Below are 70639 nucleotides of genomic sequence, written 5' to 3'. Positions count from 1 at the left end.
ACACTTTCTTCCACGGCCGGTGGACTTGACCACCAGCAGATAAAGCCCACTACTTTTCAGCGGGTAAACTGAGGCACGATGTGTAAGATTCACTGCCTTCTATAGGCTTTAGAAATCGCATCCCAAAGGTGTTAGGCAGTGAGCCTGCCAGGCTGAGAACTGCTGAAAACTGCCTGTTGGATATAAATTAAACATGGGAGGCTTAAGTTGAAGCATTGCCATTATGTTAAACTGAGCATGATCCGGAGGGAAGCCATGCCTTGAATCAGACAAAATGTAAATGGGCAGCTCCTCCGTCTCAAATTAAGTCGCTAAGTGTAGTACAGGTATCGGCGAAGCAGCACCAGCCCGTGCTCTTTCTCGGGCTGCTCTAAGATCAGGGTTTCAACCGCGTTTAGCCTGACCGGTTTTTCTGGGTATTTGGGTTCTGTTCCTGACCCTGACTGAAGAGCAGAACAGAGGAGATCAGCGATGGGGTGGTGGCAGAGCAGGCAGGTTACAGCCCGGCTGCATTAAATGCTGGGAAAGACGTAGAGAAGCAGGATAAAGATATTCCTGCAAAAAAAGGACGACCCCTCCTCTTCCCCCCGCAGCCCAAAGAGCTCCTTTGACTTTGATCCCTAAGTTCAAGAAATCCCACTTAGGACAGAGCCTAACTTCCTCCACAAACTCCTCCTAACTTCCCCCCTCCTTCCTGCAAACTTTTCAAAGCAGCCTGACCCGTGCCCGGATTCACATCCACTTCTCTCCCCAATTTCAGGAGCAAATAAAACTTGCCTCCAGAAAGGAGACCCAGGCTGGTTTATTGAAGACGTGATGGGAAGGGAATAATTTCCAGACCTGTCTGTGCTGACATTTCAAGCAGAAATAATTGGGTGTATTTTTAGCTGCGTACATGCCAGCAGAAACAGAACTAACTGCACATTTTCAAAAGGTGTGAGTTTATTTGGGGAAGAATTAATGATCCAAGACTTCAAATAGAAAGCGCATAAAAGCCTACAGATGACCTAGGGTCAACTCTCTGGCACTGTAACTTTGAAAAAACATTTAGAAAGGAAGTCAAAGAGCTGGAAACACACACACTTTTTTCTCTCTTTTAGCCTGTGTGAATCTTTTTGTTCTGTCAAATGCCACCGCTGAGTCTTGCAAACTTGAGTACGAGTGGCGGAAGGGTTGAAAGGGAGTGCAGGAGTCGAACAGCCGCAGCAGGATGGGCGGCATGACAGATGGAAAATCACAGTCGTCACAGCCTGATGCTGGTAGGTATTGGACAGCTTTTGTTGCTGTGGAGGACACAAGTTTTAGCCTTTAATTCAAGGAGTGCGTGTGTCGGGAATTGAGGCGGCTCAGACTGGGAATAATAGTGGGTAGGACATAGGCACATCCTTAGGGCCCTCGGTATGGCGGGCTGGTGGCGGGTAAATGGAAACAACAACGTGTATCTTTTTCACAAGGACTCCCTTACTTGCTGATCCCAACCTCAAAACCACATTCCGTCCCTCTGCCTCAGCCCAGCCATGTAAACCTCCGTATGGCCCACGCGGGCTTGTGCACAGCCGTGCAGCGTCCGCTGTAAAGCCCGGCCCTTGTGGCATCCCTTCCCTGCCCCAAATCGTGCTGACGTGTGCAGTTCAGGAATCAAAACCGGAGAGCTGGAAGAAACCCTGTTTGGGTTTGTTGGGTTATGTACGCGCGTGTGTGTGGTTTGCGTGTGTACCCTAAACGCTGCTGGAGAATGAAACCAATCCAGCTTCTACATGTGTTTAGTTGTGACGAATGGGTGCATATGTGGAACCACGTCTGGGAAAACGGGCAGATGACCCAGAGCCGTGGGACAGTAACTAATGACAAGGACGAGGTTACTCGTGCCAGACAGCCCGACTCACTCGGGGAAACTGGGGCCTGTTGAACCCAAATGCATTTTTGTTTGGCCGACTACAGAAGTCACATTTGGAAATGAGGGGCATGGGAAATGCCTGCAGGCTGAGAGCAGGGTTCAGCACGGCAACACAAATTGGGCGACGGGAGCCTCTTTGCTCAAAGGGCTCGAGACGCCTAGGCATCGGTGGGCTGCGAGTCTGAAACCGCTGAAGGGTATTACGCGTGTTGTCACAGAAATCGGTGATATTTGTGGCGGTCACTTGCCGTCCTCCTTTCTTTAATGGAATACAAGCTCTTGTAATACACTCTTCTTAGTATGGCTGTAAAGTAGTCCAATAATACTTAATCTCATGCAAATTGAGGCTACATACCCCTTCTTTTTCCTGCGAGCGGCCGTTCATTGTATGATCTGATTTAGCAGATGGGGTATAATAGAAAATTACTATTCAGGCGGCTGTCTGCCTCCCCCCGCAATCCCCGCACGGCACTCCGGCACTTGGACCAAGCCCCAGGGATAATTCGAGGCAGTTACTGACCTCGGTGCTCGGAGTAGTGCTATTACATGGGAGAAAAGCAGATACTGTTTTGGGGTTCTCTCATTCATTACCCAGCGGTGCCGTACGCTGTACCACTTGATTTAATGTTCTGGAGGAATGCACAGCCCTCTGTATTAGACTGCGATCGCTTCTGTAACTGCCAGGCTGGAGACATCTCGACCTAGCATTAAAAACAAAAGCCTTGCAATAGGGCATATCCTTCCAGGTCTCCTGGATGTTCGGTGAATAGCAGAATACAAATTAACCTTACAGAGTCTGAAAAGAAGGAAGCAGGGCAAGGGAAGGCTGGTGCTGATGCTGCTGATAGAAATTGTTCAAAAGTGGATGACACTACTAAAAAAAAATAAATCAATAGTTGCAGTTGCCAGTCTGTATTAATGCTGAACAGTTTGCCTTAGCTTTTCCCCTTTCATTTGATTCACTGCGAGAGCTTTTGCTCTAATACTAGAACAAGTTATTTTTTCCATTCTTGCTTTCACTGCAGTATGTTGATTTAACTATGGTATTTTTTTCAAGATTTGGTGGTGGAAGGAGACAAGACAAGCTGAAATGCTGCGACAGAGCAGATCTCTCATTCACTCCAGGGATGAGTACAATACAAAGCAGACAGTAGGACATTTTGGTTTCTTTAATTAAGACTAATTTACTGGAAGAAAAATACCCGGAGCAGAGATCCTTTTACTGCCTTCTTACGCTATTTCTTGTATTTGCTCTTTGCATGGGTTTTGTCCCAGAGGTCCCAAAACCATCTCTCAGGCTCTTCGCATTGTCTGCGTGCTTCCCTGCATCTTGGGGTCTCCTCAAGGTTGCTTGTCTTTGCACTGAAACTGAAACCATGAAAAAACATAAAAATAGAGTAGAGTAGAGTGGAGTAGAGTAGAATAGAATAGAATAGAAAAGAGTAGAATAGAAAAGAGTAGAATAGAATGAGCAGAGCAGAGCAGAGCAGAGCAGAATAGAATAGAATAGAATAGAATAGAATAGAATAGAATAGAATAGAATAGAATAGAATAGAATAGAATAGAATAGAAAGAGTAGAGTAGAATAGTTCTACCTACTAGAATAGGGACCTACAATGATCATCTGGTCCAACTGTCTCACCAGTTCGGGTCAAAATACTAAAATACTTCCTTCTTTTTTTTTTTTTTAACTCGTCATCACATCCTTGGAGCAGGAAAAGAACAATTTCCAGAGAGTTTTTATTGGCTTTTGGGGTTGTTGTTTTGTTTGGTTGATTGGTGGCTTGGGGTTTTTTTGCTTTCTTCAGGGGGGCTTTTTTCCTTAAGGAAAATCCTGGTCTTTCTTTACTAAGTTACTTCCTCTATTTTATCTGCCTCTGCCAGGACTTGTTTTCTCGGTGGGGAGAAGAAAGGGCTGAAAGCAGGGACATTTCCAGCCGTCACGGAGGAATGAATGGGCTGCTCCCACCATGGCAGAGGGTGCTGGGGCTGGCAAGGGCATGGGGCGGGGAGCAGCCGCTAGCAGGGCAGGGGACTGTTCCAGGTCCCCGTCCAGCGGGGTCCTGTCTTTGGGACCTTCTTTATGATGGGAAGGGAAACGAGCAAGATTAAAAAAATTGGGATTCCCATATATCTGCTGGTGGGGCTGTTCCTGCAGGTGCATTTCGAGGAGGCTGGTATCTGCCCTTCCCCACAGGCAGCGCAGCGGGGTTTATTTATGGACCAGGCAGGTTGGTGCTCTTTGCTGAGCTGCAGCTTGCCCATCAGACTGCGGGAGGAAAGTGTTTTCCAGCCCCAGTAACAGCTTCTGATAGCAACAGCATTTTATTAAGATTTACACGTGTTTTACAGGAAAAATGGGGAAAATGCTAGTTTGCTAATAGCACAAATGGGAAATTTAGAGACTACTTGAGTGCTTGTCTTCAGCTAATAGCCATTTATTCTCTGTAGAAAAAGATGTTTGCTGCATTTCTGCTTTAACTGTTTATCTGAAATTAAGATTGATTTTCTGATCAACACAGCCGTATTGTTCTGTAACTTGCCAGCTTTACCTGTGCATTTTGGTGAACTATTGCTCTAAACTTGAGTTAGTTATAAGCATATGCCGTGCTGTCTTTCTTTTATGGGACTGTTGTAGTCACTCTTTCCTTTCACTGTGTCGGTTTGAAGGTCATTATTCCTCCCCAGGTCCAGTACCTTGAATTTCTCCTTATTGAATTGCACTTATTTTTAAAATTCCAAATTATTATTTCTGTTTGTCAAAACATTTTGAATCCTAGTTTTGTCCTCACTCTTCTTGCACTGCCTCTACGTTTGGTATTGTCTGTAAATTTAATAACTTTGCTTATACCCTCTTCATCCATGGCTTGACCTGGAACCCAGAGAAGCTGCCGCAGGCACTCGGTTATTAGTCTCTCCAGTCCAGCCCTGAGCTTCTCAATCTTGGCAGAGGCACTGGCTGCAGCTTTTCAAGAACTTGCACATAAGACACTGCACTTTTTACAGGAAGGAAAATATTCCAGAAACCATGATGGCTGTCAAAAATTCAATTGGTGATATGGTAATTTTGGTTTACGAGGGAGGTTAAGCGCAGTGCATGGGGAGAAATACGGATCTGGGCACGCTTTCTGGTAATTAGCATATGTGCATCCAGTGCAGCGACTTCCCAGAGCAATTCCATCTTACTCCTCGGTGAGTGTTGTTCTGGCACCACTTCTACTCCGAGCTATTTTGAGTTAGAAATGTGAAAAAAAAGCATCCATGCGAGACTTGTGTACGTCAGGGCAGGACGTGGGGGTTCCCACCGCCGGGCGCCCTGTGCTCTCGTGGGGTGAATACCCCTACGCAGGGAGGAGCAGGAGAAATGGGGTTTGGTGACAATTCTCCCGGGCGCTGATAGAGCATCCAGCCCTTGCGCCTTGGCACAACGACTGGAGATGGTGTTGTGTGCCTGCTCCTCTGTGACAGATCTTCATTGAATTTCCCCTGCTGCTTATTTAACCCAGGTATATTTTTAGCTTCCCCAATACCCTGTGAGGAGTCCCACTGGGCAGAAACAGTTGGCATATGCAGCATGTGCAGAAACACTTCACTTTTATTTTTTTCCCCCTTTGGATGTTGGTCTGTGTGTGACCCCACAAGAACAAAGCAGCAAATGGGCGTCGATCATTAAAGCAGAGGTTCCTCAGTGCCAATGCAAACGCACGCGCTGCAATCGAATCAATAGCTCTGATGATCTATTCAGGGCAACCTAATGCCTCCTGCAGCCAAATAACGCTGCCCTCTTACTGGAGGAAATCCATCCTCGACAAAGGGACCCTCGGCATGGCCAGCAGCTCATTTAAAACCTGCAAAAAAAGCATGAAAGCAGCACAGATGGGGAAAACACCCTCCACGTGGGAAAAAGTACTCTTTTAGCCAAGACCGTCTTTTGACCAGTATTTTTACCGTATTGGTAAAGACAAGTTTTTAGGGTTTTTTCATATTAAAAGTGAGACAGGAGAGAATATGGGACTATGACACAGGTACGTGGGCCACGCTGGGGTTGTGCTGTGAGCGCGGGTGAGAGCTGTGGGACACCTTCGGTCTTCTCCCGCAGCCGAAGGCTGCCTCGGCTCCGCACCCCCGCTGCTGCTGCGGGCTCCCCGCCCTCTCCATTTGCCAGCCATTAGCTTCTGCTAACTTTTTTTTCCAGAAAAAATGTTTCATCTGGCTTCTCAGCCCAGCAGAAGATGGATAAAAACATTCTGAATTTGGAAAGTGAATAGCAGGCATTCATTCCGAATTTGCCAGGTTTTACCAGTAATAGTAAAACTGACATTAGCTTCAGAATAGCAGCGGGAAAAAATAATGTTTGCGTCCATTTGTATTTGACAGCTCAAAGTTTTGTAGCCTGATGTTGCTGCAGATTAGTTGGACATAAATGAGAAGTAGCTCCTCCGAAGTCAGCAGAATGACAAGCGCCTGAAAGCAGTGTGGGTGGCTGGGGAGCGGGGGCTCCGCGTGCCGTCGGTCCGCACGGTCCTGCCGGGCTCCTGAGAATAACTCCCTGCCTCTCCTAAACGAACTGTCTAGCAAATACGTGAATTAATCTTAGTTGTGACTTGTATTTGAGAAGATGAGGAGATGTTGACTGAACTCGCCGCGCTGTGACTGCGGCTCCTGGTTTGTGAGCGCTGCTGCAAACAAGTTCCTTTGCCATATTTCTGCTGTCACGGCGGTGTAAGGAAAACACTTTCAATTACTGTCACGCTGCTGTGACGGTGGTTTTCTGCCTCAGGGGGAAGAAGCGAGACGTAAAGCGCAGGGTCTGTCCTGAGGAGAAGGCTCAGAAACGTGGCCCTGGGCGGCAGCTGGAGATGCCAGCGGGTAGGAGAATATTCTGCCCCTTCCCAGAGCTCTTTAAGAACCAGCAATACCCATCTCCTCCTGCGTTTTCCTGCTTCGGGTGAACCTTCCTGGCTGCAGTCAGTGGCCTTGGACTTCAGAAGGGTCCACTTCCAGTTTTCCCTTTCAGCCTTCGGATACACCAAACGTTCAAACAGGTGAACGTGACCGGGATGGTATGATCATGACCGTACGGTGAAGTGGAACATCACAGCCCAGAAGGGTCTTCTCAGGTAGGCCACCATAATATCTCATAACACTTGCGCTTATATTTGACGTCCTCTGTCACCACATGGGTTTTTCTTCGGATTTGCCCAGTGCTGCCAGCAAAAATGGGAACAAATTCATTACTTCAGTGCGCTGCTGCACAATGCCACCCCTGCAGCAGGGTGTCTGGGACCACGTCCCCTGTGTCCGTTGTGGGTGGCATCCCGCTGCGGCTAGCGGGCTTTCGGATCTGGGGATTCCATTTTCAGGCGAGAGGCAGAGCTATCGGTTGTTTACGGCGGCAGAGCACGCGCCGGGAGGCAGAGGGCAGTTGTGCGGTGGCAGTGATTCGCAGAAACGTAGAGGCTCTGGCATCACTAGCGTTGACCTCCAAGCATATCGAATGCTGAACTCTGCCGTGACGCGTGCCGTAGGAGATGGCGGGCAAGCTGGTCCATCCGTGGTCACCCCGAGGTGCAGCTGGGGAGCCACTCGGGACACAGAAATTCAGCCAACTGCGCAGTTCGTTAGCTGTGTTTCTGATCTTGGTGTGCATTTGCTTATGAACTAATTTGATGATTCATGGCGGAATTGTCTGTTCTGCAACCCAAGAACATTCAGAATGGCAATTTGAATTTGAATTGGAAAGCCCCGAGTGGGTCTCCTGATTGCCTTTGCATCCGAATAAGCGTTGCTTGCGCTGCCAGGCATCCCTGCCTCCTCCCGTCCTGGTGGCAGGACGGGTTGGATCAACGGCGCGCCTCAGTGCCGAGAAAAAAAATCAATCCGCTTGCGGTTTGCACGGGGAAAAGAGAGTTCTGGGCTTTTCCTTCCTAACTGGGTAGCGGCTGAGACCTGGGCTGAATCGAGAAGCGGGCATGAAGTGAATGGCATGACGGACATCAGGAGGAATTAGAGGTTGAGACACAATTAGTTCCTGGGTGTTTTCACTTTGTCCCGCAGCTACAGCGTAAGGAAATTAGCAGGGACTTCCATCAGTTTGGGGCTCCCGGCTGGCAGGAAAGGACTCTTCCCAGGGCGTTCTTGAGAGCAGAGTGTTCTTGTCACCAAGATCATTCGTACGACGGAGGGCATTTTTTTTAACGTCTATCATTTTCTTTTCCACTCGCATTATGTCCCTACCTCACCACGGATGACAGAACAAGTACGTTGTCGATCTGCTTGTCTCCCCAAAAGCAATAATAATTTTAATTTCGGTAATTGGAAGGAAATAGCTCCCCGCAGACTGTCATAGTTCTGTAACCGTAACGTTGTGATTAATAACATAAAATCTTTGCCTACTTCTATCCTACAGATGGGAGAGAAGGGGCGAGAGAAGCCGGCCTGGGAAAGCAGGGAGGGCTGTAGGAAGAAAACAGAAATACCCGAGTACAGGAGCGGAGAAGCCGGAGAGGTCGGCGGGACCACGGGCGGATCCTGCTAGCGTAACACGGCGTAGCCACAGCTGGGGAGGAACGTTACCCAGCATTTGTGTGAACTGGGGGGGAAATTAACGGGCGTCATACATTGCAGGAGGAAAGGTAAGGTAGGGGACCCGAGGGACTAAACATGTGAACAGAAAATAGCAAAGACAGACTCATTTTGGCAAAAGGAAATGAATTTCGCAGGAAAAATACAATCTGAAACATAAATGCAGTGGCAGGGAAAATCCTAGGAAGCTACTGCTGAGGAAGGTGAAACGATAATGGTTAGAAAATCAGGTGTGATTTGGCTTTACAACGTGCCTAACAGCTGATAATGCAGATTTTCTCTGCATAGCCCCTCGGCGCACTGTCTCCTCGGAGAATCACCGGGGCACACGGAAAGGAGAAAACACAAACAGCTTCTCGGCAGGAAGATGGAAGGGTTATCGGGGAAACACAACGGCAGCACGGATTGCTAACGAAAAAGATCAGGCGGAAAAACATTGTTAGGTTTGCATAAGCTATTATAGAACTTTATTAAAGTTACTGCGGAAACGTGAGAAAGAGCCAGAGTCATTAGTGTGTTACAAACAGCCTGGCAGTGACGAGGATGACGGACATCCCCAGTCTCCGCTCTGGGTAAACCCCGTCTGTTTGGGCGGTTGGCATTAGGTTTATACTGAAAACGCGCAGTTGGGACCGAGCGCTTGACCAGCGCCCGGGCGGCAGCGCCGTGCCTTCGCCTTCCCCGGGGTACGCCCCGGGGCTGCCTGGCAGGGTCACCCGCGCCCTGGAGTTAGGGGCTTTTTGTCACTTGTCCTCATTAGCTGATTTGTCACATCTTTTTCTGCGACGGCTCATTAACAGGGAGCTGCGGAGGCCGTGCGCCCTGGCTAGCTGGCCGCTCAGGTAACCAGGCGAGCTGAAGCACACCGAAATCCAGTTATGGTTTTACACCATTTCGCACGTGGGGTGTGAGTACTGGACACAATATCCCCTTTGCACCCGTGTCATTGCCGGGTATAATATATATATCTCCATATATATATATATATGGAGATAAGGATACATTCCTGGTCCCGCTTCGGCTCTGCGTTTGTCTGCAGGTGTCCATCACGTGAGACTTTCTTATCACAACGTGATTTCCCTGTACTTCTGTCCAAGCCTTTCCCAGCCCCGGGCTGCCGAGCGGTGAGCACGGCATGCCTTCCTCCCGCCCGCGCTGTGCGTCACCGGGCCGCTCCGCGAACCGAAAGGCAGAGCAGCTTATTTTTAAAACACGTGGTTTCCATAAACCTGAGCTGATGAACCTCCTTTGATGCCTCACAAGTAGTTACGGATCGCCTATTCCGTTGTTTTCCCTGGGATCACCACCCGTTGGAAAGCCTGCAACCGTCTTGTTTACACTTTTCGAATAGGGGGGCTTGGTTTTCTGCTCTTTATCTAAAACCTCTTTTGAAACTCAGACGCTATTTTCAGAGTTATGAAAAATGGCTATTAGTGATTGAGAAATGCCCAAAGCCACCACTTTTTAAAATCCCCTCTGGTAGTTGCCTTGAGCACATCTTCCAGAAATCGGTGTACGTGGAAAGCTGCCCTTGCCCGGTGGCACGGCTGCATCGCCCAGCTTGTCCACAAACGCGTCACCAACATCCTGGTTTTTCTGTGCATTGTTTTTGGCAGCTGGGTTTGCAGAATTTCTGCTTTTGCTACCATGTATTTTGAACCCCGTTAATTAGCGCTGCCGACGATAGGTCGTCCTTGTCCTTTTTGTTACCCTGAGCAATTTTCTTCCAGTCACTGAGGGAAGGGATGGAAGGGTGGGAAAAAAAGAGACTAAAATGGAACAGGAAGGAGCCGGGGCGCCCCACCTTCCCTCCTCCCCCCAGGCCTCCCCTCCCCGCCCGCGGCAGGTTCCCGGGGGCTCCGCGGGGGGGGGAGAAGGAGGAGGCGCGGGGGGGCCCGGGGAGAGGGCGGCGGTGGGGGGGGTGAGGAAAGCGCTGAGGATGTGGAGGACGGTGCGCGGGGCGGTGCGCGGGGGGCGGCGCTGCGGACGGTGCGCAGGGGGCGGGGGGCGCGGGGCGGGGCGCAGGGGCGGGGCGGGGCGCGGGGCGGTGCCCGGGGCGGGGCGCAGGCGCGGGGCGGGGCGCGGGGCGGGGCGCGGGGCGGGGCGCGGGGGGCGGCGGTGCCCTGCCCGGGGCCGCGCCGCCCCTGCCGCCGGCTCCGCGTGGGTGGCGGCCGCGCAGAGCGGTGCCTCCGCGCCCGCAGAGCGGCGGCGGCGGGCCGGGCTGCGGCGGGGCGCGGGGCCGGGCGGGGCCGGGCTCGGCGGCGGCGCGGAGCATGTCGGCGCTGCGGCGGAAGCTGGGGGACGAGTACCAGGTGGTGAGCACCTCCGCCAGCGGCGGGGGGCTGCCGCCGCCCCGGGCCGCCCCGCGGGGGAAGCGGCAGCGCTTCGTGGACAAGAACGGGCGGTGCAACGTGCAGCACGGGAACCTGGGCGGCGAGACCAGCCGGTACCTCTCGGACCTCTTCACCACGCTGGTGGACCTCAAGTGGCGCTGGAACCTCTTCATCTTCATCCTGACCTACACGGTGGCCTGGCTCTTCATGGCCTCCATGTGGTGGGTGATCGCCTACATGCGGGGCGACCTGAACAAGGCGCACGACGACAGCTACACCCCCTGCGTGGCCAACGTCTACAACTTCCCCTCCGCCTTCCTCTTCTTCATAGAGACGGAGGCCACCATCGGCTACGGGTACCGCTACATCACGGACAAGTGCCCCGAGGGCATCATCCTCTTCCTCTTCCAGTCCATCCTGGGCTCCATCGTGGACGCCTTCCTCATCGGCTGCATGTTCATCAAGATGTCTCAGCCCAAGAAGAGGGCCGAGACCCTGATGTTCAGCGAGCACGCCGCCATCTCCATGCGGGACGGCAAGCTCACCCTCATGTTCCGGGTGGGCAACCTCCGCAACAGCCACATGGTCTCCGCGCAGATCCGCTGCAAGCTGCTCAAAGTAAGTGCGGTCCTGCCACGCTTGCCCCGCCGCCACCGCCGTCCCCCTCCGCGTCCCCACCTCTGCGCTGCCCCGGAGCTGCCGGCCCCTCCGAGCGCCCTTTCGGCAGGAGAGCTTCGCCATCCCTCGCTCCTGCCCGGGGCTGCCTCCGTGCCCCTGCCATGCTCTTCGGGCTCAGCCGTCGGGCACCAGATTTACTCGCAACCCTCTGATTTCCCGGCAGCCTTGTAGGATAATGGTTATACTCAGCACTGGGTTTACGTGCATATTTATATATTTCTATAAAATGCTAGATTTGTCTGACAAGTAGATACTTCGTAGCTTGAATTCCTTGGTGTGCATTTCAAAAGAAAGCTGCTTGCCTTTCTGGCATATTTCTGTGCTTTCGGGCAACGGTGAGTCCAGTCAGGCAGAACTTTATTAATATGGTGCATGAACTTCACGGAAAGCACAATGCCGGGGTTAGACATGTAAAAATCGTGCTAATGGCCCTGTATCTCCAGGGAAAATTGAGTGTTTATTTGAGACTTGCTACAGCGGCTGCATATACATAGGGGAGATGAAATAAGCACGGAGTGGGTGGAAGGGGACGGCTCGGGTGACGTTTGACGTATGCAGAGCATCCCGCATGTTTCCGTGGCTGGTAAGGGATGTGGGTGCCCTGCCCTCGGGGTGGGTGCCCTGCAGGGGATGTGGGTGCCCTACCCTGGGGGTGGGTGCTCTGCAGGGGCAGGAGGGGTCCCCTTGTCAGGGGGTCCCCCATTGGAGGGCTGCCCTGCTTTCTTCTCCGCTCCTCTGGCTGCCCCCCACGGAGGGATGCTCATCCCCCATCTGCTGCGCCCGGATCGGGCGAAGCACAAGTGCGTTTCTCTCGGAGGCTTCTGAAGTTGTTGTGTTTTGGCCCAAATCCGTGTTTCCGACGGGGGTTTTGCGGGCAGGATCCTCGCTGCATTTGGTGAGGGTTGCAGGGTCCCCACTGCACCCAAAACCATGGGGGAGTCTGTGCCCAAAAGGAGGGGTCGTGCTCACGCTCAACAAGCTGGGGGGGAAGGGGAATTTAAAGAATCTCCGTAATTCCACTTGTCCCCTTCCTGCCGTGCCCAGATGATTGCTGTAGCTGGGGACCCGCATTGGTGAAGTCGGTCTCGCTGCAGCTGACCTGGAGACATCTATTCCTGCTCTTTTCTTTTTGAATAATCAGCTGGAATCTCAGTTACGCTTATCCCTGATAGGAGCTATCCCGGCTTGTTTCCTCCTGTCAGAACTTTAGATGGGTAAATTGAATGACGTGCAATTAGCCCGGTAAGTAATCGTCCGGTCCTCAGAGGGCCCCACGGTGACCCCTCCAGCTGCCTCGTGCGATGAGGCCAGCCTGGTGCGGGAGAGGTCGGACTGTCACATTTAACACACATCTTTCATAGCTTTAAAGAATCAAAATGAGTCATTTCCATTACAAATTTTGAAATTAGCCCTTTTTGCATCCAGAGGTGCCGCAAGGGGAATTTTGGAAGTTGGAGCTTAAAACTCAAGTGCGGCTCCACAAAATTTCTTGAACCTTAAATCCGTGAAAGGGCGGCTTCGTAGCTGTCGTCTGCGCTGGTTTTGCGAGGGCGGTGCTGGAGTCAGAGGGGTGAAGGTTTTGCAGCTGTGTAAAAACCAGCAAGAAACCGAGGGGAGCCCAGGGAGCCCTGCCAGAGCAGCAGCTCAAGGCACGCAAGCTGTCCTGCGTCCTGGGGCGTCATTCGTGTTAGGAAAAGGCTGTTCGTCAGGCGTGCCACTGACGCGGGCGCTGCCGGTGCCGGCGGCTGCATCGTGGCGGTGGTGGCACGCGGTGCTGTGGGCAGCCCGCCCTGCCCCTTGCCCCCCAGGCTGAGGGGCTCTCCCCGGCCCAAAGCCGCCCAGCCCGCAGCAGCTCCGTACGCGGGCGGCTATCAATGTGGAGGGAGCGGGAGAAGAGTAATGAAGGGCAAAAATGTGGCTTTCCTGTGGACACGGTTAGAGCTGGCTCTGCACATCCCCTGCCAAATGTCTCTGCACGGCGCATCCTTTCGCTGCTGTGGGGGAGCAGTGCTCGGCCAGCCTTCCCGGCCAAAAAAAAAGAAAGGAAAACCAAGAAGGATTGCAGCAGGGAGAGCGAACTCTCTTCCAGGGGTGCTGCCAGGCACGGCCAGTCCTTCCGGCTCGCGGGAGCACGAGCGTGTGGCAGGGGGGAATCGCTGCTTCGGTGTTTCTGCTTTGGTTTGCATATATAACCTTTGTTGCAGGTTTATTGTGAAACCGGGAGGGCAGAGTTAATTGTAGGGCTGCTCACAGATTTTCTGCTGAAACGTTCCTTTTTTGGTTATCCTGCTTGCAAAATCTATGTAAAATTGGAAATCCCAATACACTGTTCTTAATTTTTTTTTTTTCCTGGTAAGGTTAGACCATACTGGAGAAAAAAACAAATATGAAACCTTTTAAAGTGGCAAGTTAGTGCAAAGACTCATTCATTGTACTATTATTATTTTTTTTTTTAATTAATCTCCCAGATTGTGAAGAACTTGGATGAAACTTAGAAGCCCTGTGCTTTCCTCCCTACGTTACCCTGAGTCAACAGAGTCACTCAAGGTCATTTCTTTCGACAAATATATTGGCTCGAATAGCAAAACAGTCAATAGGACGAGTTCTCGCACCCTGCCTTGGGTTGAACACTGCCTGTAACTCAGGGGTAGTTGTAAAATAATATTTGGTTGGTCTGTAACATTTTAGCTCTCAATCTTTATCTCAGTTCCCTCAGAGCAGAAGCAATTATACTTTGTGTATCTGACTTTGCAGCTGAATAACCTAACACCTGATTTTACTGCAGCTGTAAAATAGGAGGGTTTTGTGATAGGATGCGATAGACTCCCCAGGAATCCCGTGAGCTCTGGCGTAGTGTGACGGTGCCGTGGGGGTGGGAGGAGGGTCCCCCCGTGCCGCAACGGCAGTTACAGCTCACGGCACCCAGGCAGCAGCCCACCCGTTTCTAACCTTTCTTTCTTCCCCATCATTTCCTTCCCCCACCTGTAGTTCATGCCTGTTTCTCTGGATGTTGCCGTGTCCCTCAAGTACCGCGTTGTCTTTAACCCTCCTTTTTCATCACTGTGCCATCTGTTAAGATGTCCATGATATAGGAATCTTTTGCCAAATAATAGTTCACCCTGCTTCGTCATCCTCTCCTGTGCACTGGTAGGGGTTTTGGGCTGGTTGGTTCAGACTGAGATTTTGGGGCAGGTACCCCGGGAAAGCATCCGTGGAGAAGTGCCACGTAAAGCCAAAACATTTTGGACAGTAGCGCTGGTAGCTGAAGTCACAGAATCACACAGAATCGCAGAATCACTAAGGTTGGAAAAGACCTGTCAGATCATCAAGTCCAACCACCACCCCAACCCCACCATGCCCACTAAACCATGTCCCGCAGTGCCACGTCCACACGGTCCTCGAACACCTCCAGGGATGGGGACTCCACCACCTCCCTGGGCAGCCTCTTCCAGTGCTTCTCCACTCTCTCAGGAAAGACATTTTTCCTAATATCCAACCTGAACCTCCCCTGGCGCAACTTGAGGCCGTTTCCTCTTGTCCTGTCACTCGTCACTTGGGAGAAGAGACCAACACCCACCTCCCCACAACCCCCTTTCAGGCAGTTGTAGAGAGCGATGAGGTCTCCCCTCAGCCTCCTCTTCTCCAGACGGAACACCCCCAGCTCCCTCAGCCGCTCCTCATCACACTTGTGCTCCAGACCCCTCACCAGCTCCGTCGCCCTTCTCTGGACACGCTCCAGCACCTCAATGTCCTTCTTGTAGTGAGGGGCCCAAAACTGAACACAGCATTCGAGGTGCGGCCTCACCAGCGCCGAGTACAGGGGACGATCCCCTCCCTGCTCCTGCTGCCACACTGTTTCTGACCTGAAGAGAGGAGCCCAAGCTTTTACAACCAGCCCTTTAGAGGACTCCCCCGAACCATTAGCCTTCATAACGAAGCCTGGCGCATGAGTTCCTAATGCATTTCATTGGGTCTGACCCGGGGCCACTGTTTTCCGCTGTCCCAAAGCCAAGCCGGGCGGGGGGGTCTCGGTGTCCCCAGAGTGACGCCACCCAGGAGCGGGCCAGCCTTCGCCTCCCCTGTGGCGATAACAACGTTGTGGGGGTGTGGGATGTCGGATGGAAGCCGTTCCCTCCCTAGAGTTGCTGCTCGCCCTGCTTACGGGTGATATTTGGCGCTTTGCTTGTGTTTTTGTCTTTTTATTGAAAAGTAGACTACTCTCTAAAGAAAGAACAAACAAAACCCCGCAGGCAGGATATTTATGCAGATGTGCTCTAGATGTTCTTGGCTCTGATTTCTTTATCTAAAACTGCATGGCATATGCTAGGATGGGGTAGCAGAGGCAGGTGTGATAAATCTGAATTTTCACAGACAAAAATTAAAGCACATTTCTTAGCCAGAACTTCAGGGCGGTGAAACACACGATTGTTTGTTTGGGATTAGATCTCCTTCAAATCCAGCCGCCATTCAGGGAAAATTTTAAAAATAGAAACCAAATCCTAAGCGAGGCGCATAATCCAGTTTTGCTCTGTCTGCTGCTGTTTGCTTTTAGGCTCCCAACCGCTTCGGACCCCCGAGTCCGGGGGGGCTTGGCCGCAGCTGGACCCCTCGCAGCCTCACTGGGCGCTGCCCCGGGGGCACCCGGCATCCTCCCACCCCCTTGCAGCTGCCAGTGCCGGATGTTTTGCCGGGAGCAGAGGACTGGGTTTCTCTGGGAGCCGCTGGTGTCACTCGTAGGAGCGGTGGTAGTTCGGAGGTGACGGCTGTGCTGGTCCCCGTCCAACGGGGCATCTGCCCCCCCCCCCCAGCGACATACAGAGCGCAGCAGGTCTGAATAATGAGGTGAATGGAAACAGAGTTAGAGGAAAAGTTAGAGGAAAGATTACGCTTCTTCCTGCAAGCGTAATTGTGCTCCCATTAAAAAAAAAAATCCCATTTCAAGGCGGTGGTATTGCTCAATATGGGAACTTTCACATCAGCTCAAAATGCCGGGAGTGATGGAAATGCACCTCCAGCAGTGATTTAACATTGGGTTTTGGCTGTGTATTATGAATACATCCATTTGTAAAACTTCTTTTTAAAATCTGAGCAGCAAATAATGGAAAATTCTTTAATAAAAATAATGAGCAGGAAGGGCTATAATGTTCCTGCCTATTCATAACAGGGGGAGAAGAAATAAAAGCCAGAGAGGGAGCGAGCGCTTGGGCAGGGCTGTGCTGATTACAGTGCTCCTTACGGATGAGGGATGCGAAGCGTAGCTTGCAGCGAGGCGCACGAGCCGGCGCGCTGAATTGGAGGTTTCAGCTCTAGGCGTGACTTTATGGACTTGTTGTGTAGCTGTTAAATTGTGGTTTATAGCACCTTAGCAGGCAGCTCTAACTAAAGCAGTAACAGCATCCCCTTCTCCGGGCTTCTTTTGTCAAAAGCGAGCTAAAAACTCCCCTGGAGAACTGTGTGCTCAGCTGATGTGGGGCTGGCGTAGGTGGTTGTTAGCCAGTGCCCGGGAGCCCTCTCTTAGGGGTAAGTTGGCAATTAATCCAACTGCTGCTGCTCTCTGCAAGGAGGCCATGGACAGTCCCTCGCGGGAGGGACCCTGGAGGTGGTTGTGAGCCCCCACCTGCTGTCGCTGTGTCGCAGCACGGGTTTTGTGAGGTTGGGGGTATCTCAAGGGGAGACGTTGCCTTGTCCGAGCCCCTGGGCAGGGGACCCTGTCTGGGCACACGTGCTGGATGTGCGCCGGCTTCGTCTTCTCCTCCTGGTGGGTGATGCTGCGGGTCAGTGGCAGAGCCATCACTCGTGTCGGTGGCCGGTGTCCTTCCAGGGCTGCTATGTTGGTGAGCTGCAATTGCAGAAAGATGTGTGTTCGTTAGAAAGAATTCATCCCTGCTCTGCACGGCCAGCGCTGGGTTTCTACCTGTTTCATGGCCATGTGGCTGGACCGGGGTTTGCCTCGTGTGGCGGGTGGTGCAGAGCACTGGCAGGGATGCGGGATGCCGTTGGGATGCTGTCGGGATGCCTCGGGGGTGGCTGCTTCAGCAGTGATGTCTCTCTCTCTCTCTGTCTCTCCCCTCGCTGCCTCGTCCAGTCCCGCCAGACCCCGGAGGGCGAATTCCTCCCGCTCGATCAGCTGGAGCTGGACGTGGGCTTCAGCACGGGGGCCGACCAGCTTTTCCTTGTGTCGCCACTCACCATCTGCCATGTGATAGATGCCAAGAGCCCCTTCTACGACCTCTCCCAGCGCAGCATGCAAACGGAGCAGTTTGAGATTGTCGTCATCCTGGAGGGCATCGTGGAAACGACGGGTGAGTAGAGAAAGCAAATGCTGCGCGAAACAGATGTCACCCCACGGGTCTTACCATTCGCGTTCAAAAAATTGGGTGCTTCAGATTGCCCTTTAATCCAGCGACACGGTCAAATTTTGCAAATGCTTCGAGACAGCCGAAGTTGTATTTTCCTGCAAAGGGAAAATGTTGGAGGGATTTTTGGCAATGCGTCTGTTACCAAGGTGATGCACTTCGGTGCTCCCAGCGAGGCTGAGAATCCTCCGTCGCGGTTGCGGCTCGGCGGCGCGGGGCAGGGGATGCGGCGGCGGGGTCGGTTGCGCTGTGCTCCCTGCGGCATCGCCCGGCAGCGATGCTGCGGCTCTGGCCCCGGCGGAGGGCAGATGCTCCGGCCGCCAGCGAGTGCCTCGCTTCGCTTCCCAGGCCGCTGCCTGCCGCAGGCGAGTGCTTAGCGGGGGTATTTAGAATATCTTCGATCATTTTTCGGTCCGTATGCTGGTGTCCCAGCGTTTCCGTGCTCTTCCAGTGCAGGAAGCAACGCCGAGTATCCCAGTAACTCGGTTGCTGCCCAGGAGGCTGAGGGCAGCAGAGGTGAATTGTCTGTGCTGTTGAAGAAAAACTCCCTGATATTTCAAGAAGAACTCCCTGCTGTTAGCATAGCTGGCTCCTGTAAGGGTTTCAGGGCTGACACGCAGACCAAAGCACTCCAGGCTGTTTTTTTTCCTAGCAGAACTGGTTTAAAACAGAAATGACTGAAGAAAAGGCATTTTGTAAATAACTCATTAGAATTTTAAAGCAAAGCGGTGGGTTTGTATACGTCTGAGTTTATTTTTGTAAATACTTCAGACTTAGAAATTATACACAGAGCAAACAAAAAAAAAGGGAGGTTTTTTCTGGATCTGTAAAGCCTAACTCATATAAGCTTGCAAATTTTGTGACCTAGTTTTATAAGATTTGATGAATATTGGGTAAAATAGAGCAAAATGTGCTCTATCTTTATAAAACATGGAGGGATGAAAGGGTTTTAAAGTTAAAAAAATCTTTTAAAATGTGAGTAAATGCGAGAGGAGGAGAGTATAGAGTTGGAGGGCAGCTGGCTGGAGGTGAACCAACATCAGCAATGGCGAGAGCACGTAAATATGAAGATGGAGGTGCCGCGGGTGGTGGCGAGGAGGGAAAGGCCGTCTTCACGGCACTGCCTTTGGCACAAGCTCTGGGGGGTTATTTTAAGCTGCAGCACTTTTCACTGATGGTTTCCAGCAAGTAGCTTTTGCTGAGCCTGGCTGAGGTAAGGAAAACAAGAACAGACGTGAGGGAAGCGGCAATCTCATCTAAAGGATACCCCTTTTTTTAAGGCGAGGAGGGGTGGACACTTAGTGGGTTTAAAACGTGCAGAAAGCCAGGACCCATCTCTCTATCTTGTGCTCTTCCAGCAGAAATTGCAAGATCCTGTAAAAGGTATGTCTGAAAGCACAATACTTATGTTTCAGTAGATAAGAAATTTTAAGCTCTAAATCTGAAGGACACTTGGGCACTGAGGTTAATTTTATGTTTCCTGAGATAGTTTTTAGAAGCACTGATGCTGGGAGCGGAAAAGCTGCATCTCAAAATACAGCTTTAAGCTCAGTATGTTGAACTGTTAGTTAGCGGTAAAGTGGTACCTGGATGAGAAATGCACGTTTCAGGTGGCCTCTAAACAAGAACATCAAAGTGTCTTCCTACCTTGAGCCCCGTCTTCCGAATATGAAGAATTCAGCTTGGGATGACGCTGTACAAGACAAAGTTGTCTGCATCTGTGAATACTTGCTACTTCTGCAGATAGTCAGTTTAAATTAAGCTTATGAGTTACAATTTTCACCTCCCCTATCATTCACCTTAAAGCCAGAAGACATTTGGCAAGACAGAGGTCTTGCTCTGGGAACATACAGTAGTCTGTGTACCCAAGCGTGTGCAATCTGTGTTTGCAAATGTACATGATAGATCAAGAAAAAAGGGAAAGGTTTCGTGGGAGATACGTACCTGAATACTTCTGCTAAGGTAAAAGGGGTTTAATTCGGAGGCAGTTTTCTGAGAAGTTGAGCCTGATGCTGTGAAGTGTGACCGCTGGAGCTGGGCTGACCGAAGGTCAGGAGACCTCAGCCCTGTCACCGGCGGTACGTGTTGTGCAGAATGGGTTTCTTCTCCTTGTGGGAATAATACGGTGCAGAAATCTTCCATTTAAGCTATCTTAACTCATGCTTTGCATCTAACAGCTCCCAGCCACCCCAGAACGGAAGCAATCATTTGAAGGGGATTATTAGAAATGTTATAGAATAATTTGCAGCTTGCTGTGTTTTGTAGGTAAAGCCGGGAGGAGACTCGGTCTGTGCTTTCTTCCTCCTCGGTGTGAGAGAGTTACCTGCCCTCACCGTAGTGTGTACATGATGTCAGAAGTGCAACACCGGTCTTAAATGTCTGCTGGTGTGGAAAGAACAGAAATGATTTGCAGTTGTTTGGAAACCAGGGTGCTATTTTTGGGTAGGTGTAAAAACAATGCTTGGGGTTTTTTTTGTCTCGGGAAGTCAGTGAGTAGGTCATAGGTTGGAAAAAGCTTTTCCAATTAATTTCGATTGCGTGTGGCTGGAGAGTGAGCAGTGGTGGTACCGGGGGTCTCGCAGGGGCTGAGCGAGCCTGATTGATCTGCCTGTAGTTCAGGAGAGTCCTGCGGATGATGAATATGCAGCCTGCGGGAAGTAGGTTGGAGGAAGATTAAATAAACTGCGGTTGATTTGCAAATGAGCTGACATTCCAGCTGCGAGCATTTGAAGTGGGGACTGATCTGAACCGAAGGGGAGAGGGGTTTAGGGTTTCTTTGTGCCTCTGGTCCAGTCGAGGTCAGAAGGACCCGAGAGAGGTCAGAGCCGAGGCTGAGCGGAGAGGAAGGTTGAGTTGCGTATGGGATGACTTGTGCCGCCGGCGTCAGCCCAGCTGATACTTCAGGCGATGCTCCTCCCTGCCTTTCAGCCCTTCCAGTGGTGTGGAAGTCCTTTCTGATGGCTTCTGTCTTCGACCTCAGCTGTGGTGCCTTATATCTTGAGTTTGGAAGTATCATCACAATGTTCTCTTAATCCTACCGGGAGCGGTATTCAATTGAATTATGGGTGAAACCTGTGCAGATAGGACAGCAGCCTCCGGAGAGCAACTCTCTCCTACAGCCCTGTCCTTAGGGCGGGTTTCTCTTGCATCCCAGGGGTAAACTAGATGTTTACTGCAGAGTGAAGAACTTTCTACCTTTCAGCCTAGACAGCTGCCTTTGTAGAGGTTATCCGTTACCCTCCTGCCAATTAGTGCATGAAAAAACCCGTCATCATTTTCAATCATTAAATTGAATTGAAATTGCATTGGATTTCGAAACTCAGAAGACTGTATTTCCATACTAGAATGCAATGAAAACTGATGAATTTGTACAATGATGCATTGGCATTTGGTTTCTTTCCAAAGGCAAGAGGTCCAAAAGCCAAAGTGAAGTCGGGTAGCGATGTGTGCCCCTTCCCGTGCTGACTGTCGTGACGGCTGTATCCCTGTGCTGCTGCAGACCAAGGCTGCGTTCTCCTGGGAAACCCTGCCTGGGAACTATTTTTTGAGTTTAAAATTGGACTCCAGCTCTGATGTTTCCCTATGAAAACAGTTAATTTCACTCCGATGTCTTCATTCCCAAGTGGGGAGATGTGTACTGAGCAGAGCAGCAGTTTTAGGAGAAACTTTCCCCCGGCGCTAGCTGTGCTGCTTGGCTTCCGTGCGCGTCTCCTGACTTGACAACCAGTTCAGAGGATCTGATAAAATAACATGGCTTCTGCACATAGTCATTAATCAACCTTATAATACAGCCAATTTTCTAAAGCTGTTGTCTTTTTTTTTTTCCAAAAATTGACTTGAAGAGCAATACCGTGGAGATAAACTGTTTTCTTTCAATACCGTGGAGATAAACTGTTTTCTTAGCCGCCCCAGAAATGCCGCGCAGAGGAATTGCACTGTTTGCTCCCACTGCCACATCCTTAGAGCGTACCCTGTAAGGCTGCAGGAGGGTCCTACCACGCATCTTTGCTAATGGTAATTTGTAGCCTATTTAAGGGAAAAGGCTTTGATATTCATCAAAGTTCTTCAACTTGCAGAGTTTAAAGGGGGAGCTAGTGCTTTCAGCCTCCACTCCTGGTTTGTGTTTCAAGTAAATTATTCTCTGTGTCTGCCTGAAGAGTGCTGTGAAATTGCGCTCAGATCTACAACATCCTTTGTAAGGAACTGAGTTACTCACGCGCCTCTCTGTGTCCTATGGAGATCTACTGGCCCCAACGTCAAGATTTAGACAGCGAGCAAATAATAATAAACAACAACAATATTTATTTAATGATATACTCTTAGTACTTCTTGTCTTCTGTTTGTAGTGACATGGCAGAAGCGGCCTTTAGTCTGCAACTGAACGAGGCAGAAATACCTGTAAAAAATAAATGCAGACTTCTGGTTCAACAAAGAAAAAAAAGACTTCTGGTTCAACAAACTAAAAATAAGAGAAGAATTAAGGTCACTGGAAGGATCGGTGGGGTGGATTCAGGGCTCTTGATGTGTTTTGAAATGCCTCAAGCTTTAACTTTTCTATAAATCATTATTTCAAAATACATTTAGCAATATTGTCACATTTCTGCATTCATGTGTGATCGTATGATGCCGTAGGACATAGCGTTTGGGAGGCATATCATGCCAGTTAGGTTACGCCAGGACAGCGCAATTTAAGGGTAAGTCATCTGACTTTGCCATTTCCCACATTATTCCTGTTCCAGTCCTCCAGTATCACCGTCTGCTGCGGGCCAGGGTGCAGGTGACTTACAAATTATAAAAAAGTATTAGAAGGTATTGAGTATTTCTCACTCTAATACAGCCCTGGTATTTATAATGTATAGGGATTTAGGAGTCCTAATAGCATTTAGTTTGAGTCAGCTCTGTCTTTTGATAGGGACTTAGAGCCTCTTGGTTTTCTTTAGCAGGTGCTTATGAAGACTTTTTTTTTTTTCTTTGACTTTGTTTTCTGCTTTAATCAGTTGACTTTTGATATGCAATGTTACCAAGGGATTTAGAGAATTAGTAAATATATACAATAAATCTTGCTTTGACTGTCTGTGGGGACAGTAAAGATTTTTTGGAGAAGTCTAATGAGTTGTTTAAGCAGGATCTTCTTGCCTATAAATCCCACTTGGCTGATTAAAATCACCATTTCCGATGCCTTCTCTCATTAAATCATATAAAAATGATTTCTCATAGATGCCTCCCGACTTGATTAAGTGAATTTACTGCCTCGTCACTGAAATTTTAGTTTCTGGAAATATAAACATTTCTTTATGCTTTCCTTTCCCTCCTTAATTACAGCTTTTAGGTTGTTTAGATAATAACCCATGGGAAGTGGGAAGTGGACCCAGCACATCCCTAGAGGGAGGGAAGCTGGAGTCTTCCGACCCCTCCAGGCAGGGAGCAGTGGGGCTGTGCTCAGCAAAGCCTCCCTTCCCTTCCCTTCCCTTCCCTTCCCTTCCCTTCCCTTCCCTTCCCTTCCCTTCCCTTCCCTTCCCTTCCCTTCCCTTCCCTTCCCTTCCCTTCCCTTCCCTTCCCGTCCCGTCCCTGTCCCTGTCCCTTCCCTGTCCCTTCCCTGTCCCTTTCCAGCCAGCCCTTTCTTTTAGGGAACAGAAGCAAAATATCTCAGCAAACAGATTTTTTTCAGGAGGTCACGGGAGGGGCCACGGCCACGGGTGCTTGAGGTAACCCTGGGCGGCTCCTGACCCTCCTCTCTACCTCCTGCCCGACCCACAGACTAAAACTCCTGCGTGGGGAGTGCTCTGGGGTCATCCCAAAGCCGGACCCCGGGAGCTTTCCCTGGGAACGCTGGAGGATGCTCGGCGCTGGCCCTGGGGTTTGGTTTATTTCCATTTTTCGGAGCGTCAGTCAGCGGTGGGAGAGTTTCAGAGCTGAGATGGCTTTTCAGAATCCAGAGATGGTTATGATTCATAAGGGTAATTGCTAATCATTCGGGATTATTTTTGATATATATTCAACCCCTCCATTATTATGATAACATATAATTTTGAAGAACACTCAAAGCGTTAATTTGCAAAACCTGTTGTCCTGATTTCACATTATTGTGATGGAGAATTTTAAGCTCCGTTGTCAGCAAACCTTCCCGGTGGTGTTGATGGGGGGGAATAAGTTTTGACTCTTATGCTGGATTCCCCTTTGGGGCTTTGCCTCTGCATGCATTTAGGAGTGCGTAGCCTTTTACAGTTGCTGTATTATCCTGCGACTTACCGATAAGCTGCTGAAATGGCTAAAAAAATGAACAGTTAATAAGAACCTGAAACATACAGAAACCTGGCAGGAATGGTATACGCATCCATTTTCAAAACTCATTAAATGTTATTTTGGAAACCTTTTAACATCATTTTCTGATTAAAGAAATCAAACAGCCTGCCAGGCTTTTTAATTAAATAAATAGAGATGGAATCAAAGGCATATTCCACTGGTTTTACTTTTAAAAACATGAATAGCTTGAATTATGAAACTGTGGGTCTCCACAGGAAGATTTCTCTCAGAAACAGATACACGGGAATGATTTCAAAACTGAAACAACTTGAGTGAACAAAGGACTGTAATGCAGATCTGAAAGCTAATGTGATTTAGATAATTTCTGGGGCTATTTAAAAATGTTTTCCCTGTGCCTTATTCTCAACGTTTCTTAGCTTCAAAAAAAACCCAAAACAAATTTAGCAGCTTTAAAGGTGGAGCATAAAATATATTTATCCTGTTTTTATCTTACCATTTGGATTTTGGGGGTTTTGTGCAGATGGGGGCAAAGTGTTGTGGGCAGAGGATAGAAGAGAGGGAAAATACTCAGGAGTTAATGGAGGAGCTAACCAGAATCAAAACATTGCATCACTTGATCGTTGGTAGACTTCATAAATTATACCTTGTTCATCCTCTCGCTCTCCTTCTCCACAGTCTTACAGTAGTTTTTGTGACCAGGTGTTGGTGTTCATAAGGTATCATCAATCTCATTGTATTGACAGGACAGAAATTCGGATAGAGAGGTAGAGCGAGTTGCTCCAGCTCCAGAGCAGACTTGCACAGCACCGTGCACGCCGGCATTGCCCCGCCATCCGTGGCTCCCTGCTTGCTCTGGGTTTGCCTGTCTGCGTGAGGATGGCATGAAGCCGTCGGCAGCTTGCATTTGGTGGAGCGTGGACCTGCATATGTGTCGTGGACCTATTTGTCACAGTCTTTGGCAGAGGATGAGGGGAGTCCTCACCTTCTCCGTCGGTGGGAGGGGACCAGGGTCTTGGGGAGCCCACGCCAGCTTTCACCAGGGATAACTCAATGGCTAAATTCGCTTAGAAATCATCTCTCTGAACCACTTCTCTGCAAAATATCACAGAATCACAAAGGCTTGAGGTTGGCTGGAGGTCATCTGGTCCAACCCCCCTGCTCAAGCAGGGCCACCTAGACCCGATGGCCCCGGACCGTGTCCAGACGGCTTTTGAATATCTCCAAGGAGGGAGACTCCACCGCTGTTTTAGTACTGAGACATCAGTAAGGTGTGTTAGATGGGAAGGTGGCAGGAGAAGAACAATTCAGCAGTTCCACATAATGAAAGTGGCTTTTTTTCTTTTTTTTTTCTAAGCATAACCTAAACATGATAAAATAGCCATTTAAAATGTTGTGGTCCTAGCAGTTCAGCAAATCTTTTTCCAGTGCTACCATTATATAAAAACTGTTAGTGGAAAAACCAATATTTGTTGGTCATGCAGGCAAACACGTTTGTCACTGTCAAAGCAGGGATGTGCTGAAATCGGGACTTTCATCGCCCAGCTTCCCTCTGCCCCTCCTGCAGCTCCTGCTCAGGTGCAGCACAGCCAAAGGGCTCAGCTGGACCAAAAAAGGGAAAAAAGCATTTTTTAATGCTAGTGGAAAGATTGGAGGTTCTGGGAAAATGTAGCAAAAGTGAATGGGTTTGTGTGCTAGTTCTAAGGAAGCACAACTGGGAGAGAACAGTTTTGGTAACTGCAGACCTTACATAAGTTGCAGCCGTTGTATTTTGGATAACGCACCCCTCCTCCTGCGTAAGGCAGCAATTCCCCAAAGTACTGAATTTCACTGCATAAAGCTTTCGTGGCTCTTTCCCTTTTTTCCTCCTTAGATGCCTTTGGACATACAGGAGAGAAAAACGATAGTGGTTTTAATCTGGAGCTCTGCAGGAGCTTCCCTTTCACCATACATAATCTGAATAACTGGTGATTCATCAGAAGTCATGTCTTTGCAAAAAATCCTTGTTCACGCTTAATCAAACAGAATACATTCTCCTTGAACAAGCCTTCTTGTGTTGATCTTGTGCTGCGTCTGCTGGCACAGACGGACCTTGTACCATCAGTCTACACATCTAGTTCAATTTTTTCCATGAATAAGTATTGGAGGGCTAAGCGCGAGCTAGTAATCTCTGGGCATGTGCAATCATCCAGAAAACTCGGGAGCACTAAAACTTGATCTCTGATATAAATCTGCGCCGTGCCTCCAGGAAATCGAACATATCGAAGAGGAAAAATACAAATACCCGGTTCCCCGCAAGCGTACGAGCTGCGTCCCTTCTGCAGCTGGAGCCTTGTGGGTTTGGTTATGGGGGTGCGGGGGGCAGGATCTCCCCGGTGGGGCTGGAGGATGGCGTTAGCACACCTCGAGCCCTGGCAGGTTGGAGCTGTTGTGTGAGCCCTGGTTGGAAATATGTGGAAACGGTTGGAAAAGGCAAAGGGCTTGAATTTCTCACGGAGTGAATGCGATGTGGTTGCGAGGGGTGGTGCTTTCTCATGCTGCAGCGCTGGGCAGGGAATACTTCACTCTGTAAACCCACCCGCAGGCAGGGACGTGGAGATGCTGCTTGCTAAATATAGACCCGAATTGCTCCTCTCTGAGAAATTCATAAACGAATAAGAAAACTCTACAGTTCTCAAATTGTGCTGTTTCTCGCCTATTGTTTTTTCAGTTAATAAGCATAAATTGGAGGTCTTCATTTTATTCTTGCCCTCTTACCATCACTGCCTCTCCTACTGAGTTGTGTCGATGATTTTGTGATTTTTCGTATTTCTGGAGAGTAAAAAGCTTTGGCTACAATAGCGCCGGTATCGGAGTCACAAGGAAGCTGTTGTGGCTCTGCGAGAAGATCGGCTTAAAGACCTGTTCAGCTCACGTGCCCGTACGGGTTGTGCCAGAGTCTGAATTTGAGCCACCATGAATCTGAGGGACATTTTATTTCCCCAGAGCTGGAAGTGGGGCACGGCATATCCTAAATAAGAAGGTTCTTGCAAAATAGTTTGAACAAAGAATGAAAATTCTCTTCTGAGGATGGCTGATTAAGGTTTTAGAATAGAATCATAGAAACATAGAATCGTTTAGGTTGGAAAAGGCCTTTAAGATCATCAAGTCCAACTGTAAACCTAACCCTGCCAAGTCCACCACTAAACCATGTCCCTAAGTGCCTCATCCACACGTCTTTTAAACACCTCCAGGGATGGGGACTCCACCACCTCCCTGGGCAGCCTCTTCCAGTGCTTCACCACTCTCTCAGGAAAGACATTTTTCCTGATATCCAGCCTGAACCTCCCCTGGTGCAACTTGAGGCCGTTTCCTCTTGTCCTGTCGCTTGTCACTTGGGAGAAGAGACCAACACCCACCTCCCCACAACCCCCTTTCAGGCAGTTGTAGAGAGCGATGAGGTCTCCCCTCAGCCTCCTCTTCTCCAGACCGAACACCCCCAGCTCCCATTTTTAAACCCTTTCCTGAGGGGCTGGGGGACACGGCCACTTTGGTCCCAGACACCCCCCGACATCCCCGGCACGGTCGGTGTAAAGGATGGAGGCGTTGGTTTCCGAGCGGCAGTGCTGCAGCGGGGACCACCCCGGAGACCAGGCTGGGGTTTCCAGCAAGGCTGTTGCCTTAAATGGAATTTAATGGGAAATAAATGGGAAATCTTCCATTTTCTGTTGGTGCAGCAAATATATTCCTACTTCCAAGAACTGCACTTTTTAGCCATTTCCTCATATATTGCATCTTTCTCATTTTTTCCTCTAGTTTGTTAATATCATAAAATAAATTTTAAAAATTGTATTCTTGCAGGCAGTCCAGTTCTCTCCTACTGAGCAGCCCCATTCCTCTGCCTTAGAAGGACATTAAGTCCATTTGACCTGATTTGCTCTGACAAATCCATTTTGGCCCTTGCTTGCACCCTTGCTACCTTCCAGCTGATGAAAATTCTTTGATTACTTTGTGCGGTGTTTTTCCATGATCTGAAGCTAGCAGGATGGGGCTGTAGTTACCCGTCCCCCGCCTTTCCCTCCTGCCGCAGCGCGGGCTCTGCCTTCGCCCCTGGGCGAGTCTCCGGATCCCCGTGCTGCTGTGCTGCTGCTGTCCCTCCGTGCAAATGAAGGGTGGTGGGTGCGTCGGGCACCGTCCGCTTCGGAGGCAGCGGAGGAGCAATGGGGTGGCAAATCAGCGAAAAGATTTTGTGATATCAAGGGGTGAAAAGCAAAGCTGGAAATACTCCTAGTTCCTGGGAAAGGCGTGCAGCTGGTAGCCGGATCTGTGAAGCCCTTCTAGCTTGACTTCAGCTTGTAAAAAAGGATTAGTATTGCATTGATGCAAAACGAGGGGTTAGAGCAGTTCGTACTTTGCTGTGTTCCTTTCTTTCACATAATGAGAATTTTTCATATTGTCAAAATTAAAAAATTCCTTGTACCTTTCCGTTAGTTGGAAATTCTGGGAAGTCATTGCTAAGCATCAGCATCCTTCAGTCTTCAGATGTATTTTCTTGCTATTAAATCTTATTTGTTACAAAACCAAGGTTTTAACGCTTTCGCCTGAGAGTCCAGCTATGAAGACACAAAGCGCTCATTACTGAGCACTCGCTAGCTAGACCTAGTATTCCAATCCTAACCCATTCACAGAAATAAGTACAGAACTGTTGTTATCCTACGGCACAGTTAGCTGTTAGAAATATCCTTAGGAGCGGGGGGCTACCTCAGGAGTTATCTCTAATCAGATAAACCATTTCCTACCTTTTCTGTTCCGCTGCGTTTGCTCCTTACAGATCAAGGCTCGTAATTTGCGGTAATCTTTGCAAGCATAGCTGCCGCAACGTACAATTTACGTCCTTCTGTTTGTCATCATTTTAAGAAACCTGTCCTAATTCAGAAGGGCAGGGACCAGGTGAGGCCACGCCGTGTGTCAGTCCCCCAGCCCCTCGGCATACAGCTATACTGTTGTATTATTTGTAGGGTTTTCCTAAATTCTGCACTTGTACCATGACAAGGAATGATCTGCCCAGCGATATCATGGGGAGGCTTGTGTGTCTGCGTTGCGTTGAGTTTCCTTGGGGCTTTCTCAGCCAACAAGCACTTCTGTCAGGCAGGTAGCACTTTTCTTCTGGGTGTGTTAAGGGGTCTTGATGGTGGAAAGGGGGAAGGAGGGAGTCTGACCTTCCAACACTTCCTACATTTATGTGATTTCTTGTGGGGTTCACTATGAATTGTTGCCGGGAAGAGTGGTAGTGGCAATTTAATTTGAATATTAATTAAAAACTTCAGAAATACTTTCTAGGAGTTTCCAGGATGCGTCTGAACTGTCAAAGATTTCCATGTGTTCCCAAGAAGAAAATAAGGGGTCATTCTCTGTGTGCTTTGGTTATTAACAAAGACTTTCCATTCTCTTTAACTTTTGCAAAATCACTTATGTAGATTTTTTAGACTTGTTAAAAATTTTGTGGTATTTTATTCTATATTGAAATTCCTAAAGTGACAGAATTTCACAACCCCTCCCAAGGTCGTTGATGACATGAAGGTGCTAGGATGAGTTTCAACTCAACATCCTCATGAGGGGAGACCTCATCGCTCTCTACAAGTACCTGAAAGGGGGTTGTGGGGAGGTGGGTGTTGGTCTCTTCTCCCAAGTGACAAGCGACAGGACAAGAGGAAATGGCCTCAAGTTGCGCCAGGGGAGGTTCAGGCTGGATATTAGGGAAAATGTCTTTACTGGGAGAGCGGTGAAGCACTGGAAGAGGCTGCCCAGGGAGGTGGTGGAGTCCCCATCCCTGAAGGTGTTCAAGGAACGTGTGGACGTGGCATTGTGGGACATGGCTTAATGGGCATGGTGGTGGTTTTTTTTTGGTTGATGGTTGGACTTGATGATCTTACAGGTCCTTTCCAACCTTAGTAATTCTGTGATTCTGTGATTCTGTGATTCTGAACTCCAAGAGAGTCTCTTCCTGCGGCTGTGCCCTTCCCAGTGGGAAGGATGGAGGGAAGAGTCCTCTGGGATGAGGGAGGAGGGGAGGAAGGGCAGGCAGGACCATTTGAGAAGGCAGAAACAATGAAATTAAACCCATTAAACTTAGTTAAGATAAAGAATTGTCTGCTGACGCTGTTTCTTGTTGGGCTGCGTTTTATTAATCATGGACGTGCTTGTCTTCGTTGCTCTTGAGAACTTAGTCTGTATAGCCTGGCCTTTCCCTGGATTTGCAGCCGGGAGGACGCAGTGGGGTTTGGGTCATCCTGAATCCTGCGGTGCCTTTGCTGGGACAGCCCTGGCGAGGAGGCTGGGGCATCCCCCGGGTGAGTCCGCAGACCAAAGGGATGGCCTGTTGCCCGTTTGTCTCCATAATCCGAGCTGAAATCGGTCCCTAGAGCTGCCCTGTTGGGAAGAGTGCTTCTCTTTGGGAGGGAAGACAGGACCTGCAAGAAATAAAATCTGCATCCTGCACATCTGTATTGATGTTGGAATTCGATTTGGAAACTATTTCCATGTTGGAAATAATGGGCAGAGGTCATGGGGCTCACAGAATTAAAAATATGACTTTGAGATACTTAGCTGGAAAGGCAAAATAATGAGCTGGCGAGTGTTTCCTGACCACTGCTGGGAAGTAAGGAGAGATTTACTCTGCCATCTCAGAAAACGAGTACTTTGTCACAAAAAGTCTGTCTTTTAGTTTGAGACTGTAATTATTTTTGTCTATTTAACAGTCTTACTGAGTCAACTGTAGAATTTCCAAAGTCCAAAGTTGGAGAAGGAGGAAGGTTTCCCTCTAGTCCCCAGGACCTGAAGAAGCCAAAGCTCTTGGGGAAGGTTCGGCGCGAGCAGCACGCTGCGGCGCCCGGTTAGCTGTGAGTGCAGGTGTACTGAACACGGCGTGTGTTTTTTCTGGTTTAATGCACAATGTTGTTCTTCACCATTAAGTTTCTTCTCCGAGAAGAGAGCTTTGTTGTGTTTGTGACAAAGGGAAGGTTTGTGTTTGGCATTTGTACGCCTGCTGGTTTGGCACCTTTTAAGATGTATCCCGGAGCATCCACCTTCTGCTAAGCACGATTTTCAAACATCAAATACTGTCTTTTCAACTTAATATTGAATGAGCAGTATTGTGCTAACTTTCCCCCCAGTTCTCTGTTGTCTGAGATACCAGCTCACACAGCGAGTCAATCAAAGGAAACGTTTTACCTGGCCACACAAACGTCCTAGTTTTAAGAATCTGATGCGAATAATTTTTTTCTGCACCCTGTGAACATGAGCACCCATACACTTTGTTTACGCACGAGCTAACGTGTCCCACAGGAGAGAAAAAACAGCAAACCGTTTCTATTCTGAAAATATGCTTCTGGCGAGGAAATACAGTCACAGAGAGGCGCCGGCATGAATTTCCTCGTGCTGTGTGCGGGGCAGGGCGTATGCATCCTATCCTTGCACATGCGGGCGGCTTCCCGGGCTGGAGAGCGGCGTTGGAGCGCGTTTCCCCAGGTGTGCGTGCACTGCGGCACGGGATGCGCAGCAGCCTCGGTTCCTCGGTGCACGTCCACGGCTCCTTCCGCAGCTGCTGCCCCGTGTTTCTTGCAGTGCCGAGCCTCCTCGAGCGGGAAGGCGGCCGGGTGCCGCTCGGCGCAGCGCGGGGAGGGGTGTTCCGTGTCCATTTTGCCCTTTTTAAAATCACGTTAAATGTTCCTGGGGTGCGGGCACAATCTGTATCACAATTGGCTGAGGATTTTTGTCCTGCAAAATCTGCAGAAGGCTGGGGAGGAACGGCAAATTTTGGGCTGAACTCAAAAAATGAACTTAACGTAAATGCAGTAATTAGAAGACAACTACCTGACAGTTAAATGAGAGAATATGCATTTTCTGCCTTTATGTGAAATAGAAATAATAAAAAAATTAAATCTGAGAATGAAGTTTTTTAGCAAAATGACTCAATCATTGTTCATTGAAATAGCATGTACAGCTTTCTGTTTTAATAACGCACCTTCAGGCGACTGGTTTGAAACCATTTGCAGTTCGTCTGCCCGGTTGGCACATCGGACTTGGGTTGACGTTTTGCATTGCTTCCCAGTGCTTATTCTGGGTTTTTTGACCACAAGCCAATAAGAGCCTGTGAAAAAGCAGTCTATTCTGGCCTGTGTTGTTTAGCCCAGCTGTAGACTAGGTGTGTAGGTGTCTTGTTCTTCACCCCGGCGCAGAGGTGGGTCTGTCTGGGCTGGGTGATCGCTGCTGCTGGCAGTTGATTGCCGCTGATGCTCGGTGGCAGAGCAGTCACCCAGGGTGGCAGCAAGCGCACATCAAGGTTTAGGATGCATGGTCAAGTGGAGGCATATAGTGGGTTCCTATTTACAAGAGTGAGTTCATTAAAAAGAAGAGGAAAATGTAACTCAGTGGGATTGGGAGAACATAATAAAGTGGATGTTTGGGATTAGGAGTGAGGTCACTTTCTGCACGCTGCTGAATATTTTAATATTGCTGTGAACCATTTCCTCATAGTTTTAGATACTCGTTAAGAGTACTGTGCCTAGTGAACTTCATTATTAAGCCTGTCTTAATATTTTGTGTCCTCTATCACGTACATGTCATTTGACGCGTAACAGGTGCACTTACCTGAAGTTATGGTCTATTATTCCATTTTTTTGTTTGTTTGCTTGCTGGGTGTGGAAAAAGACTCCAGAACAAAATCTCCTGGTGTGTTTTCTGTTTGGAGAACAACTCTCCAAAAGCCCAAGCCTGCTTTCGGAGCTGCTGTCCCGCCTCTCCTGGGAGGCAGGGTCAGTTGTGGCCGTTAGAAATAATGCCATAATTATCGCTGCCTGACCTGTACGAGCCCCAGGCTCAATCTCCCGTGCCCATGCGTTTCCCATGGTTTGGTGCGGCTGTAGCAGGTGGTGATGGGACTACTTGACTCTGTTGAACTCCTCGCAGCGGGCCAAGGGTGTTGGATGCTGGTCCTCGCGTCCCACCCGTGGTTCTGCACCAGGAGCCACACAAAGGTTTCTTTCCTAAAGCAACGTCTTGTGGAAGCGAGCCTGAATATTCCCTGTCCTCTTGGCTTTGGCATCTCAGCCTGTGTACGCAAAAGATGCAATATCCGCCTTCTTTTTTTAAATCCGTTGGCTTTGACAGCAGGACAAGGCCTGTCAGTGTCCTCATTATGGCAAGTGATGCACATTTTTCTCTGTTTCTCACCAAGCCTTGGTGGGGAAAAAAAGGAAATATCTTTGGTTTTGGGGTGTGCAGCTCACTGGATATTTTGAAAAGGAAATCCCCAAGCCCAGTACCTGTGAGATGGCTCGTGGCGACCGTGGGTTGTCTCGGCCTCGGGGATGCTCAGGGTTTGGATCCGAGCTCAAAGTATCATTAAATGTGTTTTCACCTTCAGAGCTGGAAGAAGCGATGAATGGGAGTAGGCGATGCAAGCTGCCACGTTCTGCGGCAAATGTATTTGCAGGCCTCCCTACGTGGAGATTTGTGCTTGACTGGAAGTAGAGCCCCTTGGCCATACTGAAAGCTTAGTAAGCATTACGTTTTTTGCATTTTTAAATACCCACATGGCCTTTCCTTTTCCAGCTTCATATGTGGTGTTCTTGATTTTTGCATAGCTGGGGGGGGCAGAAATGCTTTTTTCTGCACTCCATCACACTTCTGTAATCGGGAGGGAGCAGGCTTTCCTCGGAGGTGTACAAGCTCTGCTGAGAAAACACCTTTGTGGTGGTGGCCGATGTCTCCCAGGCTGAGACGGGGCTCTCTGGTCCCCGGGGTGCTGGGGAGCAGTGGGGGGGGCTGGGGCTGCTCTGCTTTAAAGAGAGTATTTTGCGTATCGTATTGAAGTCTTAGCCATTACTTTTTTGTAGCAACTTATTTCCTCTCCTTACTTAACATATCAGATGAACTGGCAATGCAGACTTTCCCTGGATGGTTATCCTCAATAAATTATTAATGATATTGTCAGGTTTTTTTGTCAACAGCCAGTTGATACCTCTTATTTATTTTTTTAAATAATATTCAGCAGGGTACCTGCCTTCGGCAGGTATTTCGTCTGCTTAAAACCTGGAAGAAATGCCCAGCTGCCTTCTCCATGGCTACCTGTTATTTGCCCTGGATAACTTCACGCTTGCTATTCTTTATTTAGGGCACTACACAATGGGAGGTTTTTACTCAAAATTTCAGCTCACAGCACCTCCCTCCCGGGTAGTTCCTCATGCACTTGCTCACCTAAGGGATCATGAATTGCAATCTGAGAAAAAAAACAAATTAAGTATCGCTGAAAGCTCTCCCATCAGCATTCTGCAAGCCTGAGAAGAGGCCCCTTCTAATATAATTTCTGTGTTCAGAGTGCTGAAGGACACTTAGGTTTTTCTAAAGAGCTGATCTGGGGTTTGCTTGCTGTGAAGTAACGTGATTTACTGGGCTGTTTAGGTGGGCTGAGATGCGGCTGGGACATGTGCTGCTCGAGGAAGGCAGGGCTGGAGAGCCCGCCCGGGCGGTGGTGTGCGAGGGGCTCTTCTGCCTACAACTACAAATACTATTGATGGCAAAGCTCTCCCCACCAGAAACCTGCATGCTGGGTTTGTCGTCGGTGTAGAGATTGCTTGTCGAGCCAAAACTCGTAATTGCTGAGCAAAAGGCGCGTTTAGATGAAATCTTACAGTTGCACTAAAAGAAGTAGCGGAGCCCCGGTTCTGCCGACAACGCGAGTGTCGGGACGTGGAGGGATGCGGGGCCCTCAGCATCGCTCGCTGGTGCACTGAATGTGGTCATTTTGTGTGAACCTAGTTTACAGCTTCTTCCCCAAAACCCCTCTGCGAAGGCTTGCTTGCGTGGGGAGCAGCGTGGGGAGCTCTCTAAAGGCTGCAGCCGCTCCCTGAGGTGGAAAACTGGTGGAACTCCAGGGTTGCATTTCCAAACAGCTTAAATGGCATTCGCGGTGCAATTATCGTCGTCACTGAGCAGCAACACTTGATGGACATTTTTGAAAAAGACTTCACTGGCATGTAATCCCAGCTTCTTCCTCCTGATTAACTTCTTTGTTTCTTTCGCCTTTTGGAAGTTTTTAACCCGGGGGACTCTCCGGGGAGCGTGCGGGGAGCAGGCTGCGCTGGCCTGAGCGCGGGGCTTTCTGTGCCGTGGCAGGGCTGACCCTTACAGCTGAGCATCCGTTACACCCCAAAGCAAATCAAGCAAAGCAACCCTACCCAAGGAAATAGCTCCAGCCTCCAACACCTCCCAGCAATCCCTCACTGGGTTACAAAACCTGGGGGTTCATCTACAAAGGGAGAACCTCAGCAAAGCTTCATCCTTTCACCCACAGACGGAGGGATAATTTGCAGCCCGCTGCTGCCGCTTGTCCTAGCAGCAGGGCTCGCACAGCTTTACGGATGAATTACAATAGCTGTAGTTTCTGTTTAAAGCCTTGTTATATGTCTGCTTTTTTTTTGTCAAGCCAAGGTGAGATTTAAGCTAAAGAGGACAGCTGTTTTAGCTGTGTGTGTGTTAACAAAATGAAACCTTCACTAAGTGCCTCTTTGAACTAACTAAACTATAATAAAATTGTTTGGCAGGAAAAAGGGGGAAAAGTCTGTTGTGGGTAAAATGCTGTGATGTTTCAGGAGGGCGCTGGGGGGAGAGTTCTCCAAAATGTATCACAGAATCACAGAATCACTGAGGTTGGAAAAGACCTGTCAGATCATCAAGTCCAACCACCACCCCAACCCCACCATGCCCACTAAACCATGTCCCGCAGTGCCACGTCCACACGTTCCTCGAACACCTCCAGGGATGGGGACTCCACCACCTCCCTGGGCAGCCTCTTCCAGTGCTTCACCGCTCTCTCAGGAAAGACATTTCTCCTAATATCCAGCCTGAACCTCCCCTGGCGCAACTTGAGGCCATTTCCTCTTGTCCTGTCACTTGTCACTTGGGAGAAGAGACCAACACCCACCTCTCTGAAGAGGTAATTAGGAGCTCCTGAATTTTATGGAGGGGAAAAATGTGCTGGGGCTGAAAACAGCCCGCAGGCTCTTCCAGCACAGGGCTGGGTTTGGGGCACTGTCCTCACGGGGGGCAGGCTGGGAGGCAGCTCTCGGCTGGCTGTAACACCCTCCCATTCGGGGTCTTCCTCCTGCCTCCCTTCCCTGCCCATCTGTGTTGGCTTTGCAGGGTTTGGAGAGAGCAGCTAGAGAAGCCAGCGGTGAGGAGGACAGCCTGTGTGCTCCCCCGGGATGGGACGTGCTGCCTCCTGGACCGCAGGCTGCATCCCTGCATCCCTGCCCGCATGATGCTTCTGGGGCTGGCGGGACGTAGCCCCTGCCCACCCCCAGCTCCAGCCTGCCTGCTGGCTCTCCACACGCAGGAGCCATCCTACCTTACAGAGGCACGGTTTGACTGAGTTACTTAACACTGCTCTGGTATTGGAGGCATCCAATAAAGAGTATTATCATGGCTTGTTATACTGAATTAATCTTGACGTGAAAAAGAGACCCATTAGCAAATGCGACGGGGTTCAAACGTTGATGCATTAGTGATAAACAGCAAACTACGGCTGCAGAAAAAGTTTATTAAAAAAAAAAGTTGAAGAGAAAGGAAGGTGGAAAACAGGCATCTGATATTGCGCCCACAATTCTCCATCCTTTTCTGTTCCGCTTGTACAAAACTTCCAGCTCCACTAGAAATAAAGGAGGTACTGAGAAAACTTCCCCGTATGGTTATCTGCCACGGCTGCAGAACGGAGCACTTTTGAGCTGACCTGCTTCTGGCGTGGCACCTAACAGTGAGCGAAAGAGTTCAGGGTAGGCTGGGTTCATGGAGGTGCAAGGAATATTTTTTATCTGTGTACGTCATCACAGCATCAGTAGAAGATGCTGGGGATCCTGGGAACAGCTTCCGCCTCAACAAGCATTATTATTATAGGCTTATTGTCTTTTTTTCTTGCTTATTAACTCTCTGTAGGTCTTCAGCATATTACTTGTGGAGTAGAGTCATAAAACTCACTGCATAGCAAACTCAACCCTTCTGGTTTGGGTGATGGTGTATAAACCGTCACTATTTTAGATTGCATCCGGGTAAGTTGATGTGAAGGGTGATAGGATGCAGTTGCCAAGAGCGAGGCGTGGGCTCGGGGTGTCCGGGTGCCTCCGGCGGGCTGTGGTGGGGGGCAGGCTGCCGTGGGGGGCAGCCGGGTGGGGCTGAAGGCACCCCACCGGTGTCGGACCTTCCCACCCACCCGCCGTGGACCCGACAGTGCCCACCGGGTAAGGCACCGCTGCGGGGAGGGGAGCACTGCGCGCCGGGCTGCCAGCCCTGGCTTTCAGAGGATGGTCAAGCCTAGCACCAAAAAGCACCTTTTTTCCCTTATTTCAGTAAATTCTCATTTTCTAAATCCAGGTTAGGAACTTTTATCCTTGTTGGGAGATCTGCGTACTCACTGCCTGCCTTGCTCCCTGACAGGGTCAGAAGTGTGCTTTAGCTGTAATTCTCTGCTTCCAGTTATTTATAACTTTCCAGTCCATTAACTTCTAAGACTGGAATTTTTCACGCGTGGTCTTTGCTTAGAGGAAAATATATTTTGGCAAGTTGGTAGACAAAAAAAATATTTGCATTTTGTGGATTACGCATTCATGGTACACAGCTGCACATCCCTGGCCGGTACAGACAGCTCTCTTGGTAGGCAGGGAGCAGAAATGCAGCAAAAGAGGTAGAATTAACATTGCTAAAAGAATTTTTTTCTTAATCTGACCTGATTTCAATCTCCTATCACGTATGACTTGCTAAAGAGTTTCTTAGTTGCCTGAGGATCCCTAAATACCGAGAGGCATTTCATATCATGAAGCACAATTTCCAATGTATTTCTGTGGACAGCTGTTTAGGAGCTCACAGAATTCACCTCAGAAGTTCCAGAAAGTTTCAATTTTCTTAAGAAAAATGGTCTGATATCTAACGATTCATTTCTTAGTAAAGGTTAGGAAGAGCCTTGGGTTTTGTTTGATATTCAGCGTCCACAGTGTAGGTGCTTTTTGATAGGGATTATTGATTGTGATTACTTATGTAAAGAAAATATAACGTGGCACCTTTGCGTGCCCTGCTCGGGTGACAGCGCACATTGCTGCTGGCCAGTTATTTGTTAAGGGGCTTTATGTAATATATTGATTTTTGAGAGAGAGAAATATTCAGTGTGCCAAGCCATTGCCAAGGTGATGCATGATTGTAGGGGCTTCAGAGGGGTCTTTGATTGTCAGACCGTATCTGCTGCTGCGTTCAAAACCATCGATAAATAGAGTAATCGGGTAACTGATGTGCTGTTAGGTGCCTGGTCTGATTTTTCCAGCTACATACAGCCATTGGAAGAGTTATGACTAGCCTTTGCTATTTCCTATCTGCCTAAGGCGGGGAAGTTAAGCGTCTGAGAGGACATCTGAGTACGGAGAGCTTTCTTTGCACACTCAAACACTCCCATCCTCTTCCCAGACTCATCCACAACCAGCTGGACCTGAGCCCCCTTGGCACCCGCAGCATCCGGCAAAGCACCGGTGCCGATGTGGCAGGTCACCGGAGGTGCGTTGGTGATTTACTTCATAATGAAGATACAGAGCTCAGCCCCCTTGTCTATTCCCTGGGGGAGATAAACACACGTTCCCTGAGAGGAGAGAGAGTTTAGGTCCGTGGTGGCGTCACGGAGCAGCGTTCACTGGCAGGGCTATCCGGCAGCGCTATCCGGCAGCGGCTGGCGGGGAGGAGGGAGCATCCCTGCTGCCCGCAATGCAGGCAGCCCCCGTGCTGCTCAGGGACAGTTTATCACAAAGATATTAAATTGCTCTTGTAGCTTATTAGTAAAAGTCAACATTCGTGCTTTATTGGGGAATTTGGGAATTCGGTTTGGATCTGATCATCATGGCTGAAATACTTCCTTGCGTCTATGGCTTATTTAATGGGCGGCTCCTGCACACTTTTCCAGTGATGCTCCTTGCGCTTCGTGCCGTACCTCGGGAGCCAGTGGCATGTTCTCCTTGAGGCCATGGTCCTCCTTGAGCCCCAAAACGTGAACCGTGGGAAGAGCCGTGGGGGTTATTTGCTACCTCGTGGCAGTGGGGAGGCAGTCTGGTTACGCACCCCGGCCGTCCGCTGGAACGGACACCTCTCCAGCACAGTGGTTTGGCCCTAAAATATTGCAAAACAGAGGAAACTCAGCATTTTGGGTTTTCCCCAGCCAGTCCTTCAGAGTACGTACTATTCGCATATATTTCTTTTTATCCGCCCTCACAAATGTCATTGTCCAGAGCTCCTTGGCCAGGTCTGTGCTGTGAAGCCTTGGGATTGATGCTACTGAGCTTTTCTTTGGAAGGAGTGCCTGGACTTAATGCATAAACTATCGGTATCTGTGCTTGGACACAGGATAACCAAACACGTTATTGGTATTTTGCGTATCAGGGAGCGCTACAGCCATGTAAACACACAAAATTCATCGCCAAGGTCTTAGCATCTTCGTCATGCAATGGTTCCTTGAATCTTTATCATTTGTGACAAAACCTGAGCACAAAGAATACTTCTAGGAAAGGAATGAAATAAATCTCTAACAACAGAAAAAAATTTAACGCAGGGGGTAGGGCACATGCATAAAGCAAATCCAGAAGCTGAATAAACAGCAGATGATTTCCAGCCCAGGACTGTATTGTGTCTGCCACAGTCTCACACAGATAACACGCTGAACCAGCTCTAATCCCACAATCAATAAATCTCTAGATAAATAGAGTTCGTAGACCGTTTTACTGTCTGGTGGCAGAATTGCTTGTTTCTTTGGGGTTTTTTGTTCTGCCAGCATCAAATGTGCTTGCAAAATTTGTATATTGACAGAAAGTCAACTCCTTGGCATAGTTAAGACAAAAAAAAAAAAAGTGAACATGATATGCATTAAACATCACTAGCAATTACAAGAATGCGTGTGCTGGTGACAGGACATTAATCAGGAGGTGTGACGTGGGTACTAAGATTTTTGCAGCCCAGTGTAAGCACAGGGAACATCGGCAGAGGTGCAGATCCCCCGGCCACCGCTGGCCCCCCGCCGCAGCAGCACCCTCGGGGTCCCTGCACGCCCGCTCTGCGGGGGCACAGCGACGTCGGGTCATGCTCGATAAGGGAGGGGAAATACAATTAACGTACTGAGGGCTAACAGGGGATGCTGATTAGCAACTCTTTATTTTGTTTTTTTAATGTACATTGTCTGCAGTCGGCTCTGCCTCTGCAGAGCCAGCAGGACTTCTGCCGGCATTAAATAAAATTAATGACCTATGGTTGAGCTAAGCAAACGACGTAAAAAGCCTACTTACCTACTAAAAAGGCAAATGTTTAAAAAAGTAATCACCTCCTTAAGTCATTCACCCTAATGGGTTCCCCCCGCACAGGCGGTACTGTGAACTGCAGAAGGAGCGCTTGGTTGGAGGCGAAATACATACGTGCAGATAGCAGTTGGGGCTGTAAAGATACCTGAAAAATGGCCAGAACGTCACAGAATCATTGAGGTTGGAAAAGACCTTTAAGATCATCAAGTCCAACCGTAAACCTAACCCGGCCAAGTCCACCACTAAACGCTGTCCTTAAGCGCCTCATACACACGTCTTTTAAACACCTCCAGGGATGGGGACTCCACCACCTCCCTGGGCAGCCTGTTCAGTGTCTGACAACCCTTTCGGTGAAGAAGCTTTTTCTAATATCCAGCCTGAACCTCCCCTGGTGTGACTTGAGGCCATTTCCTCTTGTCCTGTCGCTTGTCACTTGGGAGAAGAGACCAACACCCCCCTCCCCACAACCCCCTTTCAGGCAGTTGTAGAGAGTGATGAGGTCTCCCCTCAGCCTCCTCTTCTCCAGACTGAACACCCCCAGCTCCCTCAGCCGCTCCTCATCAGACTTGTGCTCCAGACCCCTCACCAGCTCCGTCGCCCTTCTCTGGACACACTCCAGCACCTCAGTGTCCTTCTTGGAGTGAGGGGCCCAACACTGAACACAGCATTCGAGGTGCGGCCTCACCAGCGCCGAGTACAGGGGCACGATCCCCTCCCTGCTCCTGCTGCCACACCATTTCTGATACAGGCCAGGATGCCGGTGGCCTTCTTGGCCACCTGGGCACACCTGGCCACCTGCCAGGGAAGGTTTCGAGGTTTAAGCTGCGGATGAAGGATGCCGGAGCTGCGGCACGGCAGCGCTGGCATGGGGGGGACTCGTTTTTTGGGTAAAGCTATGAGGAAGGGATGCTGTAACTGCACTTGTCGTTGCTGCTGTGGGAGATAATGTCTGCATCCTTTCCACAGGCGGAGAATGGATTTTACGAAAAATTTGTGGGAGTGATGACTTTGAGATGCTGTAGGGTCCCACGGCTGCTCCGCTGTGAGTTGGGCACCCCAGTCCCATTGGGAATCGCCACGTGTTTATTTTGAGCAGGTCTAAGGAAGGATAACACGGAAATGTGGAAATAAATGTTGTAAAAATGAGGTGGCCTCTTGGAGCAACAATTTTTCTGATGAGATTTCCTCTGCACTTTGTTAAGATATTGATCTGTGTCTGCAGCGGGATAATTCAGGACAAAGCTGAGTGCTCCCATCTCCTGCATAAATAACCGAGGACACGGCGTGACTAATTGTTTGTGATTAAGGACATGTGTACGCCACCATGTCCGACGAGGCTGTGCTGTGTTAAGGTCTTTCAATCTTTCTTCTGTCGATTGCTGCTAGCCATTTCACGGTTTTGCATTGCAAAGCAGCTTCTCCAGCAAACCCAAGATGCTCTCCCTCCCTTCTGCCGTGTTTTTAATTTAGGGGGGATGTGGGTTTCTGCCTGATTTTGGCTTCTGGAGTGCTTCTGGGACCGGAGTAACTAAGAGTTGGAACAACTTTAAAATTAAAATTATGACCTCAGAGTATAGGAAGGTGCAAGGGTAATAAAGATGACGCCCGGACGGAGCTGTGAGTCAATAATGTGCTCCTTTCGGCGCTGAATTTGGTTTCCTTTCCATGTGGGGAAGCGCAGACCGATGTTCCCAGCCCATCAACCGCCTGGGCTCTTTCTGCTGGTCATCCCCTCTCACCTTCCCTCCTGCAGCTGTGGTTTTAGTTCCCACGTGAAAAACTACGTTTCCCCCAAGTTCACAGCTGCGGCGATAAATGCTGTAACAGCACTGGAAGTGCAAGGTCTCTAATTTAGGAATCATTACCCTAGATGAGAGGCAGTAAAGAGGCCAAAATTTCTTGTTCTGTGTTTTGTTATTCCTACAGCTAAGGCTATGACAGAGAAGGCTTTAATTTCAAATACTCCAATTTTTTAGAGGTGACCAGCCAGCAGCAGAGGGGTGGATGTCCCACTGAATTCTCCCCAGTTACTGCTGTGTCTTTAGGCAAAGAATATCTAAAGCAGTGGTCGGTTTGAGGGTGCCCTGGGGCCACGGAGTGGTTAATAGTTAGTTAGCTGGTAGCTGGTGTCATCCTCTGGATTCCTCTCTTGGATTTTTGCTGCCAGATTGCATCTTGAACGTGCCAATAAGTATTTTGCTGGTGAAGGAAAGAAATGGTGTAAGAAAAAGAGAGAAAAGAGTTAGAAGAATATTTAAAACCAAAAGGAGTGTGGGGGGAGTAATACATAACAAACTAAATTGCAAAAACATTTTTCTTGACATAAATGAGCCCAATTTTGGTGCTTGAAGAGCACACAGATTGCTGTGCTTCTGAAGTGGCTTGCTCTGGCATTAAGATTTATTGTTCAAATCATGTTATTACCATTACGCCTAATGGGAAATGATGTTTCAAAGTGGTACTATTGATGTTGTCATTTGGATATGAATTTTCTGTTCTCTCGTGATAGCCTGCCTTTCCTCTAGTTCACATGTGAAAACACAACTTTTTTCTTCACCTCCTGCCTTTTCAGGAGAACAACATAGACTTTGCTGAAGAAAAGCTGAATCCTCTCTGTGGCTTCGTACGAACACCTTATCAGGGCAATACAGAAACAGCCTTTTGGCACCTGAGACAGTGACGCTTTCTAAGAATGATTATCTATGTCTTAACATTTAAAGCTGAAATATTCCAGGGGGATTTTCATGGCTGCCGAAGTTTCCAGCTCGTGGGTCAGAGTTTGGGCTGGTTCTGCAGAGCCCAGGGGTCTGGCTGGAACAGCGTGGGCAGTGGGTGACAGGGGTTGTTTTGCTGTCTCCGTGTGTGCTGGACCACTCGACACAGGTGAAGACCCTTTTTTTTTCCAACATTTTGGAAGCTGACATGTGTGGGGATGTGAGATTTATTAGGATGTCCCGAAAGACGCGGGGCAGGGATAGGAAGGAGAGTCTCCGGTAGCTTTTACTTTGCAGTGATGTGCAAGCCGCAGTCATTGCCCCCAGGATTTTCCCATTTAAATAGCTGTTGCCCACAGGGGTAAATACTTAAAACGAGCCTTTATTACCTAACTACAGCTAGAAGCTTGCATCTCCATCCCATGGCTTGCATTATCACCATATCTTTTCCTTTTCCAACAAATTGTGTAATGCATTGCATAGGAATTATTCTTGAGCAATCCATGTTCACCAACAACTTGCTCTTTGAGATTTTTATGCTTTTCTGCCCTTAAAGAACCATTTATATTTACACGAGTTCCAGTCACGAGAAAACCCTTGTGGAAAGCTGTGCAGAATTGGTTGCCTCCCTTATTTTATGTAAGCGGCAAAGAGCCAGACTGGGATTGAGGTAGGGACGTGTCTTCTCAATAGTCTGTAAGAGTTTCTGGAGACAGCTTAAGCACACTAAGCTACGGCAGCAGTAAAACTGAAAAGCCAGTGTGGGCATACTTTGAGGTTTTGGTTTTCCTGCCCTCACTTCAATACTCGTCGTGGTACTGCAGCCGTAGCTCAGCAGGGTGTGACAAGGTGATGCTACGCCGTGTCCGTGGGGAGCCCGAGGGGTGGGAGTGGGTGTCCTGTTGCTGGGTGCCCCCTTGGCTGGGCTGGCCGTTTTCTGAAACAGGTTTCATCTGCCTTTCCCCTAATCTCAAAGTAGCTAAACCTTCTGTCTTGTTTAAATTATCAGATTTAGATTAGATATTAGGAAGAAATTCTTTACGATGAGGGTGGTGAGGCACTGGAAGAGGTTGCCCAGAGAAGCTGTGGATGCCCCATCCCTGGCAGTGTTCAAGGCCAGGCTGGATGGCACTTCGAGCAACCTGATCCAGTGAAAGATGTCCCTGCCCATGGCAGGGGGGTTGGAACTAGATGATCTTTAAGGCCCCTTGCAACCCAAACCAGTCGATGATTCTATGAATAAATCCTTTCCAATGTTTTCCGTGTACACCTAATTTGCATGCTGTCATGACATGACCAAGCCAAGTGTATCTCTCAGTTTTTGCTTCTCAGACAGCTTCTGCAGCGCTATAATTAGGGGTTTTTTCTTCTTAGTTCCTTGTCTGCAGTTTGTCACCTTCCATGTAACACAGAATTTGCTCCCAAGTATTTTGCATGAGGATGGCAATTTCAGCTCTTGGAGGTGCTGATGTCTACAGTATAGAAACTTCACTGGAAGGTATCGGGGTTATCCGTGTCCTCTGGGGCTACCTGGGTGTTCTCCTCTCGCACCGGGGTGCCCACAAGCCAGCCGTCATCTTACAGCCATCAGGCCGGGTACCTGGTGCTTTGTGCCAAGGAGCAATGCTTCGGCATAGAGGAAAGGGGCATCGCTGCTGGCTCGTATATGCCTCAGTGCCTGGAGACTATCTTTGGTGCTGTCTTATTGAAAGACGGTTGTATGCAAAGTTGTACTTACGTTTGTAAAACCTCAGGTGTTAACAGCAGTGGTGGGGCAATGCATCGCAGAACTGCGGCTTGCAGGGGGGCCGGGGCGCTCCCTCCGTCTGCAGCAACCGAGGGTCCAGAGTCCAAGTAGCAGACAGAAAGCAGACCCTAGAGCCTTTCTCTAAATATAGCTATCTTCCAAACTACCCTTCAGAGCCCTATTAATTATTCATTCTTTTTTGCCTTTTTGTTTTGTAGCGTGACACTTCACATATCTTAGCTGCAATCATCTAACGGGACGCAAACCGTGGTGCTAAGCATATTCACAGTGTTTCGCTGGAGCTCCTTTTGTCTTCCTCATTATGCCGCAGATGCTTTAAATTCACACGGTCCGCAGTAATGGGGATGAAATTTCCCACAGTGGAACATTGCTGACTTAATGTTGCGTGATGAAATAGCACAGATTTATATTTAATATTTCTTTTCAAGCAGGCATTGCAGTGCAAGATTTCTCTGCTTGTGGCTGTTTCTCACAGTACTGCTCAGCAGCCAGACCTGGGCGGGTTTTTAAAGCTGTGGAAAATTCATATAATGCTTCGCACCAAGTGCCTCATGCATAACAAAAAACGGATTTTTAAATTTCTTTTTTTTTACCTGGAAGAGCTTAAGAGTTTAAAACCTGCCCGACAAACATGCCTCAGGATGTCGCTTGATCCATGCTGCCCATAAAACCATCCCGTCTTTCCACTCTGAGTGTGTTTGTGGGTATATATTACCCACACGAATGTGTCGCTGGCAGTGGTGTTAGGGTAAATGATATTCTCTGGGTGCCGTGGCTTGGGGGACCTCGCCCCGAGGGGAGGAGAGGCTCCTGCAGAAGGCTGAGCTCACATTGTAATTAATTCATCAGCAAAGCTCACTGGAATTAGAGCTCTGTTCTGAGAGAGGCTTCTAATTGAGAGTAAATGGCTCATTAGTCTTGAACAGATCAACCTGAGAACATCAGTAAACACAAACAAAATAATTACTGATTTTCAGGTAGCGCAATACGCGATTCCGCCTGCCGCGATTGCTCCTTGTGCACGCGGAGGTGGGACTGGCCCAGGCGCCCTTTGGAACAGCCGGATTTTGGGGACTCCAGGGGTGCTACTGAGAAGAGAGCTTCCCGGGGGCCTGGCGAAGGTGCTGAGATGCCGCACGCTCGGCGCTGCACAGCTGCGTAGGGTGGCCGTCGCCTCCTGCACGGGTGCCTGCAGCGCTGCATGGGCGGCTTCCTCCCCGTTAGGCTCGGACTAGGTAAATGGAAATAATGGGCATGTGGTTTTTAGAGAAGAATGTATAAAACGAGCAGCAGTGGCTGCTATCCAGAAAGTTCTAAAAAAATATACATGTGAGGTAGTTTGGTGGTGATAATGAAGGAAGGGGTAGGAGGCTGAGGTGGTGAACCCAGCACAGTGGGATGAAGCAGACCTATGGGCTTCTCCGGTGCTAGGTGAAATGATGCTCACGCTTGTGTTTAGTGCTGAATACTGTCCATGAAGGGCACACATACCTCACATTTTATACGCAGGGCTGCAACGGGAGAGCAGCAGCAACCCAGCAGCAGAAGACCTGGTCTGTCTGTTTGGTCTCAGGAACATTGCATCTTTTGGAGAGAGAAGAAGAATAGCTTGAAAGTGCACAAAATGGTTCTTCATACCTCAGTGCACAGAGAAGTGAGTAATAGACACACAAAAAAAAAAACCCAAGAAAAAAAAGGACTGTTAATTTTTTGGTAAATGGAAAGGAGAAGAAAGATGCTCCGGAGAGTATCTGGTCACGTCCGTGCACGGCTCCTGCCAGACGCCAGGATTTTTGAGATGTAGCTGGACTTGCCTTAGAAAGTGATTAAAGTCAACAACTTTGCTTTGCACTTGTGCAAATTTAAGTGTTTTTTTAAATGTGCATAGGAAGCCTGACATCGCAGATGAAAGTCCTTCGGGGAGAGAGAGAGAAAAAGAGCTGCAGACCCTAGCAATGGGTGCTGGCAGCCGGGAAGGGGCATCCTTGAGTCCCTTCCAAGAGAAGGAGTCACCTTTGCCGCCTTTGAGGGGAAAAAGGCAGTTTTTTCCGCCGGGGGCTGCCCTGCCCTGCCCTGCGGCAGCGGCCCTGTGCCCTGCCCGCTGCGGTGCGGGTCCCTGCTTCCGCAGAAAGCACTCAGCCCTGGGGAGTGCTGGCAGCCACGCTCCAGCTTGGCTAGTGAAGAACGCCTTCTTCCTCAGCCGAGCGGCAGCTGAACCTCCGCTTCAGCTTTTCTGCTGAGGTTTGGGCTCGGCTCTTTATTTTCTCTAACTTTGCACTGGCAGAGCAGGGGTTTCCCTCTCCAAGCTGCAGGCAGGAGCTGTGTTGGCACTGCTTGTGCCTACAGCCTGTCGTGGCATTGCCTGGCTTTCAGGCCGTGAAGTTGGCCTTGCTTTTATTACTATTTTTGCTATGCAAGGAACCGAATAGTGACCGGTAAGCTGTTGTCCTGCCTCCATGTGCAACGCCAGCTTTGCACGGCCAGAGGCAGCTGCGGGAGAGAGCGGCAGGGAGGGTGAGCGCTGCGGGCAGTCCTGCCCGCGCTGCCCTCGGGGCCAACTGTCCACTGACAGCTGCAAATCGCAAATTTGAGTTTGCCATTCAAATTGAATTGAGTCAACCATTAACTCAAGTTGGCCCCATGCAAGCATCCAGATTATAGACTCGCAGAATCACTTAGGTTGGAAAAGACCTTTAAGATCCAGTCCAACTGTAAGATCATTATCACAAACTTGAGTACGTTAAGTGTAACGTTACTACTTAAAACTATGGAAACTTCGAACAGTGGCATTTTCATTGAGTACTTTTCATGTATGAGAAGCAGGAATGTGGAGTTTGTGGAGAAAATCTGCGAGTGACCATGTCTTTATAACAAAATGTGTGCGAGGCTGTGCATACAGGAGCTTGCAAACCCTTTTATTTTATTTTTTCCCCATTTAATGTATTCCCCACCAAATGAAGTTGTCACTTCTCTGTGCTGCCTGCTGCACCATGCTGCTTAATCCCAGTGCGGAACACCTGGGTCGGGGTGGGTGCCCGGGGTTCGGGTGCAAGCCGCGCTGCCTGGCCGGGGGCAGGCAGCGAGCGTGGTGTCCCGTGAGGTGGGACTGTGTCCTCTGCGGTTGAGATGGGTCCTCTGATGCATGGGAGCGTGAAAAGCAGCAGCATTGGTGCCGTAACAGCCGGCACGCTGAGGGTGTTCGGAGGGGAGGCGTTGCCGCGTGTCTGGCAGAGAGCCGGCGGCCAAGCCTCGGGGCTGCGCTGAGACAGTGGAGGGGAAACCCAGAGGGGAACACAACCTTCTCAGCTTCCTTCTTTCGTATTCAATGTTCTATGTTCTACATGTTAACACAAGTGCTGGCACGAGGGTGCGGGGCCCTACTTGGACATGGAAGTAGCGCATTTATAATTTGGCACAAAGAGTCGTGTCCATCAGTGGGTTAAAAAGCTGCATTTCTCAAACAGAAAATCTACAACACCTTTGAATGACTCTTCTATAGCAAAGAATGATAATTCACACAGTCGTGACAGCGTTTGTGCCTGCTGTGTTGAATTTCTGAATGCAACGGTATCACGAAAGGGAGAAATTGGGGTGGGGGGTGAAGGAGGAGTGTTTTCAGTAGGGTGCTCTGTGGTGGTGGTGTTTTTTCAGAGTACTTGTTGGCGAACTGAGTACTTTCCGGCAGCCTCTCCTCCTTCTCCATCTCTCTTGACCATCCATCTCCATCTCCTGCCCTCCTCCTCCATCTCGCCCTTGCCCGCACAGGTCTCTCTGGCAGCCGTGGGCAAAGCCAACGCGCCGGCATCCCTTGGCAGCTTGGCAGGTGCCCAGCCCCGAGGGTTCGACCAGTTCCACCAGCATGTTTTGGGAAGTCATTAGCAAGTCTTTGAATTGGGAAAACTGTTCAGCTCTGAAATGCTTGCTGGATTTTATGTGTTCGTCAAAGGCTTTCTCAATACTTTTTTGGATTTTTATTTTTCACATTTAGCCTAAAACTGAACACGTGATGGAAGCCAGTGAACACTGCTCTTGAGTTTGAACAGGCCTTTCGTGGTGATTGCTGTCTAAATGTCTCAGCACTTCATGTTAACTCCTTCTGCCTCATCCTGTAGGAAGGTACGGAGGCACCTCCGCAGCCCAACAGGTCTTTTCCCAGAACAAAAGCAGTACGCTGGCATTTAGGATTGGAAGTGAAAAAGAATACCATACAAAATTCACAAGGAAATGTCAAAAATACTGACTCACTTTGGAAATTTTCAGAAAGAAAAGTCATGATTTTCCCCAAAATGTCAAAAAGGGCCCAGACTTACAGGGTTTGCATATAAAATTAGAAACTCCTCATAGGCGTATGGTTATTTGTACAGTACAGCTTTGAGTTGTGGCTTATTTATTCTCCTGGGGTGCACATGGAAATAACAAGTTCGCTGCATGACATCACATTGCAATATATATAGTCACTAATTAACCTTCACTGACTGCTGTAATAGTCTCACTCCTGTGCACGCTGCAGGAAATTATTTTCTGCTATATTATCTTCTTGATGCTTTGTATATAAACCGTAATGGAAGATGGGGCCATCTGAAGAAAACAGCATTCAATAACTCTGAGCCTTATCTGCTTTTCCTGCCTTTGCGTCAGGAAATGTTGGTCCTGTTTTATTTTGGGATTTTTATTTTTATTTTAATACGGGAGAGGTTTGATGATGCTGCAAATGAAGGAACAGCCCTGAAATGCTGTGCACCTGGTGATATGAATGCACCTGTTTAATCTGCAGAGATCAGACAAATATATTACCAAGGGGAAAAAACCAACACAAAATTACTGGATGCATGAAGAAGCTTTTTTAGAAGTTTGTCCAGAGGGAAGCCTAAGTTTAGCAGAGTAAGAGCTCGGTAGGTTGGGGAGGTAGCGGGAGGATGCTCTGCTCACCGCATAGGAAGGGGAGACCTTAGATTTGGGCAGGCTGATTTTCACATCTCAAATTTGTGGAAAGACCCAATGTTTATCGGTTACAAGTGGTAAGGCTTCCTTACATCTTCTTTACATGTGCCATCGAGACGTTGACCCAGTACATTGATTCAAAGAGAAGAAAGCGGCTGCTAGGTAGTCCCAGTATCTCTTCAGGTCCTTCGCCCCAACACCAGCCAACTTCCACCGCGGCTTCTCCGGGAGGACGGAGGAGTTGACAGCCCTCTGCCAAGGGAAAACTCACCTTTCCAGAGAGCGGCACAAGGCCTGCGCAGCCCCACGGTCCCACGAGAAGGGGTTATGGGTGGGTCCTCCAGGGACCTCCACGCAGAGGGTGGGTCGGCCGGTACAGGAGGGGACAGAGGAGGACAGACCAGGGCATCTCAGGCATCAGAGACAAGAGAGCGTGAATCTTTCTGCGCTCAGTCCATTTTAAAATTATTTTTGTTATTAAGAGAGCGTGGTGCGTTGCTTCATGTAGCCAGCATCCGTGCGATAGTAGCTGCAAAGCTTTGCACGCTTTCTTCTGAGGAGTAAGGGGGAAGTGAACTAGTCCCATGTTTTTTCCAAGAAAAGCATCTTTACTCTTCCATCTTCTCTGCCTCGAAGATAACAATCAGTCACCAGACCAGAGCTTAGAGACTGGCCTTGGACAGGGACCAGCGTGGTGGCGTTCTGCTGAGCGAGCCCCATCTTCAACGGCTGAAAACCCAAGGTAATGGGCAACTTACTTCACCGCTCTTTGGGGCCAGGGACTGCTCCGACGGGAAGAAGAAAACCCAGTCACCTCCCACCGGGTGCCTGGGGCTCAGTCACAGCTCTTAGGAAAATTAAAGCAATTGCATTCCTGTTAAATAGTGCTAAAAAACATCCTTAAACAATATTGCCGTTTCAACTTTGTATTTCAGCAGCACTCCCAGCTGGTCAGGCTGGGCAGAGTCCGCACAGCTGACGGCAAAGGCAAGCAGTGGTGTGCACCGGGATTTGGGACTCACACCTCGGTAGAGCTTTTTGCACCGAACGTACAAGTGAGAACATTGCTTTTGAGATGTAACATCTGACTTAAACCAAAAAGTGAAATGTCCTGATCAAAGGGAGCGCAGCAGATTTGTTTAAGCTTGTACCGAGCCTGTGGTGAAGCGTGTACAACACGCCAGGGAGGGAGAGAAACCTGGAATGAATGTTCATTACCTCCCAAAATGTAAATAGATGTTGCAGCAGATGGATACGCTCATACATATTCCAGGAACTACCTGCAACACCATCAACAAATTGCCGCATAAAGGTGAGAAAATCCAGGTTTTTAAGGTGTTCTCCTTGCTAAAGTTCTTGATTAGTTTGAAAACTCAGAGGCATTTCTGGACGTATATACATAGACAATTTTCATGAAAACCTGAAACTGCTCTCAGGAAATGAAGCCTAATGAGCGACTGTGTATTTGCAAGGATATACTGCCTGGTTTTCCGCTCGTCTTCATGCAGCTGTGTTTGTTTTCTCTGGGAGCTGCTGGGGGTAAGCGCACTATTTAAACCGGCATATTTTGGGTGGGCCCTTGGCCGGGCGTTGGCTTCTCCCGCTGCAGCGTCCCCTTTCTCCCAGCCTTTGCACGGATGCTCTTCTCGTGGATCGCTTCTGAAAAGCTGTACAAATACTATTGCTCTCGCGGCTTTGCTGTAATGTAAGCGTAATTCTCGTCATTGCAGAACAGTACAGATAATTGATGCTGGTGCCCGGGTGCCCGTAGCAACCTATGAGGCCACTGTCCTGCCAAGGGGCATGCAGCGCTATGCCGAAGGACATCGCTTCTTTTCTAAACATATATATAGGTATATATACATATGGTGCAGCAAGGTGCGTCTGCTTTCCTGAAGAGACTTTTACAGCCCAGAGATTGTCAAGTCCAGCCTGATGCTCATTTCCCCCAGCACTGACGCGAAGATGATGCATCTCTTCCCTAGGAAATTCTGCGCGCCTGACATGTTTGCAAGAAATGTTTGTCAGCTAAAACTGAAGCCTGTGTGGCAAATGCTATGTTTAGTTCAAGGGATCTTGTGTTAAGCACTGTGCATTAATTTTAAATACGTGGCAGAAGCTGTACCAGGCTGGGAGATGCTGGTGATGGAGCTGGGAACTACGAATGTTTCAAGTGCAAGACAGGCACCCTTCGATAGATGCGGGTGAAAGAGCTGTAGCTAGAAAAGCTGGTTTAAACACGACGTCAGAATCTATCTGTGTAGCAGAAAGGAACAGAATAGTCCCTCAGCGCAGAAGGTGGTGGTTTAGGGTTGTTAGGGTTGCCAGCCTTAGGCAGTCCCCCTCTCCAGGCATTTGCCGGGGGTTTGCTGTAGGCAGCCCCTGTCCCAAAGCAGGAGGTCATTTGTCCCCTTCTCCCCTCTCTTTGGGGGCTGTCCCCTGGTTTCCAGCAGCTGAGTACCTCCGTCACCCCTGGATCTAGCCCTGAGATACCTGTAGGGTACATAGGAGCACTAGGGCAGTCGTGGTCACCATCATTTTTAAATACTAGTGCACCAAGGGAGGACAGTAGATGAGGTTTTCCCTCTTCGACGGGAGGCTTACGGTCTGTTTGGGGTGTCCCACGTTGAATTTTCTGTTTGAAGCGGCCACGGGCCGGCTGGGGCTGCCGGTCAGGGGCAGAAGTCACAGCGATACAGGAGCAGGTTTGTTTGAAGCGGTTCTGGGGATGAACTGATTGCCTTTAAATGGTTCATGTTGCGAAGATACTCAACAAATTAATACATATGTTAGACCAACAACACTAAATAAGGAAAGTTTATTTCCAAACACAGCTCCGTGTTGTATTTCATCCTTCTATTGGTACAGTTCATACCAAATGGCACATTATTTTCAGCTTAGAAATTGGCTGCCAGGTTTATGGTATATTTAAATTAGTCTCCCAGACATCCCCGGAGAGCCTTTTCCTGTACAGCAGATGCAGGCAGGGAAGCTGGGAAGGAGGAGCCGGTGCTGCAGCAGGTCCCTCTCCCCTGCCGCCGCGGCCGTGCCCCCTCCTCTCTCTGCAGGCAGCAGTTAGGAGACATCCGTCCAACTTGGAGCCCGAAAATGCACCGACTATGTGGCCGTATTGTATAGCACCAGCAAATGGCACTTTTCAATATGAAGAGAAATAGTTTTTCCACCCCAGGAAGGCAGTCTGCAACGTGAAATACTTCTTGAGATTTTTTTTAGGTCTGCCAAAGCCCTGAAGATTAAAGTGCTCTATTTTGGTGCTCAGTGGCATATGGCTGGGTGGGTGTTTGGAGAAGCATAGGGCTGCTGAAGAAATCGTGTATTCAAAAGGAAGGGCTCGGGTTTGGGGTTGTGTTTCTTGCCTCGTAATTAAAATGTTCTCATTCGAAGAGGATAATTTATTTTAAATGTCTTTTTTTCCCTTTTCTACCTGACTGATTGGCAGACTTCTCTCAGGTTTCACTCTAGCCGTATGTTCCTGCGGCATCCTCTGACCACAATTTTCTCCTGATTTAACGAAACAATCCTTTCTTCCCGTGTCTCTTCCCCAGCATCCCCAATGGACAACTACATTGTACTACAAGTAGAAACACTGCATTTTTGGCTGCACTTTGGAGCCAAAACTCCATTAATTGCACAACCCAGCTTTTTAATCCTTACTGGAAAACTGTGCTTGTAGTTTGAAGAGAAATCCAGCACAGAGACAGCTACCCCGGGCTTTTCTTTAAGCAGTCAAGGAGAGGAGGTGATTCAGGCAGCTTGGAGGCCAAGGGAAATCACTTCTGATACTAAACAAGGGAAGAAAGTTATTCTGAGATTAATTAAGGGTAACTGAGAGCTTCTTGCTTTTAAAATTAAAGCTTGCTGTTGATGGAGCAGGCATGAAATAAGAAGAGTGGTGGTTTCATCCCTGTCCTCCGGCGTGCCCCTGGTCACGGCCGCTGCCGCAGCAGCCGGCGCTTGCCGCGAGGCTCCTCCGGCCGTCGCGCGGGTGGTGGGTCTCCATGTGTTCCTGAAGGAGCAGGTCGAGGTTTCACAGCCATTCGCCTCCGCAGCCAACCCCGTTCAGTTAAGCCCTGCGCAGGCTGGGGCTGCAGCACCCGCGGCAGATCAGCCCCGAGCCCGGTGACAGCGGGACTTTGCCACGTGGGACCCGGCACAGTGCTGCTGCCGGCACCGCCGCGGGAGCTGGGGCCGGGGGGGGTCCCGGGGAGGACTGCCTTTCCTTACGGCCGAGGAAAATGGTCATTGCGGTGGGGAAGTTCCGGCATCGCGTTATGTTGAAATGTGCGTTTTATGGTAAGTGTTCATTTTTATTTTTAGAAATTATTCCCCTGTGATAGGAGACTCATAGATGAATCTTAAACAAAACGCGTTTACTTTACGACAATTTGGGGAGCCCAGAGCTGGGGAGAGTTACTGGATTACTGACGCTGTCCCCTTGCCACTTGCAACGTGTCCACAGCCATGCAGAACGTCAGTCGTTTATGCGGCGTGCGGTGCCCGGGCTGCGGCTGAGGAGGTGGACGAGGGCATCCCGACCTTCCCCGGCACGGCCACCGGCCGCTCGGCTCCCCAGAGCGGCAGGGCTCTAGTGCACTTTGCCGCGGGTGGCGAGCCTTCTCTGCCTGCTCCAAGGGTTTGAAATCGTTATCAGCGATTAGCGTATGGAAAGTTATCTTAGGATTGTGTTATCAGTAAAAATTACGGAATACTTGCGGCTGGAGGGGAGCTCTGGAGAGCATCTGCTACACTTTGTCAGGGCATGGATGGGCAACTCTATTTTCTGTCAGGGTACCATGTCCTAAGTATTGCCAGCTCTGTGTATGTGCGTCCTGTAAATCTCCCCACCCAGTGAAGATGGGTGTGTCGCCTCTCCCCATTACCGTCCCCCTTTCCTCCCTCTGTCCCTTTCCTCCTGCCCCTTCCCCCTGCCCGCGCCCGCCGCCGGCAGTGCATCCTAGCAGAAAGCTGCATGGAGCAGGGAATTGAATACTTCCATTTTGGTGCTGCGACTGCTTATTCAATAACATCCCGGTAGGAGGGAAATGATGCAAAAACAGGAATGTGGCAGATGGCTCTGCAAAAAAATATCTGCTCAAAGAAAGGAGCTGAAGGGGCTGAAATCAGCCCTGGTGCGCTCCAGCACGTAGGGAGAAGGGAACAGATCAGAGTCTTTCAGAATAATATGGGGGTTTGGGTCAAAAAAAAGAGATAATAAAAATACCAGGCCAGATTCTCAGATAGTATAAATTGTTGTCACTGCATTAAGTGTGCGTTAGACAGTTTTGTTCAGAGCTTCTGGCTCTGTTTTTTCAAAAGAATAGAAATGCCGCTGCAGACGTCTGCGGGCTGCGCACAGAAGGGCAGCGCTGAAGGCTGCCGTGCTTTTATTTTTTCCCCTTTTTTTTTTGGCAAGCGGCTAATACGAAAGAGGGGAGGTTAGCTCACCTGACAGCAGCCTGTTGCATTCCTTCACATGGGAGCAGTGTTAATATGTGCAGTGGTGCCTTGCTTTTGCACGCTGGTTTTATGACATTTTCGAAACCTGCTATAATTTGTGCTAATGATGGGCAGCTGTGGTCCCGGTAAGCATCAAGATGAGCTGTCTGCAAGATGTCAGAAAACTATGTGTGTATGAGTGATTAAAAATTGCCCTGAGAAGAGGACAGGCTGATAAGAAAAATACCTTGGCTGTCACCGCTATTTTTTAAGTGTCAAGATAGCTCCTGGGAGAACAGCATAGTCTGAAGAAACCCGGAGGTATTTATAGTGCCGGAGCATAAACAACGTGTCTAAATTGAGTAGCAGAGCAGAAGCCTGGGTTTGCTATTCAGTGCGATGAGAAATTAAAATGTTTAGCATAAGACTGATGTCTGACTCTTGCATAAATGCGTGCATTGATTTCCTTGGGTTGCTCCGCTCCCTTGGTTCCCTTTTGCATACAAGCGTAATTTGTTTAATCTCTGACCTCCTTGTGTTGGGGCAATTTCTAGATCTCAGTAATAAATGCTGATGAAGCATTAAGTGTTCTAGAAAGGCCTGCTGCAGATTGAAATCTCCAGAGAAATGATGCTCTCGCATGAGGAGTTGGCCACTTGACCCTGCCCCGTTGCGTGTCAGACACCCTGAATCACCCGTCCCCCGCAGCCTGTCCCGGCTGTGGGTGTATTGAGTGAGTGCCCGAGGACACGCGTGGACCTCCACTCCGGTGTCCTCTCCGCTGGTACCACAGGCTCTGGGCAATGGCAGGCTTTCCATGTTTTTTCCCACTTTTTCTTTCTGCTGTGCAGAAGGGACGCGGCTGTAGTGGAGCTGATCCATAGGGCCACTGCTTTGCTTTGTTTCTCATCCCGGGACCTATTTGTGTCCCCATCTAAGAAACCAGAGATGAGCTTAGAGAACAAAATGGGCAGCGTATCTGTTCACTCGCTACAGAAAGAACGAACTCAGATTATCCACAATTACCAAAACCTGACCCATTTTCTTCTTCTTACCAGTGCCCTCATCCCCCTCTCACTTCTCTCCGCTAGCTCCATGGCACACCCGCCTCCGGCTTCGGAGAGGGCTGTGGCTGTGAAGGTGATGGGCGATGTCCTTGCCTAGTCCTGGCAGGGGAATTCTCTTCAACAAAAGGCTTTTTTATTGAAACATTAAAAGTAATCAGCAGCGTTAAATGCATATATGGCGAGGTGGCTGCCCATCTCCCTTCTGCTAAAGAAAATCAGGCTGCAAAAGTAGCGGTGCCTTGAAGCAGACGTCGACAGCAGACAGCGGCCGAGGCTGGCAACCACAAATGGACAGAAAGTTTTATTGCGCTTCAAACTATCATCAGTTTCATAAAAAAATACCCCCTGAAATTATGATGGGAAAATGTTAATGCTAAAAATAGCTGTTCTTTCCAAATGGATGGGAAGTGTTAGAGTTTAGACACCACGCTTTCTGTCTGCTTAGAAACCCTTCCATCAGGCTGTACATTTCTCAGCCGTGCATAGTACAGCTTGTCATTTTAACTTACATTAAAAAATAACGGGGCAATGAACATCGAGAGGAAAAGCTTGAGAGCATCCTTCACTCCAAGTTTAGGTTCTGACCTCCCATTTCGGGCGCCCATTTTCTGGCTTATTGCAGAACCCAGACATCTATTGGCGTTTCAGATACAGGCTGGCGCAGGGGCCAGATGTTCACATCAGGATATCCTGCTCTTACTTAGCTAAGTGTAGTAAAGACAGCTTCTCTTCCCGTATTTTCTCTACAGTCCTGGAAAAGGAGAGAGTGCTGTGGAAATCATGCAACTTCTTTTTTTCTCCAGCTGTAAATCTTCCCTTAGTCCTACACAAATGCAGTGTGTATATTTTTTATATCAAGTCTCACATCAAGCTTTACTCTTGCCTTCATGGGCCTTAGATTGCAGTTGTAAATTAGCTTAATTCCTAGTAATTGATTGAACATTGCTGGCTGATTAATTTTTAACATGTATTTTTGAGGCTTTACAGATAAACTGCAGGTTTAAGGGAGGTAAAGACGCCCACGAAATGCACAGTGAGGCATGTGAAGGGAAGAGCCGTCCGGCTGCACAGGCAGCCTCGTGGACCCGGCTCAGGTCCAGGCGTTTTAACGTGCAAGGCCCTAGCTCTTAATAAGAAAAAATTAAATAATCTGACAAAACGTAAGCGTATTTGTGCATTTTTGCCAGTAACTTCTGCTGGAGGATTTCTCTTTGCTCCCGTCCTGGTGGGTGGGATGCCAAGATGCCCCTTTTTGGTGCTGTTGGGACGACGGGCTGTTGAGTCGTCATAATGCCGAAATAATTATCTCTTTCCCCGACTGGTTAAGATTAACTTTTCCATGTTCCCGTGTTAAGAAGGGCAGCTCCTGGTGTCCCTGTGCCCAGCCCTTGGCCAGCAAATTGCAGCCCAGAAACACAAAAAGATTGAAGGGGAAATTTCTGGCGTTACCTTGGGGAGAGAAAAGAGCCACATAACCTTTCTATGCCTAGGTTGCTTCTGAAGACTTTCGTGGGGGGGCTGTTAAAACTTACTAGTGACCTATGATTTGGCAACTATCAGCCAACTTCTGTAATAAAATGTAAGAGGGCCATATAAATAACAGCACGCCTGTGATTTTGTTCAAGGCAGTATACTACGAGTTCTAGAAATTGACTGAATACAGCCAGCACCATCTGGGTACTTTAGAAATTTAGAAATAATTTGAGGGTTATTATGGGATACAATTAGTCAAAGCACTTATTTACGGATTTTTTTTGTCCTTCATCTGCCCCCTTATTAATTCGGGGAGGCAGCTCTCAGCTGCGCTGACTGCGGGGCACAGCGGCAGGGTGCTTTGTGTTTGCACCGTTCTCTGGCCGCTTCAGGAGGGACCGTGCACCTGGGTACCTTCGGACACGTCTAAGTGTCTAAAGCCAGCACTGCCCACAGTAACGACTCTAATTGAGCTCAGGCTTACCGAGCCAGTGTGGGGACTGAAGCAAGCGTGCTCGTGACAAAGGACAGGTTGTCCACATCCAGCTGTGCCTGGTACCTGCAGCGATGGGGACATCATGGCCAGCACGCATGGGACAGGGCTTTGGGTGATGCAAGATGACACTGGACTGTTGGTGGGTTTGGTGGCAACAACCGTTGTCCTTTGGGATGCCTTCGCCTTCCTGGGGAAGTGGCCTTATGCTGTAGCAAAGCTAGAAGCAATCGGGATCATTAACGGAATGATTAGGATTTCAGATACCGGGGAATCCTGACCCCAGCATCATCCCGACGGCACCAAACCTCCTCTGTGTTAGGGGTTTACTGAGCGAGCACGCTGGGAGCTGCGGTCCCTGGCAGCTGTGTCTAAGTGTTTGCACAAGCCTGTTTCTCGCTGGTGTTTCCTGGAAATGGAATATTCAGTCTAAACCTGCCATAGCCAGAGACAGAGAAAAATAAAAGCTTAAGTAGTCTGCTGCTTGGCTGAGGGTGGGATAATTGCATCCACTTTTTCAGCTCAGCTAGGGCTCTAAAACCAAGAGTTCTACCTCATTAGAAATAACAACTTGTAATTAATAACTTATGATATGACAGATAGATGCAGTTTTCTCCAGTGGTGGCACTTGCTTCAGATAGAGCGAATGCTGAAAGGAGAAGGCATGATTATTTAAAAAAAAAATAAAAGATCCTTTCATCTCAAACTTGAGGAGAGAAATACATGGATTTAACCCATGCTCATCCTCCAGAGCCGCTCAGCTGTACATTATCTAAGGAAGTTAATGGAAAATTTTCCTAAATACACATGGCTGAGCTTTTCCTGTGTTCCCGACTGGCATTATGTGCCAGGCTCTACCGAGGGATGCCAGATCACTATGGGTGGGTGTAAACGACTGAATTTAATCAGTAGCAAAATTTCTAATGATGTCTAACACTAAAGCTCTCTCTAACACCATTTCAGGCTCTGCCTGTGAGAAGAGTCCCAAAACTTTGCCTCTGCCTTCCTTTAAGCTCATTATTCGTAATACTTTGAAAACCGAGTCAGGTCCCGGTTTCTGCAGAAGGAATGGAATTCCTGGAAACAGCGAGAGATGATCTGGGTAGGGGTGGTCCCAAATGTGCAGGAGTGAGGTTTGTGGAAGTACGGGGTATGCAGACAAAATAGCATTGCTTGCCACCTTAGGGGCAGTGCTTCTGGATGAAAATCTCGTCCCCTGGGCATAGCGAACAATGCTTTTGCAGCCTCTGTTTTTGAAATAATAGAGAGGGGGGTTTATTGGGCATGTGGCTTGGGTTTTATGCTGGAATATATGCAGAAGAGTACTTCTTTTTCGGGCGCGTTGTTGCGGTTTGCATGCCGGCAGAGCTTTGCTAATGTGCATTGCAATCACCGGCCGTTAACAGCTCCGGAGAGCACTTCGTGATGGAAGCGTGTGTTAGGAGTGATGAACAAAATGCATCGAAACCTTTTACTTTGACAAATGGATGGCTTTTTAATTATATGCACGGCATACAGCGTGTTTGCTTCCAAACAAGAGTTTAAAATTTATACTGCAAATGAATATTAATAATATAGACAACTCGGTAAAATTTTAACAGGCCCATTAACATGATGAAGGCATCGAAGGATCTGCTGGCTGCGTACCCTGCTGACAAACGACTTCTTAGGGGGGGAAAAAAGCACAAAACCCCAAAAAGCCTTTCATAGCAACAGAAGGAGAGGAAAACTAATTAGCCTGACATTGATGGCCTGATCTGTTAGAGGCTGTTGGGCGTGAGCCCGTGCCCGCGGCAGCGTGCAGTGCCCTGGTAGGTGCCCATCAGCAGCCCGACCCCGCGCCTGCCTGCGCCTTGGCGTGGCCCAGCACGGCTGCCGGCGTCCCGCTGCTTTATGCATCTTATTTTTTTAAAGGTCAGAAAGAAACTACATCTGCATTAAAATAAAAGGCCTGTGTTTATCCGAGCATAAATTAATGGAAAATAATCCTGAGGTGGTTATCAAGAAGGGCTGCCAGTGGCGGGTTGCACCCAGGTGCTCCTGCTTTTTCTATGGGAAAATGTGGAAATGCCTCCGGATAATGGCTCCGGTCATCAAATGCCTTCTGCAACTCCGTTGTTATTGCTGTAATAACAGAAAGGAGATGGTTACAGCCAGGGCCGTTGTGAGCTGGCTGCTCGAAGACTGTAATAGCAGAAAGGCATCGCAGAGCTCATAGCTGGGAGTGTGAGGCTTTGCTGAGAAAATGGAAAGGGAAGGAAGAGCCGGGAAATACAGTGGAGCTGGAAGAAAACCTGAAAATTGATTTCTTGTCCAAGGGCTTATCAGAGCACGTTAGCACCTCTTAGCATCATCTGCTTGGTGTGACAGGTATTCCCTATAATGACGAGCGTTATTAGTCTCTGCTGTTCATCCTGAGAGGCTATTAGATAATTTGCACCCTCGGGTTTGTTAGTGAATAAGATAAATTGATTTTAAAGCAAAATTATATACCTGCAAATATTTATCTCTCTAGTGAGCTTATAAAGGGTTACATCAATTGGACAAAATGTGAAGCTGATTTTCCTGAGATTCAGCTAATAGATTTTTCGATAGGAAGCAGGTATAAAATTCCTCCTTTGGAAGCCTACTGGCAGCAGCAGGCTTGGGAGATGGCAGGATGATAGATCAGGAGGTAGAAATAGCCCTGCAGCACAGCGGCTGGCGGGGACGGGAGAGCCTAACCCGGCAGGCAGCGAGTCCCGTACCCGGCATTGCCCTGGGCGTGCAGCATCGGCTGTGGGATCTCTTGCAGATGCGGATGGGGATGCGGATGGAGGTGCCGGCCGATCCTGTGTGCTGGTCCCCTTCCCCAAGCGCTGGCAGCATTCACACCTTGAATGCTGTGTTCAGTTTTGGGCCCCTCACTACAAGAAGGACATTGAGGTGCTGGAGCGTGTCCAGAGAAGGGCGACGGAGCTGGTGAGGGGTCTGGAGCACAAGTCTGATGAGGAGCGGCTGAGGGAGCTGGGGGTGTTCAGTCTGGAGAAGAGGAGGCTGAGGGGAGACCTCATCGCTCTCTACAACTGCCTGAAAGGGGGTTGTGGGGAGGTGGGTGTTGGTCTCTTCTCCCAAGTGACAAGCGATAGAACAAGAGGAAATGGCCTCAAGTTGTGCCAGGGGAGGTTCAGGCTGGATATCAGGAAAAATGTCTTTCCTGAGAGAGTGGAGAAGCACTGGAAGAGGCTGCCCAGGGAGGTGGTGGAGTCCCCATCCCTGGAGGTGTTCAAGGAAGGTGTGGACGTGGCACTGTGGGACATGGTTTAGTGGGCATGGTGGGGTTGGGGTGGTGGTTGGACTTGATGATCTTACAACTTGATGATCTTTTCCAACCGTAGTGATTCTGACCCATGTGTTCCCCCCACGCCCCTTGTTACACCCCCCATGGCATTTTGATAGCACACCGTTTACAGTAAAGCTTAATCCTTTTCTTTCAGTGTTGCTAGCGTGAAGCAGAAGCCATGCAAGGGATTTCCCCCCAGCAATCAGCTCTCCGCAGAGCAGCGTTGCTGTGGCCGGGGTGGCCGCCCCGGCGGTGTTCCCACGGGAGCCCTTTGGTCATGACGGAGGTGCGGCTCACCCCCTCAGCGAAGCTTGCGGCGCAGCGAGGTCGACAGTTATCAACTTTTCTATACAGAGAGATTTGCATTTTAAGCAATTTGTTATCTAAAGCGTAGGTCACCGGAGTTAACCAGCCATCTGCTTCGCAGGCACCGTAGACCCAATTCCAAACGCGGCTCCCGCCATTTGCATGCATTATTAGACACGTTCGTTCGCTAATGAGGTCTCCCTCGGAAGTCAGGTCTGAAGAAGCAGAGGGGGAAAGGTCTGGGCTTTCGCGGCGAAGGTAGGGCTAATGAACAGCTGCAGAGGAAAGGACACAGATGGGAGAAGTACTCACTCTAATTACCATTTTTCTAAAAATTGCAGGTTTTTTTCTAAACCCATTAGGTATGTGATTGCTTCCACTTCACTTAGTAAACAGAACTGAAACACACGGTGACTGGGTGAAAATACACCATAAATGATAAAATACTGTCCTGTCTGAGGCTGTGGGAAGGGGGTAGGATTGCTTGGTCTCTGGGCGTGCTGCTGCAGGTGTGTGAGCTCAGGTGAGACGCCTTCACGGGCAGTGGGAGCGGCGTTCAGAGCAAAAAGAAACCCGGGGTTCATATTTTTGTCCTACAAGATACAACAGAAAACTGAGTTTGATGTCTTGTGATATACTCAGGCGCATTAGCAATAGAAATCGCTATGCAAAACTGAAACTTTGATTCTATTAGCGGTAACATAAAGTGTAATAGAATTTTATTTTTCTGGCTGTACATCACCAGGCGCGTATCCGTCCCCCACTCCCCCTCGCTACAGCCCCGCTGTCGTTTTTCTTCTGCCTTCCAAAGTTTCCTTTAATTTTGTCTTGACTTAAAGGCATTCTTGCCAGCTAAGCAGAGGATGTGTTTGCAGAGGTAGATTTAGCTTCCTGAAAACCAAATGTCATATTTCCAGTTTGTTACACTAGGATGAAATGGCAGGGTAATTCTATTTACAGATTGCTGCAGATACCATTTAAAAAAATAAAATAAAAAGCAGCAGCAGGATTTCTTCTAGAAGCCTCCAGTGATCCACGGTCATCATTTCCCTCTGATTTCTGAGGTCGGATGGGTCACCGGGATGGCCAAGTCTGGGCGCGTGGGAGGAGGGAGGTGGAGGAGGAAGAGGAAGGGCAGTGTTCTGCCTCTTAGTCATATTTCTTCTTCCCTGCTAATTTTTCGAAGCTTGGATCTCAGCCTGGCAGCGATGGATCTGTGAGCAGATTGCTGGTGAAGCCCTTAAAGAGGAATAAATGTATTTCACAGGACACACTTGCTGCTCGCTGGTGGGTTGGAATGCACTATCAGGGGCTTCGTTTGTGCATACGATCCATAAAGCGTAATGTCTGGCTTTGTATGTATTTGCCAATATGATGAAAATGTGGAATAACTCAGTAATACTTTAAGATCCTGACAAGTCCAACTTTACATTACAATTAGCAGCTCTTGCTAATTTAATACCGGGGTTATCAGTTAGCCCTGTATTTCCCTGTGTCAGCAGCACCTTCAAAAGTGTCCATCATAGTAGACGTGAATTATTCAGTTACATCCTTCCTCTATTGTTGGCTCCTTTCACCTCGAGGATGACAATTTAATAGCTACTGTATGTAAGTGGTAGGCATGCCAACGCCTTTTCTTTTATACATTTAAGGACATAAAATATGTTTCACTGAAGTGTTCAAAAAACCCCCAAGATTTATGTGCATCCACAATTGTCCGTAACTGGTGAAAGTTTTTCTCCCTTGCTCATTGCAGGGATGACGTGCCAAGCCAGGACATCCTATACCGAGGACGAGGTGCTCTGGGGTCATCGTTTCTTCCCTGTTATCTCCTTGGAAGAGGGGTTCTTTAAAGTCGACTACTCCCAGTTCCACGCGACGTTTGAGGTCCCCACCCCACCGTACAGCGTGAAGGAGCAGGAGGAGATGCTGCTCATGTCCTCTCCCTTGATAGCGCCCGCTGTGAGCAACAGCAAGGAAAGGAATAACTCGGTGGAGTGCCTGGATGGTCTTGACGAAGTTGGCACAAAGCTACCTTCGAAACTGCAGAAAATAACTGGGAGGGAAGACTTCCCCAAAAAACTCCTCAGGATGAGTTCCACCACCTCTGAGAAGGCCTACAGTATGGGGGATTTACCCATGAAACTCCAGCGGATCAGCTCAGTCCCCGGGAATTCAGAGGAGAAACTGGTGTCCAAAACCACAAAGATGATGTCGGATCCCATCAGCCAGTCGGTGGCCGACCTTCCGCCCAAGCTGCAGAAGCTGTCGGGTGGCGGCAGGATGGAAGGGAACCTTCCACCCAAACTGCGGAAAATGAATTCGGATCGGTTTACATAACCCAACGGGACTTCTAGCTGTCATTTAGAGCTTGAACTGCTACTGGCAAGGGCAGCGTGGGCAGGAGAGCAGGCCCTCCACCAGCCGTCTGTGTGCTAAACTCTGTGGTCCCCGGCGCGCCGGGAGGCAGGAGCGTCCCCTCGGTAGCGGTGGCTGCGCTGTGAGTACGAACAACGGGACGATCAGCGAGCTGATGTTCGTTGGCATGTAGTATCACAACACGCATGCAATAATAGTGTGCAATTTTTGCATATAGTTTTATGGCATGACTCCTACTATATTTATACTGTATATTCTGAAAAACATGGAAAGGGGCGTTCCTTTCCCCTGTATTTCTTAAGAGTAAGTAGTAGGTAAAACATGCGAGTGGGTAACTTTCAGGGTAACTTATAACTTGATTTGAAAATGTTTTGGGTTTTTTTTCTGATGTGGCTCGTGATGTTTTCTTCAACAAAGTAGTTATGGTGCATGTCTTTTTTCTTAAAAGAAGGTGTATTAGTTGATTCCTAACAGCAAATCTGCTAGCCTTAAATTAACTGCTGGTTTCTATTTTGCTTTAACATTTTCTTGGGGTTTCTTTTCTTGTGTCTAGGCTACCGGAAAAAAATTAAAATGTATTTCATAAGGCATTGTTTAAAGAAGAAACTTGTATTAATAAGCCTAGGCAAAAAAATAAATAAATGAATAAAATTCACACTTTAGATACGATTAGTAAAAATTTTTTTAAATCTCCGTGATTTATAATATATGTGCAAGAAAACCATTTTAAATAAGCAGGACGTGCTTGATTTCTCGTGTTGATAGAATAGCTAAACATGAAAATAGCTGAATGTCTCCATGAAGCCAAGCGGGCATTTATTCTGGATGAAACGCACCCTAAAGGCAGAGTCACAATTCCCCCTAACTCCGCAGTGCCCGGGTTTCACTCCCTCTTGCTTTCATGGCCCAGCTGGGCCAGTAGCGATGCAGATGATGGTTGCATGAGCCGCGGTCTCGTAGCCGGAGCTGTGCGGAGTTACGGCAAGTCCCAAGCCCGGGCAGGCACACGGCTCCCCGGCTGCTGGCTGCGCTGCCGGTGGCGTCGCTCCTTACTGCTTTCTCTATGGTGAAAATAATGTTTAAACATGTTCTTAACTGAAGTTGACCCTGTGGGTTTCAAAATGAGTAATACTTTGTATAAATGTTTGGTTTGATATCCTTCCGTGCTTGTGTTTGGGTTTCCTTTTCCATCTTGTTTTGCTCCGGCGGGGTCGAGCCGGGAGGGCTGGGTGCTGTGCGGGTGCCCCTGTCATCGTGGCTTGCTGTGCTGGAGCAGCCCGCACCGCCCCAGACCCTCCCCAGAATGCTGTGGGTCGGCTGTTGCGATGCCCAGGGACACCCATGGTCTGTGGTCTGTTTGGGGGCCAGGTCACAATGCCTTCCCGGGGGCTCCTTCTTGGAGGAGGAGGTCTGGGCGAGATGGAGCGATGGGCGGCACCGTCAGAGAGCCGGGTACGAAAGCCACCGCCAACAGCGGCCAGGAAAAGGGCTCTGCGTGACAGCGTCTGTATGTAAAACCCTTGAGACCACAGCCAGCTGGTCCCAGACGCGGACACGCGTGGGTCAGGAGGTGCACGCGTAGCTGCAGTCATGGACGGGCACTTCTGACCTGCAGGCTCTGGACCATCCTGCACGAATGCTGACGCTTGCTACATAACTAATAACAACAGATCTGATGATCTTTCAGGAAAAAAATTGTTTTTGTTATAAATGTTGGCATGGAGTAAGAACTCAGAAACTCAGCACTGCAGGAGGGTTGGCTCAGACACCGCTGTGGCTCGGCGCTTTCCCTGGAAGTTGCAGTGTTTGACCCGTCAGTTGAACACTCAAGGACTTTATACTAACCTCCAAAGTTCCTTTTCATCGTTTATCATGATTTTTGAGTGGCATTGCATGCTTTTTACACCTTTGGCTATACTTCAGTTCTCTGCACGTTATTGTTGAAGGGAAGGGCGTGTGTTGCTCCCTGTGTGCTGATCCTGGGCTCTACACGCACGGTGAGCAGATTGCTGATGCGGCAAGGTAAAATCTGGACTTCTTTTTCCCCCGTTTGCTAACACTTCCTCAGGTTGTCTTGTAAAATACCACTGGTTTTTGTACTACACATAACTCTTCTACCATTCCTTAACAGGCATGGCCAAAACAGCCATGTGCAATTGCCAGTAAAAAAGTCAACAGTAAAAACACCACCAAGTCCAAACCAGAAAGCCAAGAACATTAATCGGCACGGTAAACACTCAGCCAGTGGCACAGCCGAGTGATGAGTCCTGCAAACAGGCTTGAGCAGATCAGTCTGGTTTGGAAAGAAGTGTCTCCAGCAGCTTGACCTCTCCTCAAAAACTCCTTTGGTTTATCCAGGGCGGGTGGAGGACCACTGCCTGCTTCCCGGGATGATGCCGGAGCGTGATGCAACCAACCCACTGCCGTTCGGTGACACTGCTGTGGTGCTGGTGCCCCCCAGTTTTGTCGCTCTGGTGTGAAAGTGCAGACATGGGGGTCCCACCTGGGGCTGCCCACCTTTGCCCAGCTCTCCCGTCACCTGAAGCGCTCAGCTTGGGGGATGGCTCATGGGCCGGTTGACTTTTCTTTATGGAAAAGCAAACGTGAGGTGTCCCCAGACTAAAAGCAATGGTGTGTCACCAGCCGTGCCCCGGGGCCACCAGCATCCTCCCTCCCGAAAACCACGGGGAGGGTGCCTGACTTCCCATGCCCTGGCAGGGCAGCTGCAAAGTCCTGCCTTCGGGAGAGCGGAGTGACCTTTTTCTTTGGGAAGCTTTGGGTTGAATCTGCATACAAGACTGAATTAAGTAGCGGCAGTGTGGATGTGTTCTACACATTGAACTTAAAATAGGTGACAGGGAGAAGTGCCGTAGCTGTAAAATATACTGGCAATCCGAGTGGCTGCAGGTCGCTCAGTAGCCTGTATAAAATAATCAGAAAGTATGTGAAACACTGGGGAAGCATTCTCCCTTTTATTAAATTGATGCCATGGAAAATACTAAGTTATGATTAACTGAAAAGTTTGATTTTCTAAACCAAAATATGCACCTGTCCTTGCTGGACGCAAGATTTCTGAGGCTTGTGGCTTGTATTGCAATGTGTTACGTATGTTAAGGGGACAATATATGTGTCTTTCATTAATAAGAGCGAAAGTACAAAGATGGATGATAACTTTCTTTACTTATTCATTTTAGGAAGTTATTTCTGGTTAATATTTCATTTTTATTGGTGTGGCCACTTTTTTTTTTCCTAATTAACATTTTAGCCCATCCCTAACGCTTATGCTAAGAAAAGGTAACTGTTTGCACAGCCGGTCTGTGTTCTCTACTGCTGAATTTATGCTTGAATTATATTGTAAATTGTACATATTCAAATTAGACTAAACTAAATGCATTTTCTGGCATGCAGTCTATAACTGTATGAATGTACAAGTTTATTTGAATTATACAAAATAACAAACTCTTGTATTCATTAATACTGCAAGCTCAGTTTTATCTAAAGCTATATTAAAGTTTAAAAAATTGTTCGGTTTAAATGTGTTTGTCTTTTATCCAGTCCACTTTTTATTACTTTAATAAATGACTACGTATTCAAGTTGTTTAAGGGCTTCTGATTTCACGTTTAGTGCATGCAAAAGGCCAGTCTCTCGATTGCTCTTGAAAGCAGCAAAAGTAAAACCTCGGTTTAGTTGAGCCGCACTTGCAGGGTCTTTGGCGGCGGTCTGGCTGAGCCCAGCCCGGGAAATGCTGAGTCGGGAGCCCGCAGGCTCCTTCCTGAAGGGCAGCGAAGCGCAGAGCCCAAGGTACGCCCTGAAAACCGATGGGCTCTATAATTCAGGCAGCCCGATATGCCAATGTCATGATGAATTTTTGGACTTCACATTAACTTACAAAGTGCCATTTCTTCTGCGGCACAGCAGCTGGGGAGCTCTCTTTCTCTCTGCACAGAGAAGTAGGAATTTTGATCGTTATCATCTCCCCCATCCAGCCCCAGGAATTAAAGCTCCAGAAATCAATAGAGGCATTCAGGTCTCTTCCCCTTTAGAGTAGACCTTCCTCTTTGGTTTTTACTGTATATTGCCCCGTTAGTGGCTGGGTGTCACTACTCAAGGTGTGCAAAATATGTTCTGTGCTAAGAAAATAAAAATAATAAAAGAATGACAAAAGACGTGTGACGATAGCTGACTTATTAACTCCTTCCCCTCCAGAGGCTGCTGAATGAAGGCTACTAGAGCATAACCATATTTTGGTTTTCCCAGTTAACTGCTCACCTTGCCCTGAGTCCCGACCTTATATTGCTGGTCCACCGTACGCTTGCCCCTATATGCTAACATAGATATATTTTTTCCATACTGTTAGAAGTGCTGAGATAGTAAAAGTTGGCCATTTCTTTGCGTGCTCACGCACCTGGTTTCCACTCCGAGTTTTATTCTCGGTGTTACTTCCACATCCCCCAATACAGCGTAACTGGAGTCACCCAGGAATACCTGTATCAGCTAGCGGATAGCCTGGCTTGCAAAGGGCATCCTTGGGGAATTGCGGAGCCGTCCCGCTGCTGCCTGTGTTGGGAGCGCTGCAAACAGAAGCGTCGGCGCCGCGCTCGGTGTAATTGAATTATCGCCTGTGGCAGAACAAAGAGACACGACAGCACGGGGCTGTATCAATCATCCCGTGGCAGCAGACGCGGAATACGTTTGAATTTATTTCCTCAGCCGTGGTTGAAATGCAGTGAATTTACGGTGCTTACTTGGAGATATGAAAATGAAATTGCGGGTAGGTTTTAAATACCTGCATAGCAAACCTCTCTGCCAGGGAGGAAGGGCAAGAAAGAAAGAGCATCCCTGATATAAGAGCTCAAAAGGAAATATATTTTCATCCTGTGTTGGGGCAAAGGAGGAGGAGAATTTAAATTTTAATTTAACCTTTACATGTGGTGCGAGGGCTTTATTCTGCCCACGGCGAGGAGGCAGGCGGGGGGCACTGCCAGGGAAGAGGGGGAGCTCCGTGCCCGCGCAGCCTGGCAGCAGCCCTGGCCCCGCCAGCGGTTTGAGCTATGAACCCCAGCATGGGCAGGATTTACGGATCAGGTCACCGCTGAAGGCAGCTGCATCCATGTATTTTTAAAAAATACTAGGGAGGTGACAGGCGGCTCCTGAGCGCGCTGCCACTGGCAGCAGCCGCCCTGTGAGCGAGCGGCAGCGTGCGGGGGGGCGGGCAGGGCAGCTCAGTGTTCCTGTGTGATCATAGAATTGCCAATTCCATGGATTTGAGGTGATTTACGGTTACGCGTCTCACATTTCCACTTCACGAAAAGGAAAAAAAAAGGGAAAGAGCGAGAAAGAGAAAAAGAGGGGCAGAGAGAGAGTGAACTCATCCCTTTATGGCAGCCTGATTTTTGTATGGTTATAAGTACTATTTAGCATGAGTGCAATACTGGTTTTGTTAATCTGTTTACACCACTTCCAAGCGCTCTTTGATTGCAGAAAAAATGCTCTTGAATTATTATTCACAGGCAAACATCTGTGCCTCATCCCTCCGAGGCTGGAAGGCCCTCGCTGCTGTGTTGGGCTGTGTATGACCCCCCCAGCCCACCCCACCGCAGCTCGCGGGGAGCTGCTTCTCGTAACCTCCGGAGCCCAGGGGAGCTGCTTCTGGGGGGTCGAGCAGGTTTGTGGACAGAGTTGGCCCCAAAGCCGCAGCGAGAGAAGGGGTGGTCTGTCCCAGCCGCTCCTGCTGTCATGCCACCTGCGAGTTCTGCCGCTGGGGACCTCGTCCGAGACCCGACAGGCGATGCGGTCGCTGAGCGTCGCACCCACTACAGCCCACCTGATTGACCGTGGCTGAGGGAGAGCGATGGGCTTTAACACCATCCTTTGGGTATGGGCTGGGGACAGTCAGGCATCTTGTCACACCCACCCGGCTGCCCTTCTTTATGAGCAAGGCAGGGAAATAGGATCCTCCCATTTCACAGCTATGTATGTTTTGCCTCTAGACATTAACTAGTTACACATCCACTGGCTGAGACGTCTCTGTCTGTTTCATCCATCAGATCCACATCAGGAATAGACACATACATCTCCCTGGGGGGGGGGTAAAAGCTCTCTTGACCCAAGCGTTGTCACCATTGGATAGTCTTCCCCCAAGCCGATAGGTCTATTCATAGCGCTCATGGACTGTGGGCATCACTAAGTGATGAATGGAGCTAGATAACCCCAAGGCCATGAGCGTTTTCTCACTATTAAGCCCAGCTTGTGGTCA

General features: G+C 48.9%; 1 protein-coding gene across 2 annotated transcripts; it reads left to right on the top strand.

Annotated features, from left to right (window-relative positions):
* Positions 1–10755: 10755 nt before the first annotated feature.
* KCNJ3 (potassium inwardly rectifying channel subfamily J member 3) lies at positions 10756–64404 on the top strand. Of its 2 annotated transcripts, none has more exons than XM_059820392.1 (3): positions 10756–11433; positions 17579–17795; positions 63760–64404. In XM_059820392.1, the coding sequence occupies exons 1-3, from the start codon at positions 10756–10758 to the stop codon at positions 64341–64343; spliced, it is 1479 nt and encodes a 492-aa protein (XP_059676375.1). In that variant the 3' UTR covers positions 64344–64404. The 2 variants fall into 2 exon arrangements, with proteins under 2 accessions (XP_059676375.1, XP_059676376.1); XM_059820393.1 differs by having other exon boundaries at positions 10756–11442; positions 17588–17795.
* Positions 64405–70639: the final 6235 nt, after the last annotated feature.

Source organism: Gavia stellata, chromosome 8 (genome assembly GCF_030936135.1).
Source record: "Gavia stellata isolate bGavSte3 chromosome 8, bGavSte3.hap2, whole genome shotgun sequence".
NCBI classification, from domain to species: domain Eukaryota; kingdom Metazoa; phylum Chordata; class Aves; order Gaviiformes; family Gaviidae; genus Gavia; species Gavia stellata.
Note: the sequence above shows the minus strand (reverse complement) of the source record. Positions and strands in the feature narration are given on the sequence as shown.

Coding starts and splice junctions, on each gene's coding strand:
- KCNJ3 (XM_059820392.1), top strand. CDS start 10,756: ATGTCGGCGCTGCGGCGGAAGCTGGGGGACGAGTACCAGGTGGTGAGC. Junction 11,434..17,578: donor TCCGCTGCAAGCTGCTCAAA/GTAAGTGCGGTC, acceptor TGCCTCGTCCAG/TCCCGCCAGACCCCGGAGGG. Junction 17,796..63,759: donor GGGCATCGTGGAAACGACGG/GTGAGTAGAGAA, acceptor TGCTCATTGCAG/GGATGACGTGCCAAGCCAGG.